Source organism: Pieris brassicae, chromosome 12 (assembly GCF_905147105.1).
Source record: "Pieris brassicae chromosome 12, ilPieBrab1.1, whole genome shotgun sequence".
NCBI lineage: Eukaryota > Metazoa > Arthropoda > Insecta > Lepidoptera > Pieridae > Pieris > Pieris brassicae.
This window is the reverse complement of record NC_059676.1, coordinates 2,337,758-2,409,846: the sequence shown is the minus strand read 5'-3', so window position 1 is coordinate 2,409,846 and position 72,089 is coordinate 2,337,758. Positions and strand designations below refer to the sequence as shown.

The 72,089-nt window shown below is 31.6% G+C and overlaps 1 protein-coding gene across 2 annotated transcripts; it reads left to right on the top strand.

Moving 5' to 3' along the window:
- Nucleotides 1–24,753: 24,753 nt before the first annotated feature.
- LOC123717568 (chaoptin-like) lies at nucleotides 24,754–49,304 on the top strand. 2 transcript variants are annotated; one of them, XM_045673645.1, is made up of 6 exons: nucleotides 24,754–24,924; nucleotides 42,162–42,338; nucleotides 44,299–44,443; nucleotides 45,112–45,222; nucleotides 45,538–48,530; nucleotides 48,964–49,304. In XM_045673645.1, the coding sequence occupies exons 2-6, from the start codon at nucleotides 42,164–42,166 to the stop codon at nucleotides 49,248–49,250; spliced, it is 3,711 nt and encodes a 1,236-aa protein (XP_045529601.1). In that variant the 5' UTR covers nucleotides 24,754–24,924; nucleotides 42,162–42,163; the 3' UTR covers nucleotides 49,251–49,304. The 2 variants fall into 2 exon arrangements, with proteins under 2 accessions (XP_045529601.1, XP_045529603.1); XM_045673647.1 differs by lacking the exon at nucleotides 24,754–24,924 and adding an exon at nucleotides 30,578–30,693.
- The last annotated feature ends 22,785 nt before the right edge of the window (nucleotides 49,305–72,089 follow it).

Below are 72,089 nucleotides of genomic sequence, written 5' to 3'. Positions count from 1 at the left end.
TACCTATGAGATTGTAAAAGTGCATAGAAAATAATACTTTGATTAATTAAATATATTATATTTAAAAATATTCGACTTTTTTTTCCTCCCATACAAAACGCCAATTGCATATGTAAGGACCTAATATTTTTAGATCACAGTTTTAAACGCATGATTTCAAGATTGAGATTCGAATCAACTCAACAAACACTGCTTACAAATATTACAAATAGTGAATTTAATATAAAACAGAATTAAAAATTAAAGCAATTATCTCAACTAGTCTCAACTCACAAATAATATCGAATCATTAATCACTGCTTCCGATACACAATTAGTAGCCCGGCGCAGTTCCGAAGTGCTCATATTAATTCCCGACAAAATAATAAGTTAAGGAAGGCTATGGATACTGAATATATGGTTGTCGCATAAGGAGTTAAAAAAGATTTAATTTTTCTATTAAATTTTTCCCTATGTCAGGTTTACTCAACTATATTTATAAACTGAATCATTTTACTAACATATACAAATTCACGCAAAATATTTATCACATTAATTCGTTTATTAGTTTCTCATTTACACTAATAATGACGATATGCCATTAATTAGGACTAGTAATGAAGGTTGGTGACATTATAAGGTTGTTCTATATTCTCAGAAACATTTTTGGTTTCTGATAGTTTTATGTCAGAATGAAAGAGAATTACAGATAATTATAGTCTTATATTTCATTTATATAATGTTGCATTGGGTAGGTATTCATATATAATATCTATTATATTTTATTATAATAGATATATATGAGGGCACTTTTTATCATAATAAAAGTTTACATCTATTTAAAACTCAATTAGTTACGTTAGTATAATAATCCTGTGCTACTTTAGTATCGGTGGTTAATACTGATTAAAATGATTTATTATTAATAACATTCCAGAGGGGTTACACCATTCCCTGGATTTCTTTTTATTTTATTGACCATTTCTAGGTCAAACCACTGTGCCTCTGTGTTCTCAATATCTAGATCAACTGCAACTCTTTTTTTCATGTTTAACGTATGCGTAAGTAAGTGAGTTTCATTAGAAAATGAGGCAACGTCGGCGTTTGAGCGTCATAGTTTGGCCTACGCGAGAATTATATCGATTAACTTTAGACTGATACTGCTGTAGGCAACTGCTGCAGTATCAATATTGCTTTAAATTATGTTGAATGATATGCAAATATGTTGTATAAAATTTTTGTATGGGACTGGAGGCAAACGAGTAAGCTAGCGGGTATGTTGCCGATCATTCAGGTAATAGTACTATTATAACTGAATACAGAAAAGCTAAAAAAAACGTGATTTGATTTTGGAGTAATCGTCTTGGATAAGGAGTAGGAATCAACTAACTGGAGTTGTTTATATAAGATGCAAAATAGTTTATGTCGTGGAAAGTAAGAATGAAGTCAATTCTAAGGCTAACAGAATAAGGGTGTAGCAGTACACTCTTTTCTTGTAGACCCTTAAATCGTATCACTTACGAAATACCTCTGGTACACTGGCAGGTTTCACAAACAGTCGGTGAGCGGAAGTAAGTGACTTGAAAAGCGCTGTGTTGTTTCCACAGTAGATAGAATTTCGAATTCGGAATTTCGCATTCTACTTTGATATCCGATGATGCAATTCAACTGGTATTAGTTCTAGCAATATTTCAGAGCACTCCATATGATTGGGTAGGAGATGCAGAGGGAACTAACATCTTTACGCGAAGCTAAAGAATCAAGTCGATCGAAAAGAGCAGGGTTGTCGAAGATTCGAGTATATTTTCGACGCAGTCAAACATTTTCCTAAAGCACCTGATGACATTTAGTAAAAGCGGTTGTATCAAAGTCAACTACGAAGAAAAAAGTTGTTTAGTAAGTACACCAGTGGGTCCCTCGGGAATGGGGCCACAACAAATTACTCGCAAACAACTTCGAAATAAATTAACTCTCAACTTTCAAGTATTCTTTTTATACAGAACAATTTCTTTGTGCTCTGTTAAGTGATTTCAAAAAGGAGTGTCGTTTTGTGCTCTCAATGTAAATATATCTTAAATATATCTTTCTAATAAACCAATACACGGTTAATAAAAGTTTCATGCAAATCAGATATGTAGTCCTTGTGTTGCCGACTTTCGAAAATATTCTCCGAATAAGCGCTGATACACGACGATTTTGTCAACAGTTTCTTAAAGTTTACTCGATATCTGTGGTGCTAGAAGTGCTTGCGACCTTGGGATCGTGTAGTGCAAACTTTACATCACAGGCGCTATCATAGACGGCTGATTACCAACTGTCCTATAAAGTAAAAAAAAAAACTGATAACAACTACTACACCAATCCACCTGAATAACATTAATAAACGTACCTTTAGTGGTGTGAAGTTCCTTCATAAACTAAAATTAAATATAATGATTATGAGTGTTAGATTCTTATTTGTTTTTTGCGACTGAGGCGCAAACTAGCTGCTGTGGTCTCTGGCAGAATTACCAACACTGTGGAACAACTCTGCTCCTCAGCATAATGCTGAGCCAGGGCCAATACAACCACAGCACACGCGCATTACACAATTAATCCTTTTTCTTTAAAAAAAATTGGATCTCTGTATTATTATTATTTTTATTTTTGATTATTGTTATTTTATGTGTTTCTGTGTGTGTATTTTGTTAGTAATACATGTTATTTCTATGTATATATCTAATACATTCCTTTAAAATATATAGAAGCTTAATAATTCAATTATTATTAAGCTTCTATATATTTTATGCATTGTATAAGTACAAGAAATTTTACAAAGGTATTAGGATCATTTTTGAAACTGGGTGCTGTTAATCCGAACACCTCGATCATCGATCAAACTGAAGCTATACTGAAATACAAAATGGATATTATAAAAGCAATTCGGCTTTTTTGAAGCCGGTTCAAAATCAATTAATGAAAATTTAATAGAAAGGCGTTGGATATTTCCCCTCCAATTCCATAGTCTTATACCCAATATAATACATAGATTAACATTGAAAACAACATCCCTTCGCATGGTGTAGCTTGCGTGGATACGGATGACTAAACGTGTTGATTGTCATTGGAGTGACGGCGGAATTAAATGTTAGCTAGTGATATTTCCCTAGAGATGGTATATAGTTTGATGGATAGTACAAGCGCAAAGCCTTATTTCTTTTTATTAATTTAGGGAAGTATTTTGCTTTCATTTAAGATGTTTGTCTATTATTTTTTCATACTAAAGAGCTACTTTTAGATATCGTTGTATTAAATATAAAGACATATAAAAAAATGTTATGTTATAAGCAGTGTTGGCCTAGTGGCTTCAGCGTGCGACTCCCATTCCTGAGATCGTAGGTTAGATCCCCGGCTGAGAACCAATGGACTTTCTTTCTATGTGTGCATTTAACATGAAGAAAAAGATCGTGAGTAAACCTGCTTGTCTTAGACCCAAAAAGTCGACGGCGTACGTCAGGCTCAGAAGGCTGTTCACCTACTTCCCAATTAGATAAATAAATGATCATGTAACAGATACAGAAATCTGAGGCCCTGACATGAAAAACGTTGTAGTGCCTTTGTTTTTTTTACTGTTAAATGGCGACCTTGTTTATAAATAATCATACGTATTTTATGTCTTTTATTAAAACTAGATTAGTTCAAATAAAATTCAAATATGTTTATTCTAGCCTTACGTCATAATATAAAGAATTGTATAACGTTAAATTATATGAATGATAAAACCTAAATATCGCTGAAAAGGACCTACGCGAGATCCATCTGTCTGATTGGTAAGCGGAAGCGACGGTGGCAAAGATGGCATTCTCTAGTTTCAAAGGCACTGATTCACTTTGGGTCGCTGCGTCGTAAGTATGTGTTACTGACAAGATGACAGATTTTTACCTCTCTTGGCCTATATAATATAAAAATGCAAACGCTCGGGTAACTTTTTTAATAAGGTAAACGTGGCATCTACATTATAAAGCTAGTTAAAATTATAATAGATAACACTGTCGTATCTGTAATATTATTGCAACATTTACGAAAACCAATCAAGCACATCGGAAAAGGGTTTTTCGTGATATTAACAGAATAATTTCAAATTCTCCCGGGACTTGGGGTGCAAGATTCCACTGTACTTAAGTATGTAATTAGCCGTAAATTACATTCGAAATTGGTCCTTCGGATATTAAGTTTGAATGTCTAAATTAGACCTTTAAAACTGAAATAATAGGAGATTGTTTCACGATTTATTAGGCAGTCCTTTACCTTTTGTCTGCGGCCTGGAGATAACTACCACGCTTGACAGTCGATTGTTTTTAAAATAATGGGCTGTGATTAGTTATACTGATTTATACAAAGCTGATCTAATGCTTAAATTAAAGTGCATTAATATAACATGTGTAATAGAGTTTTAGAACCTTTTAATTGACCTAAACCATAATCATCCTGGGACATAATTATATGTCTCAGGTTGACGCCGTTTCAGTAATGCTTCATACATCTGGCTCACCACCGAAGCTGTAAAGTATCCTTAATAGTTCAACACTGAATTTTATTTGCTTGGTTAAACGAATCTTAGTAATACGTTTGAATTATCATTTAAGGATATTTCATTGTATTAACGTTGTAATCGTATTGTAACGTAACTTTGTATTAACTATCAAATTACTCTGACCAAATTATTGCCGGTGCAACGCGTGTACGGTGATTCAGATCAGTTTAAAAAGTTTTCATTAAAAGCTTTACCTCTTAGAGTACAAATATAATACACCTACACAGTACATTTGATAGCTTTTACTAATAATGACACAAGTTTAATACACTTACAGAAAAGAGTCACCTTAACGATACGGTCGTGATTCTGGGTCGCAAGTAATCGAATAAATTGACAAGTAATTTGGCGATAGATTCAACAAATCCCTCGACTCAACCAGGAAAAATTTGATTATCACCAAACAGTTGAATAGATTCCTTACTAGCTGAGAATACTTACATATGCCATCTTTCAAATGTTGCTTGATTTTTATTATTATTACCAGCAGTTTGATTATCATAATTATTGTATTGAATCATCTGAATAACGATTTTAAACCTTGCTTAAACATTATTAAAGGGTTTAATAATGTTTACAGCGCATATTACACCTCAAACTAACAGGCTTTCAAGTGACCATGTAAAGTTTAATATTGAGAAATTGTTTTTTTTAATATTTTAGATGTCTTACTGCTACATAAATGCTAGTGAAAGACAGATACGACTTTTTTATCTCTTTTTTTGAAATTTGGTTTACAGCACTTCTGGCGATTGCCTCAAAATGTAGAATTCAGCCTGCCTATGCATGATTCCATTCTTTTACCAAGCGTAAGATATAATACCGTAATTTTGGTTATTACGCTCTTAATGAAATTTAAATTTTTATTTAGGATTAGTATGAAATCGATTCGTTTTATATTTGCTGTTTTGCCTATATTATAATTACTAAAGCCCAATGTTTTTTCGTTGGTTGTTTTTAATTTCAATATTCCAATAAATAATGTTCACAAAAACGACTTTACATGAATTATAATCTAGCCTATACAATAATTATGGCTAGTAAGTAATATTATGTTGACTTAATTTTCTATAATAGTAATGAATTAAACTAAGGTAATGTTCATTAACAGTCTTAGTGTTCTGTAATGTTTTGACACTATGTTCGTGTGTCCAAGATACCTCACTTGCACTTATATTCACTACACTAGGTTTATTAACTCAAAAGGTTTAGTTCTCTTTAGGCGTCTTATTCCTGTCGTGTCAAGAAGTTGCATTGCTTCAGCATTCACATGGCTATCTAGCCTGTTTAAGTGAGCTATTGTATTGCATGTATTTAGGACTGTTTCCACATTAAGATCCTTGTGGATACCTTCATTTTTAATGTACCATGGTGCATTGACAATGTCCAGAAGGCCCTTGTTCTGAAACCGTTGTATTCTTTCTAAATTGCTTTTCGCTGTACAGCCCCAAAGCTGAATGCCATGTATAATGCAACATTCCAATATAATTGATGTGTATGTATGTAAAACTTCATCAGAATGCTTTAGAAGTAATAAATAAATATCTTATTTTGGCCGAGTGAACTGTCGTTATTATGTAACACCTATGTATAGACTGGTTATAAATAGAAGATTAATCTTAGCTACAAATACTTAAATAAAACCTTATATTCAACAAGCAAGGATAAATGCTTGTAGTATTGTGTGAAACTAGTCAGAGGGTGCATAAAATTAAATTAGTATTGATTGTTGCAGCTCCTGCACTAGCTGGACATGATTGATGGCGCATTCATCTTACAAACCCATCGAACACCTATTTGTTTTGAATCAAATTTGCTGTATATAAGATTATTTTTTCCTTATATATTAAAAGCTTTTTAGAGTCTACGAGTCTGTGGTAAAAGAACCGTCGTGGGATTTGTGGTCGCAGCAGTGCTGATTTCTTGTTACGTTGACATAATACTATAACGTCATAACAGTTCGACAAAATCATTGTTATATTAAATATGAAAAAGTATATGATTCTGTGAGTAAACTACCACAGAGTTACTGTCCACACTCATTTATTAAGGTTATTGAAATAATAAAAAATAACCATTTCATAATTTGTATTCTCAGTTTAATTAACCATAAAAGTTTATTCGCTAGTTTTCGCAAGTGAAAACATTTGTAAGGCAAACCCCGTAACCCCTCCTAACCGCTTGGGATTGATTTATTTGATTGTTATAACTAAAATAAATCAAATCTTATTGGTCGATTTGAAAGCTTTAAAATATTGCGAGAACCGTATAGCTAAAACGCTTTTTCGAAGAAAAATAAGGCCTTCAATGTGAAAAATTGTCAGTCATTGTATATTCTGAGATCTATACCTAAAAATTATTGTCCTGAGTTTATCTTTGGGACAATCAAAAAGAGTCACTCAACATCAAATTTACCATTTCGGTTAATGTATGGGTAATTTTCCGGAAATAAAAAGGTTTTATTTTCACCACAAATATATAATTATAGTTTTGTTTACATAGGTAACTGACATGTAACGAAACGTCAAATATGTAAGAATATAATAAACTCGTGTTTATATACTAATAGGCTTAAGCGTGGGCCTCTTATTTCTGAGGTCATAGGTTCGAGCCCTGGTTGTGCACCAATGGACTTTCTTTCTTTGTGCGCATTTTACATTCGCTCGGACGGTGAAGAAAACATCGTGGGGAAACCGACAATCCTTAGACCCAAAAAGTCGATGGCGTGCGTCACGCACAGGAGGCAGATCACCTACTTGCCTATTAGATAGATAAATCATCATGACCATGAAACAGATACAGAAATCTTAGGCCCAGACCTAAAAACAAAACACTGGTATTGCTAATACCGAAATTTTCCACTCTAATTGAGTTTTAACGACTTAAAATAGGACTGAATATGAGTATTCCATATTACTGATATTGCAATTAACTTAAAAAAATCGACTACATACAATATGCTATGTTGGTTACAGAGAGACAGACTAATGAACTGTTTTGTTAAAATTGGCATCACGTGCAACCTTAGAACCCTGTTTAAAATAATTAGCATGTTTTTTTTAACGCGACCCCTTAAACTTCGGTGTTATAAAGTTTAAAACTCTTTACCTTTTAAAGGGTGAATATTTCATTAAGTTTTAATTATAGGGATGTTTTAATTATAGGGGACAATCGTTATTTTGTATAGCCCCTTTAACGATCTGTTTAATAATATGTTGTTTAAAAATATATTTTTAATGAATATATGTATATCCATATTTAGAGAGAGATGATTAAAACGTCTCATTTTAATAATTTAAATTTAGAATAGGTATAAACTCTATTAATCTATGTCAACATCAATTGGCATAAATATTATTTAACCGCGCAACTGAAATAAAACAAAAAAACAATAATAAATTAATGTAATGACTAATTAGATGGCATAATAGTGAAATTTCAGCGAGATTGTTTATTCGTAGATTTTTATAAGAAAGTAGGGCGCGTTACGCCTTAGTATATCGCCTTCGCGCCGAAATATATTAATATAATATACCTAGTCTAGCCATAAATACTGAAACAAAGTAAAAAAAACATTTCTTTTACAGTGTTTTAGTTTAATACATAAATATAAAACAATTTAAAATATAAATATATCTTTTTCCAAGTGGTCTTCAGTGGCTGCAATACAGACCTTTAAACGTTGAGGCCAGATATCACGTACTCTTTCCATGGGAAAATTCTTCACTTAAGGATTGTGTTAGGGACACACACACACAAATTATCATGGTGTTTAGAGCAAGCTTCCTTTAGAGCTTTGAGCATAAATACGGTCATATTGTTTGTTATAATGATGCTCAATTGAAAAAAAAAATCTCATCCATATACAATTTTTATACTGTGACCTCCCTGTGCGTACCAATTCAGTAGTTGTTTCGCTTTTACCACTCAATCTTTTTTTAAATATCAGTTAAGAAATAACTAGTAAGTCTTTTATAGGCTACAAGTTCCAAGTCATCTTTTCTAATACGCGACATGGTTCTAGGTGTTATCTTCATCGCCCGACATAAAATCTTTTGCTTTCGGACAGGATTTCTTCGAATTCTTTCCCTTAGTAACGCTTTGACCACCTTTTTCGTACGAACAGTACGTGGACGGCCAGATCTCTTTCTGTCACAAACAGAGGAGTCTCGTTGTACCTATTAATAGAATATTTTACTAATACCAAGCGTATGGACAGTTTTAAAAATTGCATTATCTCACAGTAGGTATTACTTTGTGCAATGCAATCACAGCGATTCGGTTCTATAAAACCACACTCCATTTTAATATCGCAAAATATTGTACAATGTATTGGCGCTAAAATGAAAAAAAAAACAATGAACAAAGATATACAAATGACATATTCTACATTCAAATGTGATATTTTCAATTGTGACTCAGAGTATTTTCACATACAAAGCTATGAAGATAGTCATCATGGCTTGTGATAGCCAGATATTAATTAATTATATCATCTATTGCCATCACTATATACGTAAATAAAATATTCATGAAAAAATCCCAATAAAACACATGACCAATTAATTCATAACTAACCTGTAACGGCAAAAATAAACGTAGTCTTAGCTAAGAAAAATGTTCTCTCAAACATTTATCGTTTTGAATTCGAAAATTTTAATTCCGTTACACGAATTTCAATTTTAAATCTTCTTGCAAAAGTGCTAATTTCCTGTAAGTTTATAAAGCTATGTAAGCAATCCAGGTACTACGTCCGTGCAAGCCTGACACCGCAACGCTAACAAGGGACGCACTAATTAATTTCTAGTTAAGTTTACGTCTCGGAAACGTACAGTTTCTTCTAATAAGGTGTATTATTTTCAAGAAACCGTCTCGGAGCCCTTTAACTGGATTCTTTTGTAGTGTCGAGTTGTACTCAGCTCGACTCGACACTTGGAACGTGACCAAAGGTACATTCTGTATGTTATATAATTACATTTTGCATACAAGCAGGTGTTGTGACTCGGTCCATGTAACCTTTAGCCGTAAGTTTCTCTGCCCCTTCTCTGAAACCAAATAAAACCTCCTTGGAAGTATAGATAAGTAGTGTCAGGTGAAACAATATTGATTTTTGTTGTTCTTTGAGTTTACATAAATAACAAATATACAGTATAAGAGTAATATATTATATTACGGTAAAATTTTTATACTAACAGACTACTTTTTGTTTAGTACTGTACAACAGTATTGACTTAGCGCGGCCATTTTGCGTGGTCATCTGTTATGCATATGCTCGCTGCTATTTCAATATATTCAAAAGATTCCCAAGGATAAATCAGTTTCTCTTTAAGATTCATCAAATTATTCTCCATTTCAATAATTTTACCTCATCTACGTTTAAAAGCGGCCGCAACATCTTAATCAACGATCTACGAATATTAATTTAATATCTTAAAAGTTTTTATAACTTTTTGATGAAACAAGAAATTGCTAATGTACCAAGAGTGAGAGGATTTTTAACGATCGGAACTTATCTAATTTGACTTTTAAACGAAGTGTTATAAAAGTATCTTTGTTTTGGTTAGCCTTTCGGACACAGGTATATTGTCAAACTTAGTTGCTCTAATGTATGGCCCAATCTACTCGTGATTTTATTAACTTTCTAAGGTAAAATTTGTCACAGGCCATTGAGAAAAAAGTCAAGTTTTGAGAATAGATACAGTCTTGAAAAATACGGCTCTTAAACTTTTCTTTCATTGTTCTATTGTGAGTCTAACAGTTTATTTACAACTCAATATAATATTTTCGGTAGGCATTTCATAGCCATAATCCACTACAAGACCATAATTAAATAGATCTATTAAACAAAATTATTCAATTTGTACATAATTTTACACTCTTGAAGTAAACAAGAAATAATATTTATAAAAAGATAAATTTTTATAAGTTGTAAATTAAGTGTAACTGATATTAGAAATAGTTAAATAATCATTCTAAATAATTGGTTGCTTACTTAGCAATAGATTTCTTTAATATCAATTAATGATGTTAATTGTAGCTCTTTAGATGAACAAATAAGCATATTTTTTTCAGGCAAATATACTATTATTAAGTTATTTGTAATATATTAAACAAGAAAAAATCCAGATATTTACGTTAACATGTTATGATCTACTTAAATTTACATTCCTTTAATAAATTAATATATGCCTTGGCCTTGAAACGCATTCAATGTGTCTGTTCTGTGTGTACGAATTATGAATGTGTGTGTACACTTCTTAACAATTATTCTTAATTTTAATTTTATTTAATTTAATTTTTTTACATTTTTTTCATTTATTTTCTTCATTACTTACACTGCTAACTTTTATTATTATTATTTGTTTCTACTGAGTATTAGATCCATTTGGAAAGAACTAAATTTAAATTTGTTTATCGTTTGTTTATTTATTGTTTTTCAAGGTTCAATGCATACAATGTCCATTGGATTCTCAAGTTAGTCACCACAGCAGCTGCTATTTCCTCAAACAGTTGCAGCATCTAAGTTTAAGAGTACTCACGTAATATAGTGGAAAACTATAGCGGAACGTTTCTCGTAAAGTATCGCAGTAAACAGTCTATGTATATTCATAACTGGCGTAGCTGGGAGCTTCCGAAGTAAGATGAATTACATCGCGCCATCAAATACGCCTCGCTGAATAAAGATTGGCTTTCGCTTTTACAAAAGATTTTGTTAATACATATTTGATTAGTACGAGTTATCCTAAAAATTTGTGGACTTATAATTAAAACAGGCAACTTTTCAGAATGCACCAGTAAAATTTGTAGGATGATAATTAAATCATGAATATTATTTATAGTATTTATTTGTCCAAATAATAACAATTATAATTTTGACTTCATTAGAATGGTACTCGTAACTTCATCTAGGATATTTTTTAAAAGAACAAAAGGGCATTATTAGCTTTAACATGTATACAAATGCCGGTAAATTTAAATAAAATAATGTTAATTTGTAGGCATCTTCGCCGCAGCGACCTCTGTTTTGGCAAAAACAAACAATTCAGCTAAACCTAATAAAAGCTAATGAAAATTTCAACCAAATTACGCTGTTGCCTTGAATTTTGATTTAACCAACGAGAAACACAATTTTGAGTAAAATACTGTTATAATTTAAAATGAAATGGAATCGAACTGAGTCTTCAACATTATTAACATAAATACTAACAAACATAAATAGAATAAATAAAGTTGCTATTTAAAGAAAACACTTTTTTACCGACTTAAAGGTATGTAGGTAGGTATTATAAACTTATAATTAAGAAAACACTTTTTAAACGGATTGAAGCAATAAGCTATATTAATAACATAAAGTGTTTTCTTAATGTATAAAAGCTATGTTAACAAAAGATAAAACTTATAATTATTTTACACAATTTTAAATTTTTCCGATGTTTCGCGTGCTTTACAGCGTGTGTGGTCACGGTGAGTGAAGACAAAATGTGTTAATTTCAAAAAGTATAGCAACTGTAAAGAAAGTTATATTATATGTATTTATTTGCCCGGAGTTGATATCGACTAAAAGATGAGGGATTTTTGCAGAAATTACTCAGTGTCTTTTATTTTCGCGGATTGTTTGTCTTGGGGTTTTAGTTTGGATATTATTGGATCCCAGGTGTTTGATAATTATAGGCCGTCTTCTCTATCGAAATTCGGGTGTTTTTTTTTATTCCAATGGTACCGCGTACCAATCTTGGGAAGAATCTATTTTCTTTTGCAAATACTTTCGGTTGGTCAAAGTGTATGTAATGATGAGGCCTATTTAGTGTGTGTACAGCACGCGAAACGTCGGAAAAATTTAAAATTATGTAAAATAATTATAAGTTTATAATAATACATAGCTTCAATCCGGTAAAAAAGTCTTTAAATGTGTAAAAGCTATATTAACAAAAGACATTACTAAGTTTGTATTTATTTGTTAAGCCTATAATTAGTAAATTTGTCACATCCGTATAAAAGATTTTTTTTATACGGATGTGACAATTTTACTGTCTCTTTCCCATTTTGATATTATATAAATACTAGTTATGCTTTTTGAATACAAAATGTATTTAAAACAAGGAATACTCCAAATAATATAGGAATAGGCCAAACTCAATTAATCTTTTAATTTCCAGGCTTTCTTTATTTCCGTAGCTTTTGTAGCAGATTCGTAGCACATTCGTAGTGGATTCGTAGCACTGAGATATGCCTCTGAAGGGACCTTAAATGTGTAGAAACATAGCCAACCGCCGGTTCCAAGCCTTTGTGAATACTTAATGAGCGACCTTCTGGTAATTAAAACTGTTTGTGATAAAAATCTTTACACGCTCCGTAAAGTACAAATATGTTTGTTACCTTATCTCCTTAATTATTTTATTTTTGAATCCCGGGAGGAATTCCGATGTAGCAGTTATATTACAGATTGGCTATTGAAACTGTTTTATATTTTTACAGAAAATTATATGACCTAATTTTAAATTATGGAAACGTTAAACACAGTTTAATTAAATATTTGTTTTATTAGCTTTATAAATTTACAATTTACGGCAATCCATTTAAACAAAATAAATATTTTTCAGTATAGTTTACCCCTACAAATAAACATCGTTAAGTATACAAAATTTTCAAATTATTGTTGATTAAGTTTTGTTAGCGCAGGTATCATCCTAATTAATAACAATAAGTATTTTTTTATTCAATCAGGCATTCATAAGTCCTTAGTTATTAATAGTCACAATAATCTCTTAAATATTATATTAGTAAGCTTAGACTATAATAAATCATAAAATTAAAAATGGCACATGCAGGCAATGCAGCCTTTCCACTATTACCGCCAGCATGTTATTAAGACAAAAATTTACTTTTTCAATTGGGTACTTCAGTCCTACGAAAACATAACAAGAGAAGTTATAAAATGGCATTAGGAATCGATATATTACATTTTGGGTATTAAAAGATATAAAAAATTATGTCGTGAAATACGTCTAACATATTTAAGCAAGTTAGAACAACAAGTATTTGGAATCTAGATTAATATTTAATATACTTTACTGGTAAATCAATTTAATAAAGATATTAATTTTAATGAAGTATCAAAGATATGATTATAAATACTGTGTTGAATCACAATTTCAGTATTATTTCAAAACTCTCACTTTAATTATTATTCATTCTTAGCAAGCCAATTCCTAGCTTTGTGATAAGGCCCTATTTAGTAACGTTCGAATGCTCTAGTCAAATTACTGTGCGCGGAATTGAAACAAATCTACTGAGGTCTCAAACTTTCAATTTAAGCTCGACTCAGCGTGCTATTGTAATTGTTTAGAGATTCAATCCATTAACAGTTTTAATGGATTAATTCCAGTTCTTTCTTGTATATTAGGGTACGGAAACATTAATTATGGATGTTTACTACTTCAAACCTTGTAAGAGCATTCCCCTCGGAGAGAACTTGCTTATGTTTGTGTATAATTAGGCTAATCGTGAATTATCGAGATTAATTAATGTTAACAAAACTTATATTAACTTAAAGTGCTGTTTTCGTAACAACGTCTTTACGAAATGCTACGCCTTTGTATATTTAATAGCATCAAACAATGTATTATAAAATGATATTTAACTATTGATTATTATTTGTTTTGTTTCTTGACTATTACGTATTTCAATAAAAAAATTTCGAAATGGCAAGAGAAATTACGAAGCGCAATAGCGGTTTTTTCTAGCCGAGATTAAATCATACTATCTCAGCGTTCCACAAGTAAACAGGTACGGAGAGCACGTACTGACGCCCCTTGGCCCAGAATTTGATTCTAAAAACCTTAACACTCAAACAGTGAACCTGTTTACATTTATATTTAACAATGCAACATATACAATAATAAATCAATATGTTGGATAAAAATACTTATAAATGTATATTATATATCAAGCTTTATAAAAATATTAATAACTATTTTTTTCAGCTATTATGGATGGATAAACTGTTCTAACTTAACTTTGACAATACTGCTCACTATTTTTAAGCCGCAGTACGAATGCAGTGTATAAAATTGGAGAGCCTTAGAAGATATATGGATATGTGATTTCAATAAAAACATTTTTCATAGCAATATGTCATGCTAAGCATGACATAATTGAACAATTACTACGATAACTTCACCTTTGCGTGTTTTCATAATTTATACTGAAATAATAATTATCATCGTCACGCAAATACATAATTATTTGCTACACGCACAAATTGTATCTTCTAATGAAAATGTTGACAATTGCTCTCACATTATTATTAAGTACCTGTTGACCAATCCTTAATTATCATGTTCTAAATTTGAAATTTATTTATAAATGCTAATAAATATATACAACTGGTTTTGTGGATCTCTGTTCTCATGTTTTATCAAAAATATCGATGAGTGTATTGCTGAGGTAAAAAAAAATCACCATACCATGCATACCTCAAAATGTTTCAAAGGAATTGCCTTACTACGCCGGTTAATATAACAAGTATACACATTCTATATACGACATAAGCGCTTTCCAGGTAAATATAAAACAAATTCGTCTTAATATTGAGGTATTTTTGCGATACGCGAAATATTTTTTATAGAAACAGCAAAAAGTTTTAGGATCTAGGTCAGATAATAATTTAGGGCTATCCAATATTCTCACTGTTTGTAATTAAAAATGTAAACGCAGTCTTTGTTTTCGAAATTATGACGAAAGCCCATCTCGCTAGAACAATAGCACAATAATGCGGCCGGAATTTTTGGTACCGTTCGAAATGTGCATCCATGTATTCATTAATTTAATCCTTAAGGATGAAAACTCCGGAAATGCACTCAGAGACGAGCTCGACTTATAAATTATTCAAGCAGCGAGACACTTCAAATATAGAACAGCCGTTAAACGTTATTTTGAGAACAACGACTCTGCCGACATTGAGCCGTACAGGCCGCTTAGCCGACAATATGGCTGAAAGTCATCTTGCCTTTGATATTGGCTTACAAGCCAGCTGACAATATCTTACATTTAAACAATTTAGTACCCTTATATATAAAGATACAAAGATAAGATTACAAAATTTTAATAATAAGCAAACCCATATAATTGCTCCCTCTTGTTAATATAGTCTCTTCTCTCCTGTTTTAATAAAAACCTGAAGAGCTTATTTCATTGACACTAAACTCATGAGGTTATTAGGTGATTTTTATTTTGGTGTTTTGTAATCAGGAACATAAAACACGTTGCAACGAAATTAGCTTAGGTGATTAACGCAAAAAATTTGTCACAACCAGAAGCAAAAAAATTATATATTATGATTATATTTTTCATGAGTATCAATAGATTTCTTAAAACTTATTAGCAGTATGACCGCCTTGCACTCAGCGACTTCTAATGAGATATACACAAAAATATTTTGTTTTAAGAATGAGAATAATGGTTGTCTTTTTTTATTCCTTGAACTCTGAGAAAGGTCATGGAAGAAAAGGAAAAATGGATGACTATTAAAAAAATAATTTATTTAGTAATTAGGTTTTTAATCGGAAACACAAACAGTTTATATGGTGTAGCATAACAAAATGTTCCAGATGTTGGTAAAAAGGCACTAAAATGGTAGGCAAAAAATCATATTTAGGCGAAATTAAGTTCACGGGGCACCAGTTATTAAAAAGTTTGAATAAGATCTTTGTAAGAGAAATCAAAAGCTTTTTTATTTGTTTGTGTGTTATGTATAAATACGTGCATATTTATGGAAAATTACTTATTGTGTTTTGGATTTGCATTTTGTCACATAAAGTACAAGTTTCATCTTGATACGCCGCCTAAACCCCGAGTTATCTGTATATTTCAAATATTTTACCTTAGCTACTATTTGGCTGTGTTGCATGTAAAATTCTGTGTAATAAACACTGTAAAACCGGCTTTTTATGATAAAATATTCAGTACAAGTTCAAATCATTCTAAATATGGCAATTTGAAATAAAATACAATTACATATATTTTTTTGATGACATATATTTATTCGAAAATATAATTTAAAATTAGATTATTATTTTTATTTATTATGTAATTTGAGTAATAATTGAATTTCATTTTCGAAAGCGATCAAATTGCAATATTTGTTTATTTTTTATTTTTGGCTAACCTGTGCATTATACTCGCTTAACAAATGGGCCCGATACATCCTTTAGACTGTAACAGTATATAAACTTTTTTTTCGCACGTTTATACAGCCAGTACCTATGGCGTTACCAAAAAGGTTATATATAAGTAAATTTCCAAATAGTAATTACAGGCATATTAATTTTGGATATAATAGAGTAAAAATATTGTCTGGCTCAGTCCAGCACCTCGACAAAACTGCTCGAAATATTAAATTGGTTTTGAAACTTTACGTAGTTTCACTAACGGGAGTTTCAAAACTGAAAATAATTTCAACACAACTGCTTCTCATTACACAATATTACTGTAACTTATATAAGGATGCTTTCTTTTAATGTTTATACTCTAGTATGAATAAAGTTTATGCAATGATATATTTTATTTTTTTAATTAATTGTTTTATTATCTGTGCGGATAAGGATGGTGATTTGTTACATTATCACGTTCCATTGCAGTATGGGACAGTGTTGCGTTTGTATGTGATTAAACGTAAATAGTCTTCGTGGCTGTCACACCAAAGGGAAGGTAGGGTCCCAACCTAAGACCTTCCAGTTATACGTTAAGTGTAACTACAAAACCTCGTAGGCGTTTAACAGTTATGTACATACATTGATGCGATACAAAATTTAACGATACTAATAAATAATAGCTCAAGTCTGTCACGGAATCGATTTGTAAAAAGTATAATAGTCTATAAATATTTAGGGGGTTAATAAAAAGTAGTGATGAGTAATGACAGCATTTAGTAAAATAACCAATATTTAAGTTATACTTTGTCATTTATGTAGCAATTAATTGTGACATTACAACCGGTTTTGTTATTACTGAATACATCAATCAATGAAATCGCTTCGCTGTCGCTGTCCGAATGACGGTTATGTCTAGATACAAGAATAAAAAAAAGAAGACATACCAAAATTATATGCAATGTGTGCAAGTAAATACAAATTGTTTAAGTTTTGTAATCTCACTGTTTGCCTTAAGGTCCTGGATAGCACAGCTCGGGCTGTTTTGGCAGTTGGTCGGTCCCATACTCTAGTCTGAATTGGCTTTGTCGTGATGGTGGATTTTAATGTGTCATGGTTATTGGATCATGTAGACCGGTTAAGACATATGTCTGGGGTAATAGTTCACGCTTTTACGCACCAACTGGTTGGGATGGTGTTAAGCCTTAAGCCTTATCCTCATCCATTGGGTATTGGTAGGGTAGCTCCAGACTGTCGTGGAGAGAGACGTTCCTGACGTAGAAGCGCGCGATGAAGGGACTCTCGACGTGGTTGCGGTTTGTCCAAGAATTCGCCTATGTCTTTGTGATTGGTATAAAGAGCGATATAATTTGCCAAAGCTTCCACAAGCTCCCAAAGTTCTAGGAATGTCACCAGCGAATAGTGTAAAGAGTACCGACCCTTGACTCCAGCTTTTGATGAGTCGAGGAGATAATACGGTTGCCTCTACACGATAGCGCGTTGAGTGATCGAAAAAGTATGATGCGCACGAGTCTTGAACGTAGTAGGGCTTGCAAACCAAACCGAAGAGCGCACCGGTTCTCGGTTTCACGGAGCTATTCATCCCGGAAGGAGTTGCTTCGTGATCCTATGGACGATGAACGCAAGAGTGGGCTGGCCTGAAACCAAACTGCTCGTATGGAACCAGCTAATCTTATGTTGTATTCCCATCGCCTTGTTGTACGCCTCATCTTCCATCGTTTCCCTTTCCATTCCAAGGGTTAACTTCTGTTTTAACCATACAGTTTTCTTATTTGACCATTTTTCCCTTTCTTCCTACCATGGTTTCCGCTTTTCATTTCAATGGTCTATTACTAAAAATCGTATTTAACTTAACTTTATAGTATTCCGTTAAAATCCATGTTAGTAATAACGTTAGTTAGAATTGGTTCAGACGTTGTTAGTATAGAAATCGATACAATATTCCTTAAAATTTACGTTGGTACTGTTAGTAACACAATAACTGTTTTTTAGTAGGGTCTGAAACGTGCATACAAATATCCATAAAATGTTTAATGTTTTCGTTTCGTTTTTGTATTGATTGTATTTTATTTTCATTTTTTCCATCATTTTTTCAAAAGAATTTTTACTGCGATGTAGCTCTACAGGCCCAAGGTTAGCCGTCAGAGGTGTTTTTGTACTCTTAGTTATTTATTATGTAACAATGAAAGAATTCTTAAATGAGATTTCGTTTATATATATGTTTAAATATGTAAAATATTTATCTGTCGAGTCTTTCTATTTCATATTTTTCTTTTTATAAAATTATATTTTTTTATTAATGTAAAAAAAATGTTAACCATCGAAACTGTCCTATAAAATTAATTACTAAACATACCTACGTACGTACGTTAGAAAAACATACACTAAAATATTTCTGAAGAAAAGTAGTAAAAACATTTCGGCTATACCGAAACAATCCAAAAATGAACCGAACGCCAAAAATAAATTTAGATTGTGTATTGATTTTTAAAGGGCGGCCGAATATTCATGGAAACAGTTTTATTTTAAAAGCTCTTGGTTCACCTCACTGTCAACATGAAATTATATCCTACACAAGCGAAATTTGAAATTCTTTTTTAGTGATTTCAAAGCGTTTTGGATAACTAAAATTATTTATGTTTTTTAAAATAATATGTAGGTAGAATTTTTTTACAAAAAATACTGGTTCGCCGGAAAACGAATGCTGTTGAATGAAATACCTTACTATAGTGTCATGGAGCCGATTAAATTGAATGTTTAATATTAATAACAAAGTCAGTTAAATAATACGTTTATAAACATAATAAATTTATTCATCGAGTCACTTAAACAAAGAAGTTGTTTAGGAAATAGAACATATGTTTACAATCTCTAAAATTTCTACGTGATATTCATGGCATAATGGAAAATATTGTCCAAGTAACAAAGTTATTTTGAAATGTATTAAATAACTATTTTATATGATACAAACCGTATCTAAAACTAATTAAAACTTACAAAACTTGTACTTACACATGTATTGAAAATATTTATGACATCTTCAAAAAGGATTATATAATTGTTAATTATTATATTATATACTAAATATATCATGGTATGGCCAATGCAGGGCCGAGTCTTTTAAGTCCTGTTTCTACTTGGCATAGGGCGCAGACGCCGAAATATCTACTTCATTGTTTATTTTAATTAGAATATTGATCAACACCACCACACGCGTAAACTGCAAAGCGTCACTGCAACTTGATAAGTGAAACATTCAATTAAAAGAAACGCCTTACTGAACCATGGAGCACAGACAGGAGTCAAACCTCCACCTAACGCTATAAGCACCACTTAAATAAGCTGTAAATAGGGTATATAATTGCAATATCCCTTACAGAGTAATTACTCTCAACCACCGTCTCCACTGCAATTCATATTCCATGCAAGACTGAAATAATACACCGCTTTGAAAGATTTAAGTTCTTTGTGGCTCCCCTCTACTTATACACGGATATGAAAATAAAGGACACAGAGCGTAGATCAACTTCGAAGAGCAAATTAATAAAAAACTTTTGACGCAGAATAAACTGCTTCCAAACTTCCGACCTCGAAAGAGCCAGAGTGATGCTGTGACACAAAATAATGACACAAAGGCTTTATTTTAAGAACCGTTATTATCTTTCCGCTGCACGAGTCGTTTCTCCAGGCAAAATTAAAATATCTTGCTAGTACTCGGTTTAAAGGCGAGTTCTTTGACATTGTTTACAGAGCGATAGGGGAAGAATAAATCACCTAGTTAATACGTACTGTTTTTATAATGGACACTATTAGAACGTTACTAGGGATTTATAATACAGTGTGCAACATTCCTAAATGTCTTGTAATCGATTATGAAGAAATATTATTTTTATAGAACACGGGACAAACAGGCAGGAAGCTCACCTCAGCTCAAGGATTTTAAGTGAAATGATCTCAATGCCAGAAGGCTCACGAGTGCGTTACCGGTCTCTTAAAAATTGGTAGAAATTGAATAAGAAAAACTTATGACTTTCATTGTTATAAATTTAATCCATATAATTATTGACTTCAGTTAATTCTGTGCAGAGATTGGTGTAAGCAAGGCGGTAGTTTTCTAAACGCAACATTGCTATTTATAACTACGATAGAATAATATTGCTGTTATAACTTAATCAATTTAGAATTTCAATTTGCATAACTTTCCTGAACTAAACTATAAACCGAAAATAAACATCTCGTTAGCATAAAAACTGTTTATATTCAGTATAGAGCAGGAATTCGCTTGAGATTTATCGGTTTAACCGTTCAAGTCAATGCGAGGGAGTAGGGTGGCGCATATAGGCTTATGAGCACTCGTGGGTACAATCTTAACACGGTCGCTGCTCGCACTTGGCGTCGGCTCAAAACCTCTTCATTCCCCTATGTCTCGCCGGTAAATAATTGCGGCGGTACCGCACACCACTCACCCCGACAATTACGTGCACTTTATTTGAAGGTGCTTCGCGTTTACTGTCTTACCTTAGGATCTTTGTAATTGTGAAGGAGAGGGAACATCACCGGTATGAGATATAAAAGCAAAATTTGAGGTTTAATAATAAGAATCTTCGGTTTACGCGAATTCTGCACATACGTAAAACTTCGTTAACGGGTATAAACGCGAGTTAATTACATTATTTACATAATTGACGTTTCGTGTTCTTTTCAGCAGTTGTGGTCACCGACAGTGACAGCAACGTGACCGGTTATAAATGACGTCTCAAATTTGCAGGTGACGTTATATATGCTTTGTTCAATGATACATAAATTATTTATATTATTTATAAACGTGAAATTATTTATATGATGGTACTAAAGCTATTTTGATGAATACTTTGTTCTTAAAACCGGTACGGTTAAATATAATATTAAATAATAATGTTACCTTTAGAACCTTATCCGTATGCAAACGAAGTAATCGAGGAAACCAAGGCTGATGAAATCGTTGTTCCAACGGCGTCTATCAAGAGTAGACGCGCTCGATTCGAAAATTATAGTTAAGATAAGGCTGCTTAATACCACTTTATTATGTGTACTAAGTAACAACAACTTCCTTTTCGAAAGCGGTTTGAACAAGTGCTTGGTCCTGATAAATATTTTCACTCAAGAAATTGTCTATTCATAGTCTCCCTTTTTTATTTATGCACTCGACTTTATGTTTACTGACAAACATTTGGTGAGAATATTCCGAATATGTAAAGTAGGCATAATAAATTGTTAACAAATGTCAGCCGTTGGTTGGTTTTATGCACTTATACATTATAAAATATTCATAGAAGTTTGTCAACGTATAGGCCCAAGAATAACCCTATTTATAATGAAAATCTAATTCGTAGAAGGAACGTTTTCATATACTAGTTGCCACGCCGATTCACCTACGTTTATATGGTTTTGGAGTATCGGAAAGTAATGTTTTTCGATAAATTAAGATCTTTAATTAATTCATGATCATCATTTATGATTTGTGATATGGTAAAACTTAATTAATTTAACTTAATTTAAAAAACAAACGATGTCGGGATCGTTCGTTGTTTTTGCCGAATCGAAAGTGCTCAAATCGAACTAAGCGAAGAGATCAAATCTACGAACGCAACAACCATACTATTATAAAAGCAGTAGTATCTACGAGAACTACTGTTTAGGCATGATGAAGCGTTTCCGTATCTCCAATCACCTTAAAACTAAGCAAAGGTGTTCTGTGATATTAAAAAATATCCAAGTTTACAAAAGATACGTTGACCTACTTACCATTATAAATCATTCAAGATGTCGCAGAAATACGTTTGCAACTGGGAGTATATTTTGTACATTATTTTCCTGATGATTGTTTAATGATATTTACTTTCGCGTACAAAATAAATAATATCTGTTTCGCACATACGAGGTCAAGTTGAAGCTATGCAAGATTAAAACTAGGTAGCCCAGTTCACAGCTGTATCAATGAAAATAGTATGATTGAATTACTATATGTATTGCAATTTGAATATATAACATTCTAAGTGGTGATAGCTAGAACTCAACAGTAATTATAGAGAATGATATAAAGTTTCGTAATGGAACATATAGCACACTTTGCTTCTGTTTCGCTAACTAACATATAAAGGCTCTCGTTTAGAATATTATTTGTTTAGGTAGTTATTGGCGCGTGTAAAACTGTTAACAACGTTATGTACCTAATTACTTATATCATTGTTACGAACGGCGCCGCAGATTTAGCTGCGCCGACGCCGCCCCCAAGTGTGTTTTCGCACGTTAAATCTTACTTCATTTTAATAACAAATCACAGTTTGAACGTCCCTGTATCGCTGAAATTTTATCAGAATGGAGCTTGTGTCTACAAAAGTAGTTCGTGTTAACAACAAAAAAAGTTTTATTTTTTTAAATAATTAGCTAAAGTATGGACTATATTATAAGTTATGTGCTTGCTTTAGGTGAGGTCCTTAATATATGCGTATATATCTTCTTTTTATCCGATTATTGTTATCGCAATTATCAAATACGTAACATCAAACAGTATTCACATAATTTCCAACACATAGCTTTTGTAATCAACTATTAACTTAGCTATTTATAATTAGTTCGTTCGTTACAAAGTGTCAAGAATCAGTAATGAAATACCTAACTAAGAAATGTCAAAGCCAAATTCAACGATTTTCCCGATAGTATTTAAACTTAAGCCTTTGGTGGTCTTCTGGACCTAGGTTTATCCGATTGCAGCCAGCTTAATCTACATTTAGCCGTTTAGCCACTTGTAAGCCTAAATAATCCTAGATATAGGCGCACCTCGTAAACTAGCTACTAGCCTGGGAAAAAATAGATTCATGTTTGCAATTTCAATTACAAGAAATTATTGTTGTGATGTATTCAGACATTCAGACGCCAGAGTTTAGCAAACTTTTTAAAGCAATGATTCTATTAATATTTACAGATAAAAATACGTGGGGCCTTTTAGGTCGTGGCCTCAGATTTCTGTATATGTTTTGTGATCTTCTTGTTCTTATAATACCCAAGCAGGAAGGCTGTCTATTTGTTTTCCTGCTCCGTACGAGCGAGTGTAAAATGGGCACATAGACGGTAACTACATTGATGCTAGATCGAACCTACTAGATCGCTAGATCGCCACTAGGCCAATTCAAGTAAATCTTTAACGAATATAAACGAGAATATTTAACATTATATAAATTATATATATGCGTATACGTTGATTAAGTTTTATTTAATATATAGAATTCACGAAAACCAAATACAAATAAACACTTTTTAGCTATATATGTATACATTTAGAATAATACCCGAATCTTTAACGAGCTGTTTGAAATTTAATTTTATACTACATCATAACAAAAGAAATAAAAACAAATGAAAATACATATCATTTTAATATATACCTAGCAGGCTTTTCCGCACCGGCCTGCTCTCAAAGTATGAGCATATGGAACTCAATCCACTTCAAGCTCTACCTTACCACTAAAACCAAATGGGTGCTTCCTAAACAGAACTTCCAGTTCAAAATCAAAAAACTCTTAATTTAAAAACCTGTATTTTATTATTTGACTGAAAATTGTATTAAAGAAAGTTTTTTTATATAAAAATGTTTTGGAAGTCTAGTCATAAAAATTTTATCGCTTAAAATCTATTAAATCATTGAACGCTCGGTCAAATTCTCGGGTAAACCTTATAAAATATTTACTGACTATCATAGCAATTATGTTTTAAAACTACAATTAAATCTATTGCTACCATATATGTCAATGAAAATATTTTTCGATACACAGTAATATAATATTTAACATACAGTTTATTATTCTCGGAAATTGAGATATTAATATTATTCCGTTTATACAAATATTGGGGTAGTACGGAATAACTACGGCATAGTTGAACACGACTGGCCAGGTAGCTGAGGTGGAAGATGAAAGGCGCGCGGCGCCTGCCCAAAGCGGCCTTTGTAGCCTTCTAAATTCAGTATGAAACCTACTGAGCGCCTGAGCGGACGTTAGTGCCGTACTCAGGCCCTATACTGCGACCCGGCAAGTTCAAAATGTTTCGTTATCAATTAAAGGCACTGCAGGCATCCGCGAGTGACGGATAGTTGCGGCAAACGTTTACGTGTAGCTAAACTTTGAATTTGGAACTTGTGTTGAGTGATGTGATTTTTAACTATTCGTAAGTATTTTATAATTCAAAAATAGAATGCAAATTCGATTTAAAAAAAATTATTCACGAAAATTCATTTTCGAAAATTATTTATGATTGTTTAAAGTAGACAAGTGTTGGGTAAGACTTAGGCAATAAATTGCAGTTGCATTGATCAGTTGCTAGAATAATGATTGAAAGTTAGTTTATACCCGGAATGGATACTACATCGTGTATTTAGAACACCAATTCATCAAGCCCTAGTTCGTTAACTCATCTACGAGCTCCAGTTTGTAACAAATAGCCTCTTGAACTAGGCGCAGTTTTAATGAGTAAAATCCCAATTAATTAATTTTAAACAGATAGCGGTCAGTTTAATTATTGCCGAAATTATTCAAAAACGTTTTATAACACTTTTACTTTTTAGATACATTCTAGTCCCTAAAATTAACTTACACAACAACCTAATTAGAACGAAGAGTATAAAAGCTTTTATGTATGTACATTAATAAGCCCAAGATCGGGTTTCTAAAAATTGAATTCTCATTATAATCAAAATTAATTTTATCATATTCTGACAATTAAGATATTAATTATCTTGATTAAAGCTGTTTGAAACTAATTATAATTACCAAAACTCCTTAACTACATCTTGTGATCTATAAGAGAATATTATATTGAGTTTCACTGTCGCTTGCCAGAACTTCGTATTAATTTTATGTCGCTAAATCTTAAAACATCAGAAGGAATTTCTGCTCGTAGATGTGTTAAATAATGTAAAGGCATTCCTTCTAAATTAATAATCAAATCGCGCGATGAAGTCTTAATATTAAGTTAAATAAAACCTTTTGGTACTTGTGTATGCAGATATAATAATGACTTAGGTAATTTACATACAAATTTGCATTCGCCTATACGGCGTACATCTCCCATTGCTTCTCTTGCCAATCTCCAAATACAATTATATTAATAATAAAAATACACAAAAATTCGAAAGAATGAGTTAATATTAATAATGGTATAAATTAAATTAGTTTTTATGTTTCATAGTCATTGTCATCGAGGCTAAGGACAATTAATGTAAATTTGCAGTCAAAGTTTTACCGTCTTAATAATACACATTATATTTATCTAATTGTGTATACTAATAGCATTGTCTAACATAAGCTTCTATAGTCATATCAATTAATTTTAAACAAATCTAACAATTTATAACAATAAATCTACAAATTCAATATTTTATGTTTTCCCAGATTCTAGCCCGATGTTATATAAACTTCCTTAAATATATTATATTAGTTAAATAGACACATAATATATATCTCTCACAGTATCTTATATTTATTATAAAAATCCTTTTTATTTAAAAATATGCAATATTTTGGATATTCATAGTCAGAAGTTATACCAGTCGAAGATTCATTTTTATTTATATCGTTTTCTCACAACATTTCGTATTTTACATAGAAGAGATTTCTGTTGTAGGTACGAAATGTAGATACATTAAGCGTCGTTAGTTGGAGAGTGAAAATTATTTTGATGGTGAGCTCAAAGGGAAATTCCATTCGTTACCTGTATTAATTATTACAATTTAAATGGTACGTTACCAGAGGTCGGTAATATCGAAATTTACTATCTGCTAACGATCCTTGATTACTCTGTGGTTTTAAAGATATTAATATTCAATGGTACATCTGTAGCGGTGGGTTGTTAATTTTACGAAAACAATATGCTAATTGATCGAAAACAAAACACAACGGTATATTTTAAGATTGAGATTAGAGAATGATGTCTGTAGTTTAAAGAATAAAGTAAGTATAATATTGTATTATGTGCCTGTTTGTTGTAGTGTGCATAAAAAATATTAATCTATTTAATCAAATCAAAATTTATTTATGTCACAAATAATAATAAGTTATGTGTTTAGTTTATTACACTGACGTACGTTTCACTAGTTCCGATTAACCTTTATTTTGATAATTATAAATAATTCTACAGTTTTAGTAATCTAAATATTTTTTTAAAATTTAATTTATTTGTAAAAATAAAAATGTGTTTATATCTTAACATCAAATAATTATAATGCGTAAGAATGATAGTATATCTAATATGCTCGGTATCTTTTTTAACTTCTCATTTAGATTTTGATTCTTTAAGGGATAAAATAAACATCTCTTTATAATATAAATCCCTCACACTCACATGCACGAAACGTGTTGGAAACAGTTGAAAAAAATAAATAACATATACATTTATTATTGTTTAACCCTTAAAGAATCAAAATCTAATTAAGAAATTAATTTTACCGACGATGTTAGATATCATATAGTATATATATATCATCATAGTATTTATTTTGTCCATTATCATCGTATTTTGACTATGGTTACCTACTATATTTGATGTGAAAGTTTAATTTAGCCATAGGCGGTAGGAAATAATTGTAATAACACAAGTAGGCATAGACAAATACATAAACAAATTTGATGAGGTTTCGGTTGATGTTGTTGATGAACTATGATGTTTTTGTTTATAGTATATAGTATAGTTGCGGTCACAATTGTGGTAGAACAATCCAGTATTTGATATTCTACGATCTTAAAAGGCTCTTTAAACTATAACTGTCTAATAATACGCTACTACTACATTAAGACATGAATATTTTATAAACAACAAATAGTATAAACTAAGCACACATTATACACAAGAGTAAGCATTTACCACAATCTCTGTTTGAAAGAAATTAGACAGTTGAATGTACCTAATCACTGACTCGCGGCTAATAATCTTACACTTTTTGTTCTATTATTGATATGTCTTCTAATCAGAAGTACCAAATTTAATACATATAACTTTTCTTTACAAGGTTTCCACAAAATACTTAAATAAAAGACTATGCGTATCTCATACAAACGACTTCGCCCAGACAATCCTTGTAAACATATATAGAAAGCCCATAGCAAATATGTTATATGCGTAAACATTTTGCTATTATATCATTTAGAGCTGTTAGATAAACGTTGTTATAAGTACATAGACTCACGTTGAGCGGCACTATACACGTCAAGATGCTACCTCATTGTACTGAGGATTACTCTTTCATGGACGACAAACTCAACTACAATGCTATAACTGAGTGCTGAAATAAAACGGGATACTATTGTTTATTTTCTTCTCAAGTCGCTTTTCCGCTGGAAGTAAAGAGAAGGTATTTAAGAGTTTCTGTAAAATTGAAAGATGATATAAAACATGTATTTATATGAACATTTTATAAAAGAACAGCGAGACTTTTTAAACAAAATTAATGTTTACATTAATTAATAAAAATGCAAAGAAAGCAAACCTAACATAACGTACGAATATATGTTCCTATTTTGAAGGTCTCGTTTATTGAAAATAATTCAATAAATAAGTTATAATGTTACCTTCCGTTATTTATATTTATAAATAATTAGATTTATGGCTTACGTAAATTTTTTAGTAGTTTCATAATTAACTCGTGACTTGATTCATTCATTTTACCTAAAATGTTTTTATATTCGTTTTTCGTAATGCCTAAATTCAATCTCTCAAAAAGAGATCTTAAAACAGCCTCGTGGTGTAAAATAAATTAGATAACACTTAATATATTTATCTCTAAATAATATTAAATTAATCAATTCAAATTACTGTGCAACGCTTAAATATTTCTTATAATAAAGGAAACTACTAAATATATAACACGAGTTAGCAGCACGCAAGAAATATTCGAAGTCACCATGCTTTGTAATATGGCTAATTTGCTTATTACAATTCAGTTACTAAAAGTGTACAACTTAAGCAATTTCATTAATACATTAGCAAGCCAATACAATAAAGGAATACAAAAGTCACTGAGCATTGAACTCCAGTTTTAATAATACTAGTGTGAAACGATTCGTAGTCCATTAGTCAATTCAAAGGACGGGTGTCATTGGATAAGCGTGGGAATTCCTCTATACTGTACGCCTGCCAAATTTCCTATAGTTAACTTCCCTATCTTACAATAAACTTTGCATTTTTGACATTATAAGTTTGAAAGAAACTTTATAATGGAAAAAAATGCGTGCTCTATTCTTCTCTTTTAAATTTGGAACCAAATCTTAAAACACACCACAATGTTAAACGCGTTGTATAATTAACTCACTTGTATATGTATATTAATTTTATTTGTGTAATACTCACTTAATATACGTATACGTAGCTTCATCTATATCTGCAGTAGCTAGCCTGTGGTATAGTCATCATGTTTCCAGTACTAAGTTCCTAAGTTGTCTATGGACACATCGTACGTCATGCGTCAGCTGTCAGTTGCACCAGATTCCGCCAATATCCCTTCCTTAAATGACGGATTGCACACGGAGACTAAATGTACGGAACTATATATATACTTATTTTACGGATATAAATGCAAGTTTTTACACTACTTCTATTCGATAACTACTTAACGTTTTCTCACCAGTCACCAGAGAAACACATCAGGTTCACAGACAACAATAATATGATAAAATTTATGTTGTTAAATATATATAATGCTATCTAAATGTCTATATTCCACATTCCGCTGAATTTTGACGTGCTGTGAGTTACCAAGGCATAACCCTTGGTAATCGCTGACGTTGCACTCAGCGATTTTGCCGACTATAGTTATTTTTGAAAGTTGATTATTGTATTCGTATTATTTAGATTTAGATCAGTCTTTCAAATTGTAAAGACATATAAATAAATAAATTCTTTTTTTAATGTCTTTTCGGTCTGCCTGAACATAACTTGTGTCCTTTTATTTTTCGATGTATTTTAACTCTAATGTGTTAAAGTATCTGATCCGATAAAAGAGGAAAAAAGATGTAGGAAGTAGATCGAGGTACTAAGATCTCATCGTAACGATATATTTCTAATAGTAATCAATCTCGTCCCTAATATGTCTATTCGAAAGCTCGATCTACGCAAAAACAGGTTGCAGTTGCTTTATAGCCTGATTTCGATATAGCATCAATCACAGTCTCCACGCGCTGCATCAATGTGCTTGCAATATCGATCACTGGCGCCAAAACTCACACTGTAATTAAGTTATAAATACACAATTTCTTATACGTGAGTATCACATTAAAATATATGTTACAGCAATTATTTTTAAGGATTTTCATTAAATATATGACAATCTACTAAACAAGTCAGTACTATTTCTATACAGCCTATGAGAAAATGCAACATGGCTTCCTTTACAATTGTGTAAAGGGGTATTGACCCCTGCTCGGAATTTCAGACCGTCGGGTCCAACCAAGTATTTGCACTTAAAAAGTAAAAAATATAAAATCCTGATTAGAGACGAGTTTTTAAGCAATATAGTGTATTTTCGTCAACATAATGTTTGTTACAAATAAACTCAAAATCACTAAACTATATAGTGAATAGGTTAGCTATTCACTAAACACAAATATTTGTCCAGACGTTCGAGCCGATCAGATATTTCTAAGAACACTAGCGGGTTCTTATAAATATATAAAGTGTAAATAGAATCAATTCAGTAACTTTCATCCTAACCATAAGCAAACAAAGTGATCTCTCAAAAATCAATTTCATAATACTTTCTGCTCGAATAAAACTTGCCAAATTGCGTTTTAGCTGAGCAAATAAATTTTATTTCCATAGTCATTCATCATCCAAGTGTCGAATGAAACGATCGTGCTTGAAACCATTAAAATGCCATCAATAAAAAATTAAATGCTGTCGAGTGGGGGTGGATTATGTATCATCGGATTTCGTGACAGTTTAACCTGGGTAAGTAGATTTTCGTTTAATTAATCAATCTGATTTAATACATACCTAAACTAATGTTAATTCTCAAGATTGTTACTTCTCTTTAAAGGCATTTAGTGTTTTATAATTGATACGAATATATGAATTTTGCTTTTATTATATTTCCGTAAAACGTGTAATTTTACTTAGTAAATAATTATTTTTATTTATATATATTTTTTTAATTTAAAACGTTATTAAAACAGAATCAGGTATAGACAAAATAGCAATAATATAATATTAAAACTACGGACTGCGGAATGGCAGTGCTTTTATTGATTAGTTACTATTAGTATATATTAATAACACACATACATATATATTTTAATATAGAATATAATTATCAAATCTATTACCACTAACACCAAGATTAACTTTAATGCATGTCTAATTAAATTAGATTCAGTATGAACCAGTCCTCATATTTAAAAAAAAACCTAAGTTAAGATTGTTAAAAGTTTAAACACTAAAATAAATTACTTTTAAAATTATTTTCATGAATGCAAATAATTTCCGAATGCGTGTTATGAACACTCGATATACCTGAAGCCGTTCTCTTAAATATTTATATCATAAGCATATAATTTCCCCGTATTAATTAATATATTGATACAAAACACATCACCTGTCACAAATATAATATCTTTGAATTTTGTGCATAGTAAAGTAATGTAGCCTAATAAAAAGGTTTTAAATTTATCTTTAAATTAGAGATTTTAACGTGTATGCAAAATTTTTGAATTCCGTTTTCCATACAGCTATTATCAATAGAAAGAGTGATTATAATAATCTGGACATAGTAAGAAACTAAGTCTTAATTCGCCTAAAAAATTGTTAAAGTTTGCGCGTCTTTCTTTTCCTGATTGACGTATTATTAAGCGGTGGAACGGTCAAATATTATTCTATAGAATGACGCATTCCTTGGTCCCACGTCATATATGACGAAAAGTTTAGTTTCTCTTTGACGTAATGTCAAATTATCTTCATGTAAAACGTGGTTTATAAAAATAGCTTATAAGATATATTTACAGTAAAATAAGAGGCATTCAAGAATATAAAAAATAAAGTTATATTTAAAAAAACTTATAGAATAGTTTAATGAGACAATAATGGTTTGTGGTGCATTCATTGATTGTTACAAACCAAAGTATTGTTTTGGCAATCTAACCCAGTATCTTCGGTCAAAGTCAAAGAAAAGCAATATTTGATTTTACTCAAATGTACGGTAATAAAACATACTTTCGTTATATTTTAGACATGAAAACATTTATAAACAATATTTGGCTTTACTTATCAAATGTTTGTAGTTTAAGATCATAACAAACATATTCGTATCAAATACATTTAGAAATAACATTTCTGTCTGACCTTTTTCAAGCCGAAAATCCTTTGAAAATATGTTCATGAGGTTAGTGTTTCCAAATTTATTACTTGGCGTATACCACATTATTAAATTGAATATAAAGTTTATTACTTTCGAAATAAAATTTAAATATATCTTTACGTAATTACTTTGAAGTTCTCTCTTATAAAGTGTTGTAAGCACCAGAATAAATTGGTATTTATAAATAAAGATTTATTGTAATTATTACTAGTATTAAAATGTTTATGGATAACTTTATGGAATGAATCAATGAAATATCATAATAATATAATGCAGAATAATAATATTCTGCATAAATATTTTAATATAAATTATTGATGATTAATATTATTTACAATTCGGTACAAAAATTAATTATTAACGAAATACATGTGGTTAACTCTGTGTTATTGGAAATAAATTTCACTATTTGCCACAGATTAAATTAAGAATAGATTAAAATGCTTGCTGTTTGTTTTAAATAGACCACAGATTGTCGTTAACATTTCTACTCTCAATTATTTTCCGTTTCTTCGTTATAAGCTCTCCGCTTACGGTAGCATTCATTTTTAATTTCTTTCATTTGGTTGTTTTTTTTTTCATTTCCATTTTATTTAGATTTAAGGTCAGCGCTGATGAATATTCAGTTCTCTTTATTTGCATTATGAAATATCTATATATAATAAAAACATAATGACCGGGAAAATGGAAAGAAAAAAGAGGGATACTACAATATGGAAACTAGGTTTTGAGCAGAACCTGGAAAAAATAACACCCAACATAGCAATAATAAAAAATAGAACCCTTCAAATACAGCTCAATTGTCTTTAACATAGAAATGAAGAGGTAATACGGGGTTAGCAAATAGAGACCACAAGGATCTATAACTGCTAGAAGCCAAACTCAGAGGGTTTCCAGCACGAGTTCAGGCAAAAGCTAGAAAACGAAAGCATTTAAGAAATTAATTAATTAGTTAATAAGCACCAGCTTAATAGTTTATTGCTGAGAACACCAACCTGTACACTGAGGTACGCAACGAAATGATACCAAAAATAACAATTGAAAACATTAATATTAAAACCACGGTGACCCGGCCAAAAAAAGCAAAACCTAGGCACTAAAGTCTCTCACGCCATTTTCTTAGCTGGAGATGAAAGCAAACGTATTGTAATCTTATTACAAAGGGTTCGGGAGCTTCACGGTGCTGTGTAGTGAGAAACTTATTTTATATTTTTCTATTTATATTTAATTTGACGACATAACATACAATCTACCCATCTTTCCATTTAAATTTTATATTTTGAAGTAAATAAGAAACAAACAGGCCGGAAGCACATTCTCCAATCGGTAGATTATCCCATTAACTTCTATGTTTTAAAATATTACTTTGCCAGTCATAATAATAGTTTATATCGGAAAACTAAAGTTGAGATGAATCACATATAAAAATGGAAATTTCCACGATGACTCTAGTTAGCACAGTAACTATCTACAAGCTGTTTAAACTACTTTTGTAAAACTACAGTAATCAATAATTTCAAAAGAAAATATCGCTTTATTTTATCAATAGATTACCCTCTAATCGACTTCATTTTGCCGGTTTCATCACTGTGTAAAGGCACAAGCTGCAAGTCTTTAATTACCCGAAACATTCCGAGTAAACATGAAATAAAAGCACTGTTATATACTTACAGTTAGCACTTCGTTAATACCTTGTCTGTACCCTGGTTACAGTGCCATGTTTCGTGTTTCGACACAACTAAAGGTTTAGTTTAAGCTTCCTTTGCTTAATTTGAATTCTATGTACTCTATTTGTTATTTAAATTAGACTTGGAAATAGACATTGTTATTTTTATAGCTCCACTCATCGAACACGTACATATATATATCAAAAATGGGGTAGCTACGGTCTTAGGTTCGATTATGTGAAACTATTTTACCGCGTAGGAAGGAGACTAATCTCTATCCATTTAAAGGACTTTAAACAATATACATTTTCATATTCAGACAAATGGTTCAATTTATAAAGATTTTTCTTAAAATTTATTAACATCATTTATTTTCATGTTTTATCTTATTTTTTGTTCCATACACCTTTTCCCCAAAGTGAGAAGCGGAGATAACACACCTGCTATGATCGTCAAAACTTTGAAATAGCAATCCACATATAACAAAACATAGCGCTATCAATAAGAACATATTCATTGTATATAAACATGTATACTGATAATAGCATAAGTAAGCTCATACTTTGTGCATGTTCCTTGGTTGGAGTGTAGACAAGGTCCTTTAGCCACAATGCTGTTCTGGCACATACGCCATGTTGGAGTTGGTGAGTATCGTTGTTTATTTTCATCGTTGATTGTTTTTTTTTTGTAATTACTATTTAATTGCATATAGAAAATAAATTATACTGTGTGTATAAATGAAAATTCTCAGAATAGTGTGCTCTATGAATATTACATATGTGTTTCTTGTATAATATCAATTGTATGTGATGCACTGGAAATCAAAAATAAATTGTGCAGTGCGATCTCACTATTAAGTCTCGCGCCTAAATAACTCTTTATTACTCACAAAAACATGGCCCGTTTAATTCAGCCAACTAATACTATGCAACTACTTATTATAAAAATAACTCTACAAAATGACTTCGTTATACAGAACATTAGTGGTAATATATTATTCATGAATCGCGCCAAGAATTTTAAATTACCGAGTAATTTGCGTTTAAGTATCCGCCCGAGTAGCGTAGATGAAACTAGGTACTCTCCAAAGTTTTTCATCAATACGAAATTTGTTAACAGTTCTCGTTCTATAAAACAGTTTCTTAATTGTCATCTCTAAAACTTAGCGAGAACGGGAATTATTAAAGCAGTAATATAAGTTTATAAATTTCAGTAATTTTACTGATGATGCTATTATACTCTATTTTTAGATAAATTATTTATTAACAATTGAAAATATATATTGCGGTCTGGCAACACCTAAGAAAACCATGCTATAAATCGCATATCCTATACTCAATTATAGCATCAGCGCCTTGCTCCATGTCATCAAGAGCATATTTTAGGCAGGTGCTATCACCTAAGGTAGTATTTTACCTTCTTTAAAATAAATCCGTAAGTAAGTCAGACAGTGCAGCTCTACCCACTAAAGTATTTCCGAACCAATTCGACTTAGGTTGCTTCAAGAAAAGAGCGTACTAACTCTTAAAAGGCTGGCAGAGCCCTTGTGAGCCTTCTGGCAATGTGAGTGTCCATGGGCGGCCGTATCACTTAACAGCCGGTGAGCCTCCTGCTTAGTTGCCTCCTATTACATAAAAAAAGTAAGACCGGTCTTTCTAGTCATAAAAAAATCTATTAAGGAAATCTAATTAATAATCGAATTTTAAGGAAAGTGTTATTGTTCATAATGGTTTTATCTATTGTCAAATTGACGAAAATACAAAGATTTTTTTCTATTATAATAAATCTTTGATAAATTAATTGCACATATAATTACAATTTATGAAGCGAGTCTTATCATAGCGTATGAATAATATATTGGATCTACTCTCTATGGGTCTTCATGTTGAATGTTTGATCATTTCCTTATTTCCTTTATAAGTAGTAGTTATAGCCATCTGTGGCTCCGATCGTAGACATCGTAGATATTTAGATGTTTGCCGATTTCGCAATGTTTATTTTTTACCTCGGCCTGAGTGCAGGCTTTCTATTTAGGGCTTGTCAAATGCGCATATTTCAGAAACCGGGGCTTAAAGTAAATTTAATACTATAATATACATAAATATGTATTATCTGTATTAGCTTAACGTACGGCGTAGCAAAACTATTTACCCAACAGTTACATAAAATATTGCACAAACATGCAGCTAATAAAGGCAGAAATAAGTTCGTAGCGCAAACTAAGCGTAACCAAAACTTTTGCTGCAATGACAGACACGACATAATATTATACGCCTCATTATAAAGTTGCAGCTGCATAACAGATGTCGATTGTAAAATAGATTTGCGGCCTCGGCGAATTTTAGGGCATTCTCAGGCTTAATCACTATCGATCCATTTAAAGCTGCGATTTTTCGTAGTCCCAAGGCCCAACCGGAAATGGGGCCAACGTGTGTACATCTGTTATGGCATTAGAAAAATATAAAGTTATAAAATATCGTGCCGTCTATAAGATTATCAAAGTCCATTCGCTTAAACCTTCTCAGGGGAATTCACTGCTCCAGTAGGTTGTTGTAGACTTGCTCGGTGAGATGTTAAATTGTGAAAGTCTTCGGTTCTGATTTTAGTTAGATGAATGTGATTAGTGTTATGCCGGCTACGTGTAGAAAAAAAAAAACCTTATCACACGTAATAAAAAAGACCTGCCCCCCGCACTAGAATTCCCTGTGTGGGCAGCTAGTCTCTTCCATTTAACATATTAATTATTTAAGATACTTGGCATAATATATTCTACATAACACATACAATTTTATAATTACTGTTGTACAAGAAGAATGTTTTCCGTTGCAGGACAGGACGCGTGGCAAAGATATTGCTTAAGATGGTTAATGAATGTAAAGTTTTGAGTCCATAGTGAAGTGTTAAGAAAGTGGCTAAAGATGAAAGGGCCTCTGAAAGAGAAAAAGCGTTGGACGAAGAAAGTGCATTTTTGTGTTGGTTGAAGTAACTGTTGCATTAATAGTTTCTAAAGTCTCTAGTTCAGTTCCAAGTCAAAACCATTGTATATTCGCCGATAATTAAATTCAGGACTTCTATTATATATAAAGATTCTGCCAGTATTAAATGAAGGGTTGAATCCCAATTATATCTTTTGCTATTAAAAACCTTCAAATATGAAGTAAGAATATATATGTTTGTGCTTTTTCATGAAAAATACAGAATGTAATAACGTTGCCTAATATATAAAAGAAATTGTTTCCACACTATTGAATTATTTTCACGCTGTCACGAGGTAATAGTAGAGGAAATAAAATTTGGAAGCTCGCCAGAAGTTGCTGGAACGCGAGCACCGCAGCACGATTCAAAGACTACATTTGTGCATTGCTTTTCTTATGCAAATAAGTTTGCAAATGATTTGCAAATTTACTCTCATGGCGTGGAAACCTTAACCCTATGGATGTTCGGATTATCTGTATTTATGTGTAGGTGCTGTCTGTTAAGTTCGGTTTAGGTCACCATTATATAGTAGTGCATCATTGCATGTGAGCGCAGAATGCAAAATGGCATCGGTATCACCTCGACTAGGCGTTCCGCTTTAAGAGCCTGATCGACCCCATGCTCTTAAATCTTATAAAAAAGATAAGAAAGTAAAAGAAAACACGAAATTTGGTGAAATGTCGTATGTTTATAATTAGACTAGAGATGCTTCAAGTATTCATACGTAACGTTTATTGATCACAATAAACAAAGGCAAACACGCCACAATTTTGTCATTTGTTTTATCCTCATCCCGACTGGCTTACTGACTGTCTTGTTGTACTTAATGTAAAATTAAAACATTACAAATTTTCGTCAAAAACGAACTAACATGAAATCGATAGCGACAAACCGAAGCCATTGTCTGAGCAACATCTAAATAAAACGAAATTTGCATAAATATAAACAACGATGCGTTTGACAGAAACAATTGAATATCGGAAACAAAAATTTCATACCTAACATTAACAAGCAACACAATAGAATGCAATTCCATTTAAAAGTGTGTACTACACTGTGAAAATAGATTGAACATTTATATAATATTTTATATACGTATTAATTGCGTGGTTTGTTATTGTAAAACAAGGTAGGTAGATTATAATTTATCCCTCACTTTCTTGTGATGTTTCGGAGCATCGCAGACATGGTTTGCCGCGCTCCACATTAGTGCGAGTACGTTAGTTTGGTAGCTAGGTTCGACTTTATTTTTGTCTGTGACAACTAACTGACGTGGAAGTACACAATAGAGTAAGTGTGTGTGTTATATGTATGATAATACCTGTCACTATCTTACAGTAAGTATGTTATGTGTTCTTACCAGTATCTTACAGTGACCGACATTTTCGTTAAATTGAAATCAGAGATTATATATTTCAACTGTAATAAAACTCAACATCTAATCTAGTTTAATGCGTTTAACGAATGTTTCTTAATTTTAATAATATATATAGAAAATATCACTTCGTATGTGCTACTATTTCATAAATTATCAGATAAAACTGCCCATATTCTTTTAGAATATTTTGTCGTGTTTTGTTCCCACCCACCAAAATTATACTCATCAACTTTACTGGGGGACATTTTACTTAGCTTTATTTATTTATTGCATAGTAAAAACGCGTGTATACTGTGAGCCAGTTTCATTCAAATTTATTTATACGTACGTGATATTTTAGTGTACGTGACAAGGGTTTTAAAAAATTCTATTTCAGAACACTTGTCAGATGACTGTTACATAAATGACTCTTTAATGATTCCCTACGTGTCATATGCAAATAAACATTTACCCAATAAAGCCTGGTTCGACTTTCGACGTCCAACATTCGTGAAATAAATATTTTGCTGTATTTAATCACATTTTTCAATTGCTGTAATGCAATAAAGCACGTTGAAAAATGAATGTATTTTTATGATAAGAGTTAATTCGTTTATTATTCTGACAATAATTGAACAAACACCTTAATTTTAAAGTAAATGATTAAAGAACTAAATTAATTATTTAAAATCTCTACATAATGCCTATCATACAAGGAAACTAAGTAAGAACGTATATGTCAAGTACATAAAAAGTAAAGTGAAAATCAAACATTGTATATGATGTATATATCATGTAGCTTAATACAGACATAAATCATTATTCTTTTGTTAGTGTGATAATAATAATAATAATATATAATTTATAATAATAATCCTTTATATCGCGACCTTCTTTATATTCCTTTTTAAAAACTATTACATATTAAGGTTACGTAAATATTGTTTGTGCAACTTTATAGTTTTAAGAGAAATAACTGTTTTAAGTTTTAATCACTGTATTTATATGCAAGGAGTATTAAAATCCTTTTAGGCTAAAATTTAAATGTCGCTAATCAACCTGACAGGTCCCACATATACTTTTTCTAAAGTTCAGTATCATATAATATATTTTGTTTTTGATTGTTAACTGCGTAAGTTGCCAATGAAATTATTAAGTACGAACAACTTAATAATAAATAATATAGCCTTTTATTCGGAAAATTAAGTTGAAACTATATTAGCTCGTATTCAAATGATATTATATCTAGCATCAGCTCTTCATCCGATTGCCAATTGGCAAAGGCCTCCTCAACACTAAGCAAATGAAAGCTTTCTTTGTGATCATATTTTTAAATATCTCATCTCATCGATTATGTGGTCGTCCACGCTTTTTGTAACGTGAACACCATTCTGTTAGATTACTGGGCCATTTCTCCTTACCCTTTATAGCTCGTCCATCCATTTCAGCTTCTAATAGTCATTCCAACGTCCAATCTTGTATACTGTCTTCATCCTGGCTTTTCCAGATATCAGAATTTCTTATTCCAACTGTACTCTTTTCCATTGCGTGTTGGTATGCTATAAGTTTCTTGTGCTCGAATACTATTGGCCCACAGTTGACAAACTTTTGGACAGGACAATATACATGAATCAAATAATTTAGATTTTATTGAAATGCTTATATTCTTGTATTTAATACATTCCTTAATATTTCCACCCGTTAGATATTATTCTGGATATCTCTTTACCTATGTTGTTTGTTTGTGAAATTATTTGACCTATGTACAGTTACTCCTCTACATATTCAATTAAATCATTGTCAGTACATATAACACAATCCTTAGGATATCTTGTTCTTGTCTGAATTTATTTTAAACAAACTTTTTTAGTCTCTATTGTTAGATGCATCACCATGCGCTTTAGTTTTGTGGATTAGATTTTGTGGATTGTTGGCTAACAACATAATTTAATTAGCAAATCTTGAATGTGTTAGTTGATTTCCATATATCTTATCATCATCCTACGAACGACTTACTGCAAGAAGAATAGTTGATCTCACATTGTGTGTGTAGCATTAGCAAAGCGTTCGGAATTTAAAATCTTATATTCTGTTTTGTGTTAAGTACTTAAGTAGTCGTACTTCTTATTAGTTCGAAGGAAGAAATATATTGAGCTAATTAAATTTAACGTTATTAAAATATCAATTTGTATCAGTGACGTTACAACTCATGAGTCTCAAATCATATCGGTTATTTTGATCATTTTTATTTCATAGACAAGTAGGTGATCAGAATTTGAGACATGCCGGTTTTGGTAAGGACCTTAGGGATGAGCACGCACGCTGAAGCTAGTAGACCATAGCTTCTTTTTTGTTTGTAATTGATATCAAATAAATATTTTAATTTAGTATACCTACCTAAACACGTAAACATAAAGTGAATCCATCATAATGTGGCTGTGAGCTAGGCTTTAGTTTAATTCACCTATAGCGTGATTTTATTTTCATATTTACAATGTTTTTATAGTTCATATATTTCCTCGATAAACGGGCTATACAATGCAAAATGAATTACTTTACAGGTTCGATTTTACAATTGTATTATGTGATTAACGCCAGTTTTCAGTCCAGTTTATTAAAGTAAGTATATTTTACTCTCGTGATAGTAATTAAAACTTTAACTCCAAAAGAATATAACAAAAAATCAGCTCAACTAGAAATATCAGTATTGTTAAAAAATTCTAAGCAATTTGCCACGAAAACTGAAACAGGTCACGGACACTTCAACTTGTTAATCTTAGCTCTGGCCCGGTTAACTAAAAATCTTTAGTAAAATTTATTTCGGATTTTGAGCCGAAGAAACTGCTGAAATTTCAGCTTTAAATAGCAGCTCCTTAATTAATAGAAACGTGCTCATTAATTATTTAAAATTAACGAAGGATTTAAGTTCCCAATTTTATTTATAAAATCTCCAACATCGGATTCCTTGAATCTGGGCGTAATTTGCAAATAATATTTTGAATTGTAATTACTATTGTTATTCATCTTACCACAGAATTTAATAAATTAATTGATTATGAAGTCGATATTATGTATATCTTTATTTCTACTTTATTCTGCCTGACGGACGGAAGTGTAGAAGAGTAACGAGGATAATCGAAGTAACACTAATGCATCATCTCTATAAAGTTTCTACATCGTTCAAAGGGCCCATATTATACCGTCTATATAGTCACAATGGTTATCATGCTTTTTATATGGAAATACCATCGTCTTTGTAACTTTAGTCCACGCTTTATAATAAGGTCGCTATTATATGAATAATTTGCGACTTCGTAAAGATGTCAAATTTGCGGCGTATACATAATTCTAAATTATTTAATAGCGAATCCCTTCAATAATAATAAAACTATAGTTTTACTGTCCCCCATCTGTGGTTACAATGTCATCCCGGGTGTCCGCTTCAAGTACAATAAGAAAGGCAAACGACAAACCTTAATTTATTATGTATCATTTTGTTTTCTGTATCCTTATTACAATAGCTTGTCTCGGTATATTGTAATAATCTTCTTATATGTCTATATTAAACCACAACATTTTTCTTTTAGTATTTCATAAAACCTTTAAAGGCTATATGAAATTCTGTTTAGTGTAAGCGAGAGCATATTTACGTTAAGAATTCAAGGCATTCTCTCAGTATTAATAGCGAAACGTTAAAATGACGTTACAACATTATATGCACATACAATTATAGGTATAGAATAAACTTTCTAAACGGGTTGTCTAATCCTCACAACTATATCTACCTCCGTACGTAAGAAATCTGTATCACAAGCGTAAATATAATTTAAATTAATGAAACCTAAGAACTGGATTAACCTTTCGGAAATCAATATGTGCGGCTGTTGAATCATTACAATTTTTTGTACTTTTTGAAGAATGTATTCATTGTAAAGGTGAGGCTCAGCTGGTCGAAGGGTGGGATCATCCTATTGTACTTTGTCACTAGCATATTTGGGTAATACTGTTGGATATTTGTGCTTTAAATACTCATAAAATAACTTATTTAAGCAATATCTTGTTTTAGTGATGGTGTTGAGCGATGGTAGTGGGCGGCATGCGCTGCGTTTGGCGGCTCTGGCCGCTTGCATCGTGGTGGGAGCCCTGGCCCCCGAACGGTTGGAGCCCTGCTCTGCAAGCCCCCTTTGTTCCTGCAGGACTGCGCATATGTCCTGCACAGCCGTGCCATTGCATAGATTTCCAGGTATTATTTTATACTATTTATTATGTCTGCAAGTAAACTTGTTTTTTTAATAAAGGGACTTTTGGGGAGGGCTGCGAGCCTAATTTTATATTTAAATATAATAACTCAACACTGTATGACATCCTATGGTTTTGAGTTTTATGGCAGTTTTATGGCATTGTCAATTTTATTGTTTATTTAACATGAGATATTACAATGCTTTTCGCCAATTTTTACAATAATCAAATATATAATAACTAATATATTTCTTAAAAGAATAAATAAGTAAGAATTGAAATTAAATAATAGCAAGCATATCTAAAATAAAAGTTTATGGATCATAACTTTTTTGTGTAAAGTGAATGGCATCTATGTCGTGACTTCAAAACTATTTTAAAATATGTGAAATAGTTCAACGTTAATATGTACAACGTTAAAAATATGATTTATTATAAATTTTATTATTGTTAAAAGTGACTAAAAGCATTGTAATTGACTGATTGAAATTAATTACTGTTGTAATAAATATGTCATGTTAAATAACCAATAAAAATGACACTGCCATAATACTGGAGTTAATATAAAATTAGGCTTCATGTACAGCAGTTGCCCTCCATTTAATTTAATTACGTATGTTCACTTTTATATTATAGACAACGATGTGTTAATAAATAAATAAATATATAACCTACTTAATATCAAAACATTAACAAACACTTGCACTCTAATGTAAAGTTAAAATTGTGGATAGTACAGAATATATTGAAGTAAAAACGCCTCCGTAGCTATTAAACAAGCAATAAACGTTGTGTTTGATGACCTAGGCTTTACAGCAGAGCCCAAAGTAGTGATAAAGAACTGGCCTTTCGTTCAACAAAATACAACTGACATTAATTTCTTTGCTCGAAGAAAATATTCTCCTTTAAATTAGTAACGCTATTAATGGCCCGACTTACATGGGTTATATGTAGACGTAAACATGTCTGTTAAAAACTATGTTACAATTGGTTCACTTAAAATCCGATATAACTAAAGTGTTACGTAAAATAATGCTTCAAAAAAGAGTATTTAATGGATAGCCAGAATGAAAGGTTTTAATTAAAAGTAATTCATGCGTGATATGTATATGTAATTAAATTAATTACGCATTTTAGTGAGGCTAATTAGTGACCTCTTTCAGGTATTCCAAGGTACATATAATTTTTTCATGAATTGCTTAAACGTTAGGTACAAAGACACCAGACAACCACTAAGGATTTAACCTTGATGCCATTACACTTTACATTTTTTATTGAAAATCAAATAACTTAAAATCGATTAATAAAGTTCAATAAAAATTCGTTTATTTATTTGATAACTAGGTGGGAATTTTTTTTTCTACAACAAAATGCATATAACAAACAAATTATATGCAAAACCAATTTGCTAATGTATAAAACTTTGTAAAAATAAGATACTAAGAAACGGAATATGTATTTTCTATTTTATTACAAAATCGTAAAGAACTTCTGCCGGCTTTAAGCTCGAAGTATATCTAAAAATAGCTGAATTGGCCGATAAAAGCAATTCCCTATTCAAGACTTAACTAGGGTTGATACTATAAGATCATTCAAATAGTTAAGTAGCCATTGTATTTTAGGTTACTTTTAGCTAATAATAAAAAAATATAAAACCTTTTTACTTCTTGGAAAATAAAACTTAATCCTATTATATACGTATATGTATATAATTTTAAAGAACATAAATTATTATTTTATTCTTTGGCGAATATCAAATAACAAAAGCTAAATGAAACACAACTATTTTTTTAATTTAACTCTGTATTTACTGACCTCCGGCGAGTGATTTACTGTGTCTACTCTGTGGTCACAGGTTCCATTTGCGAAAAAATTAAAGATATATACAAATAATTTTTGCAAACATATAAATATAATTTTTTACTTTATTGACTTCTCTGTATTGAGAATTTTTTATTTTTCAGAATGGCCTCGGATAGAGCTTCAACACCTAGATATAAGTATGTCAAATTTAGAAATCATTACTGAAAGTGCACTAGATGGATTACATTTACAAACATTAGTTTTAGTAGCGAATAAACTACACTACATCGAAGCTCATGCGTTAAGGTAAACTTTTGTTTTATATTTCCGTAAATTTTATATTAACATAAGGTAAAGTATTACTAGTTTTCAGCGACTAACATTTATATACAAGTCTTTGTCCCTATGTTTCGAGTGCTTTAATGTCACGGGTCAACTCTTGATTTTATATCTTTACTAGCTGACCCGGCAAACCTCGTTTTGCTATGTATATTATTTCCAGGAAATTTTTTTTTTACTTCAATAAAAATAACCCATCTACTATAATAAAAATAGGAGTTGATCATAGAGGGGTATTATACAATAATGGGTTGTATGTATGTATATATACAAAAATATTGTATGCTGTATCATAAAAAAATAAAATTTTGGGGTGGAAAGATAGATAGTAGCCGATTCTCAGACTTACTGAATATGCATTAAAAAATCCTATGCATCGGTCGAGCCGTTTTGGAGGAGTTTGGGAACAAACATTGTGACACTAGAATTTTATATATATATATCTTTATATAAAGGAAAAACATTAATAGCCCCTATTTAAATACAGATAATGCACCTTCCCGCGCCGCGACAATTTTATTGAGTATCTTTAGGATTTCAATATACAGTTAAAAGGGTAGACTGCCCATTTATCTTACTTTAACTTTTTAATATGTATAAAGTTTTTTTTTTTAATTTGATGTATTTTTTTTCAGCTCAATGGCAAGTTCCTTGGCGTCTTTAGACCTTGGTTACAACGAATTTACAGAAATACCGGAACAAGGTCTAAATGATTTGCGAGTTTTGAATTGGTTAAACTTGCAAAAGTGCGTATAAATTACATTTTCATAACTACATATTACTGAAACATTAAATATTTTTCAGTAATAATATATCACCCACTTTATGTTACTTTGAAATAATTGTATTAATATTTTATTAATTTAATATTATTCTTAGAGATAAGAATTATCTTTCAAAAGCATACAGCTTTAAATATCAGTAAACTAATCCAACTTGTACCCTTACTGCAGTCTCAAAGATCGTCGTAATTAACTTAGTCAACAACCTCTAGTCACTTGTAAGTTTTTTTTGTATTATCAGTACAAACGGGTCTTTAACTTTAAACACTTTTATTTCAGCAATTTAATATCACATATCGGACCAGAAGTGAGATGGCACTACTTAGAAGATACACTAACTAGTTTATCATTGAGCAATAATCAAATATCTCATTTGAAAGCCCAAGCTCTCTCCACTCTAACTCACCTGTTGCAGTTAGACTTGGAGGGCAATTATTTACGCAGTATCAGTTATGATTCCTTGCCCCAGTCCCTAACGGTCCTAAAGTTATCGAATAACTTCCTTTACGGCCTCTCCTGTGACTTAATATTTAATCTCCCTAGACTACAAATATTACACCTCCGTCATAATTTAATTACATTTCACTCGAATGGCACTTGTCTACACAACAAAACAAAACGGTTAGAAAAGTTAGATTTGAGTAATAACAAATTAAAGGATGACATAGAAATCTACCTATTTCGAGAAATTCAAATCAGACAGATAATTTTAGACTTGAACGATTTGATCACGATACCAAAGTCGGTATTTCTGAACAATCGAATAGAGCGTTTGTCAATTTCCTATAATAAACTGACGTCGATATCTCGAGACTTATTTATATCGTTGAAGAACTCGCTGGAGCATTTAGAAATAGAGCACAACAAATTGTCCTATTTGCCGGACAGTCTAGCACAGGTTTTGCGACTGCGTCATTTATCATTAGCCTACAATGAGTTGGAGGAGGCACCTCCATTGCCGGCTCGTATTCAGACGCTGTCGCTCGCCGGTAACTTCCTAACTTCCATGCCTTCCACCCTCCACGCTCTCGAGGCCGGTTCGATTCGTTATCTCGACCTTAGCTACAATAAGATATCTAATTTGCTACCCAATGAATTCCGAGATTGGTCGACTTCCCTGGGGACTATAAACTTGAAAGGTAACAGGATTGCACAGATAAATAATAATATATTTCCTGTTAGCTTGCCAGTGAAAGAAATCAATTTAAGCTTTAACGACCTGTACTATGTACATCCACAGTCGTTCTCTAATTTATCGGGCTCGCTGCACGTTTTAGAGTCGTCTTCAACTCTCTTCAGTGGCTACTTTCCGATCGAAGTCGACGATGGGTTTGAAAATCTCAGTTGGTTATCGTTTGACAATAACGATTTTCACATCCTTAAAATAAGCGAGCTGGCAGCGTATCCATATCTAAAATATTTGAATTTAGATTACAATAGAATTATAGAAATAGTGATAGACGACCACAGTAGTAATGTTTCTTCGACTATTAGCAATTTAAGAATGTCCTATAATTTTCTAAGTTCTATAAATAAACAAAGTTTTAGCCGTACCCCAGAATTAACAAATTTGGATTTATCATTCAACAAAATCAGTAATTTGACGAAGTACACCTTTTCAAACTTAACTAATTTACGATATTTATCTCTCGCGAGCAATATAATTGACTCGATGGAGACAAAGACATTCGCTAATTTACCCAAACTGGAGATACTGGAACTTCAGTGTAACAACTTAAGTTATTTGTATCTCAACTCGTTACATAATGTCTCCAACGAATACGTAACTTTTACTGTAAATGTAAGCAGGAATATAATAAGATTTGTAGAAGGAGATACTCCAATATCTATTAATATTTTTGACGGCTCTTACAATGATTTTTACGAGGTGCCAACAAATTTTTTTATCGCTGTAGAATATACGATAAGACATGTCATACTATCTCATAATAAAATCACACACATTGTAAGCGAAGCGTTCGGCCAGTCCGCCTTCCTAGAAATTTTAGATTTACATAAAAATAGCATAAGTGTAATTAAAAGAAAATCATTCTCCGATTTAGTGTCTTTGCAAATATTAGACCTCTCATTCAATGCAATATCACAGTTATCTGTGGAACAATTTTATAATTTAAGAAAACTGCGATACCTAAAAATGGACCACAATAATATTAGACTGCTGCCTAGAGATATCTTCAAAAACACTATAATAGAGCATTTAGATTTAGGTTTTAACGAGATATCGCTGTTTCCGGTCACAGCCCTGTCGCAAATAGGTTTTACATTACGACACCTAGATTTCACTGGCAATAGGATAGAATATTTGGACGGCAACATATTTCGGAACACACAATTCCTATCAAGCCTGAGCTTAGGAGGCAATCTGCTAACGGTACTATCTGATAACACGTTTTCCAGTCTTGGTAGCTTACGTCGCTTGGACTTAAGTTTCAACTCTATAAAGGCAAACTTTAAGGAGCTGTTTCACAACCTTCCCAACTTAAGGCATTTGAATCTTGCAAACATAAGTTTAAAGTCGGTGCCTTATCTACCTTTAACGAACTTAACGAGTCTCAATTTGACTTCTAATTACATTAACAGTTTTAAAGAGACTGATGTTAAACGATTAGTGAACCTTCGTCACTTAGACATAAGCCATAACAGACTAACTTCTTTAGTGCCAAAGATGTGGATTCATTTGAGAAATCTCAAGATATTGGATGTTTCATACAATCCCGTTGTAAGAATAACGCCAAATAGCTTTAAAGGCTTGAACGACTTATCACATTTAAATTTAAATGGTCTTAAATACATTGATATCATTGACCAAGATTCTTTCCGTCCCTTAACTTCCTTACGCTCCCTGCATCTTCAAACTTGGTCCGCGATAAATCATTCCACTTTCCGACTCGCAAACATTACTTCCTCGCTTCCTTCACTGTATAAATTAGTAATACATTGGAAAGATAAAACAATGAATGAGCAGCTGCACGGAATTGACGCGAGAAAATTACGATATTTAGAGATAAGGGGTGTCAATTTGGAGAGGATTCACGATGATGCATTCGAGCCGTTCGCAAGCAGCCAAGAGATATTTATCAAAATAACGGAGACGTCAATATCAAAACTTCCTCCTGCATTTATGAAGCACCTCGGGCAAATACCACAACTAGGCATAGACATCAGTTACAATCAAATCGCTAGGCTTAATCCGGCTATCTTCTACCCGAATTTTACGAGCTGGAGTCACGTAGCGACAAAATTGCTTTCAGGTACGAACACATTGCTGAACTTTGATAACATTTTATCATGCAAAAATACAAATAGAAAAACTATCAATTTAAAAGTCAAATCTGTTTTTTCAATAATTGTACAGTTGTAGAAGATTATAATCCGCTGGAAATAAATTTAATATTTAACTACGGCCGCAGATTAGGGTGTTATGGTAATTAGTTTCAATACCTGCAAAACAACAATTGTTTTGTGATATAAAATAACAAACACAGATTATGAATTAAAATAATTAACATGAAACTATCGCATTATATTAATGAAATGATGAAATTTCATCTTTACCTAAATCGTATTAACTAAAACTATCAACAGATGGATCTTGGTAATGAGATTTAATTCTTAATACCCCACAATCTCGAAGAGGTAAATTGGGTTTGAATAATAAATAAGTAAACCCTTGTCACTGTTTAGGTGGTCTAATTCTCACTGGGAACCCGTTACGCTGCGAGTGCGGTTTGGCCTGGCTTGGGGCGTGGCTTCGCAGGTGGTTGCAAGAGAACGAAGCTGGCTCTGAATTAAGACGAGCTGTCCACAGTGCAACCTGCACTGATCAGGCAGGGCGACACGTGGCCTTGTTGCAGCTTCGCGCGGACGAGGCCGAGTGCCATGCTAGTGCCCTCTCAAGCGACGCTCAACCCAACTATTCCAGTTTCATATACCAAATGACGTTTTGTTTGTGGATTCTCATTCTTAGGTGATAATGCTCAGGTAGAAAGTGTACATACGTAGTCAACCAATTGTAGAATTTATCAGATAGTAAGTATTGTATACCTATTACGTGTATACGTAAAATATATTCTTATTTTCAGTAATAGGTGTAGATTATAATTGTTTGATGATATTTCTTAAGCCACTCTAGTCAACTTTTGTACCTAATTTTATTAGTCAAATTTTAAAGTTGTTTTTATTGACAGTTAAAGACCATATGAATTGTCATATGACACTGTAATATATCATGTAAATATGTGAATTAAATATTTTTCCTAAATATGTGGTTGTATTCTTTGAAATTAACATGACCTAGTACAGAATTTAGAGCAAACTCTAGACAGTGAACCTAACGGTATGTTAGAAATAAAGATTATGTGTTTCTGTGAAATATTTTACACCTTTTTATACGACACAAAGGTCATTTTATATTAAGTGATATAATATGCCCATGTCTATTCACATGGCCAGAAATCTCGCAAGTTCTTTTTTTAAACACTATAATTTTATAAATACTCCCGATAATCATGAAATAAAATTATCTATAACGTTTTACTTTTGTCTCCATCCAGTAACGATATAGATTACAAAATCACAGCGAACTCTTGCCAACGACAAGTTATTGATTCACGACTAAGCCATTTAAAAAGTAGTATTAAGGTCAACTTTACCCTCGAGAGCTGAACCTCAAGCGTGATTTGCAAGTGCTACTGCTGACACTTTTAAAATTAAAATGAGGATAATATTATAGTTAATCTTCTGCTAGTAAAATAGTTTATTTTAACAGCTATATATTCCAAATATGATTGTTATGATCAGTGTTGGCCTAGTGGCTTCAGCGTGCGCTTCTCATCCCTGAGGTGGTAAGTTCGATCCCCGGCTGTGCACCAAGGGATTTTCTTACTATGTGCGCATTTAACATTAGCTCGTACGGTGAAGAAAAACATTGTGAGGAAACCGGCTTGCATTATACCCAAAAAGTCGACGATGTGTGTCAGGCACAGAAGGCAGATCACCTACTTGCCTATTTAATTCACAAACGGTCATGAAACAGATACAGAAATCTGAGGCCCAGGCCTAAAACGTTGTAGCGCCATTGATTTATTTTACTTATTCCAATTTACGTTTTAGAAATTAGATTGGTAATTGAAATGCGTTTAGATATATAATAAAACTATTATATAATTAACTTTGTAATAATAAATAGGCCGTATACTAATTTACCGTAGGACGTCGAGTGTTATATGATCCTACAAAACCAGCGTTATGTTCTAAGGCGTTTTTTAATACAGTTTTTGACCCACCTACACTTTACCGAACCAGCTTCTAGAGAAGAGTGTACCACATGCTTGAAGGTTGGCAACACTGACGGCGGTTAGGACTTGACTATAACTTTCACCGGTAACCTCGATCCCCCTTCTCCACTTAATAAAACTCACCACTGAAGTATTTCCGAAACAATTTGACTTAGGGTCCTTCAAGAACTGAGCGTACAAATTCTTAAAAAAGGCCAGCAACGTACTCGCGAGCCCTCTGGCATTGAGAGTGTCCATGGGCGGCGGTATCACTTAACATCAGGTGAGCCTCCTGCCCGTTTGCATCCTATTTTATAAAAAAAATGTCTTTAAGGATAAGATCAGTGGTTTAATGATTTTATAACGTAATTTATATTTCAAATAAAATTACTATTTTGCAAAAAGGCTGTATATGTAATAATTATTTGTATAATAAGCGATTTATTTTTGTATAGGTGGCTAACGAGCAGGAGGCTTATCTGATGTTAAGAAATACCGCCGCCTATTAGCACTCTCAATGCCATATGCTCTGAGTTATTAAGTATATGATTGAATGTGGCGTAAAGCGTATTTCATCGAGGGTCATAGAAATATAAAAATAGTAAGGTCTAGAAAGTGCACTTATGCTAACCACTCTTATAAACATGATTGTATAGTTCTTTTACAAAGGGACACTGAACAACAATTCAAGAACATCAATAGCTTTGAGTCTTTGCATAAATCCTGATATTAAAATAGAATTTACTATTTCTTACGGATGAAAAACGCGCTTTAGTATTGTAATAAAGATTAAACGTAAATACTCGTCGAAATAAACGTATTACACAAAAGTAATTATGGCTTGCTACCTAATTTTCTTTCTATGCATTTTGCGTCCCAATGATATGGTGGTACTCGTATGGTGTAGGCAATTATTGTGAGGAAACCGGCTTCCAATGATCGAAAAATCGACAGCGTCTGTCACAGAGGGCGGATCACAAATTTGGACACGAATCTATAGCGAAGATCAATTAGCACCAATGATTGTTTTTCTAATGATTTTAGTTAATTTCATTAATTATGTATTAACGTCTAATGTATGGCATATTTTTTTGATTCACACTAAGAAAAAATGTAACATAACGATCTAGCCTAACTTAAGACTAATAAGATGAACTTCATACTAATATAACAAGAAATAATATAAAATTTAAATAAAAAAATTATATATAAAAACACTTACTGACATCATCTTCATTTAATTTTTATTCCAATGAGAATTCTCGTCAAGAACAGGTTTCTTGCATCTGCTATCTATGGAGCGTCAATGTTTCAATTGGTATGTGACTTTTGCGTGCAATTTTAATGTTTCATTGGTTATAATGTTATAGTGTATACATCACTAGCCTTACAATATAAGTTAATTATTTAAATATATTCAACGTCCTGGTGACAGAAAAACTGTGTCCAGTTTGTGTTACGAATACAAGTAATAATATTTAACATAAAAAAGTGTCCAATGACGCTATTTACAGACTATATTAAAGGGAATGTCACTCTGTTTGTTCTTGCATTCTATTAATGCAAAAACAATTATTATTTAAGGTTCGTCGGCAGAGACTACAGGCCATAAAAAATTGCCAAAGAAACCATTGCAATTTATGAATTATTAAAAAAAAGATAAACAAGTATACGCTATTAGTAGAACATACGGTAGTGGTGGAGAATGTCTACGTCAAGAAACTGGGAATGCTCTTCAGAAAAATAGCAATAGAATGGTTTAACGTCGAATCGAACATATTTTATAAAGCTATGGAAATTTAACAACTGTTTACTACAACAGTGACGATACAAAAAAAAATACTCCGAGGAAAAGTTTCATTTCCGGTCGAGTTTATTGTACTGATTGCGACTATTCCGCTTGTTGCTAATGCTCCGGAATTAATTTAATTTTGCCCGCTAACTTTTGTTTTGGTTTCGTATAACAGATCGTGATAATGGCTATTTTAACGCCTAATCTGTTTTTAACATTTACATTTTTATTACCCTTCATAGTTATAGAATGCTTGGAACTTTGATATCAACTTGAAAGTAATATGACAAAATATGGAATTCTGTAATGATACTTATTTATTTTGAGGTTGTTCCATTTTAAATACATTTAGAAATTCGTATTCTTAGATGTATATTTACTATTTAAATTTTAATTAAAACGCTTTTTATGTATTAGCAGGTTTAATATAAAAGATAACTGATATAACAGTAATACGAAAAACTCAGCACAGTTCTATATGTTTAAATTATTATAATTTGTTTCAAATATATCAGGGATATTACGAACCACATCTTTGCACGTTTTCTAATCAGACACATTTTTCTCAAAAGAAAAATTCAAAAGAAAATGCTATTTTAGTTTCCGTCGTTTATTTTCTTGAAGCGATTTTTGTTATGTAGTATCTGAGATGATATTTGAGATTTAATCAAATTAATACATAATTATGTACATACACTTGCATATATGTGTGGCTTAGGGTTTCGTATAATATGGAACAATTAGTAAATAAGGTTAATCATTATTATTACATAACTCATATTCTTTCTGAAATACATGTAAAGTCATACGTTGGACGCATTTTATATAATCGACGCAAGCATAATGAATATTAATGCCAAACAATAACGTGACGTAGTGTTTAAGCACCTGTTATTTTAAGCATGATAAAGTATTATTCGTTAATGCAAATCTACCTTATAAAACGTTTTAAGAACCCCCTGCGTCAACCTACTAGGTCTATAAGAATGCAAATTCATGCTCACGAAGGGTTTTAATTGAAAAGCCTACGTTTGAAGGCACGACATACAAAGTTGCCAAGTAAATTACTTCAGAAATTGTAGGTGTTTAGCGGTTCGACTTAATAGTCCTAAAATTTAAGCATGAATCCGATTCCATTGTCTTTTATGAACTGACAAAATTAATGGTCTATTTTTGTATGTTATAAAATGTTTGGTAGACTGCGTATGTTTCGGTACTCATTTTTATTTATTTAACTATAGGCTCACATATTGATTGATGAGGGAACAATCACAAGTATAGTCAGAGTTCAAACACTCGACCAGATTGAGAGTCAATAATTACGATACTAAAATAGTACTATATACAAGAGTAGTAGAATTATTTACGTTGACTGAAGTTATTTCGACGTCTGAGTTGAGACTACAGGTTATATTGGACGTTACATTTGATCTACTAACATTTTAAAATTAAAAAGTTTTGTCCGTATAACAAGGTACAAAGACACAAGGAACGATGAAAGAATGAAACAGCCACTGCTTCCTTGCGTCTTTATCTTTCTATGTAACATAATTATAAGCTTATAAGTTCATCCAAAATACAAATGCCAATAAAAAAAGTATTTTCCCCATACACATGTAAGTCTCCCTCACAGTGCAGCTAAACACCTATTATACCAATTTCCTAAAACTTTGAAACATAGTTATGAACATTGACTGATCCATTTTACAATAATCCATAAGTATCTTCTGGCTTTCTTAATACTTGGTTGACTTTTTCGGCCAGGACCGAAGCAGACAAGACACCTTTTGGCAGAACCAAAAGCTCTATAATATAGTGATTCTGGCCATAAAGAAAGTGAGTTAATTTAAATGTAATCCAACAGTGAAAGCCGATCGCCTCTGGGATCAGAACCAAACTTCTACATAAAACAAATATCATAAATTCGAAGCATCGCATTCTTCGCTCAAAGTTCGCCAATATCATCAACAGTGGCCCCCAGAGTAATAAATAAAATATCATTGCCCCAATCGTTTAATTTGCATACATTATGCAGCAATGCCTAATACCAAAGGACTACAAATGCTATTTATCATGGTGCCATTATGATATCTGATAATGCCATATTTCCATAACGAAACAACATCAATGCTTTTTGTGCTTCCCACTTGTTCTAATTCGCAATAATTATTTACACACACATGCAGTAGATACGAAAATAAATAAAATATGTCGTATACTTTTTATGTAGCGGAACGGTAAAAGTTTTCATATATGAAATCCCATCACTATGTCATTAGATTGTGCATGGCAGACTTATCTCTTTTGTTGATAATTCCTCAGTGTTGACGGCGTGTGTCAAGCACAGAAGGCTTATCTACTTGCCTATTTTGAAAAAAGTTTATTTTTGTATTCTTAGCCATACGAATGCTAATTACGCACGCAATTAGCTATTCCGAATACTTGACCAAACTATTCAAAAGTTTGCGCAGAGTTTGAGGCCTCGTTACTATTCCCGTTTTAATCAAATTAATTTTAGGTCAATATCCGGCCCATCGCCACGCTTATTAAAATTGATTAATATTTTCTAAATATTAGTTTCTCTTGGGGCTCATCAATTTAGATTTATATAGTTTAAGTTAAATTGTTAATTAATATTTCATTATGACTTTAATAATAACAAGGGTACTCTTCATATATTAAATCTAGACAGTTATATGAAAAAAATACACTTCAGTGGAGAAGGCAAGTTATCTCGATGCGATAAGTCACGATATTCAGACTCAGGAGCGGGAAACTGGTTAAGTTGAGGTCGAAAAGTATGATGAAGCTTTTATAGGATCCAAATAAGTCATTTTTGTCCGACTTAATAAAAAAGGATTTTAAAGTTCTCTGAACGATGACGAGTATGATTTAGATGTTTTATATATATGTATAGTTGTTTTGGTGACTTTTCCGTATAATAACCGGACAGTTTTTTTCGTCGTTTGCTTCCTGCTTTGGCACGTAGGTGCACTACAACGCCAAAACTCTTTCATATCTATCTTCAAATTTATCAGCTATTATACCTTGTATTTACTTATAAAATTCCATCACACAAGTTGTTATATTCATTTACAAGTGTAACATTCAAAATAACAAAAACTCTTTGTTACGACTTTAAACACTAGAAATTTTTCTTTAAATAAACTAGCGCAACACTATCACAGCAAACGGATATCCGGTTTGTAATCTACGGAAGCTAGAAGACAGACACAAGAACGGTAAAACACCTATGCTAACACGCTTACGGCTTATCTTAGAAATACAGTTGTTTGCAATTAGCCCGTTTAACTTGAAACAAAAATTCCGAAAAGTGGTAATTTAAAGTTGTATAAACTGTGCTAAATAGAATCTTTTTAAAGTTTTACCGGTCCTCGTATCCCTGACTTAAACCAGGAATGGAATGCATGATGCATTCCTGGTTTAAGCTGGATTGTTATTATGAAACAAGTCGGTCGTTTGAGACTCTAAATGTTGCATAAAATTATGAATGAAAGTCCAAGGGCATATGTGTCACATGCCCTTAGAGTTACGGAACCTGTACGAGCCAAGGCATTTTGCTCACTCAGGCTTAAGCGTAGCGATTTCCTAAATTATCGAACGCCCTGAGATTATAGCCAGACACAAACACTATCTTCGCCTGTTACATTGCAATTAAAATTTCATTATTTCGTTTATATTCTATTGTTGTACGCAAGTGGTAGATATAGAGTAAATATTAAATCGTCTATTATTTAAAGCAACCGATGACCGTACATAACATATTTATATAATCTATATATATAAAATGGATCCCTGTTTCCCTTGGTCACGGCATCACGCGTGAACGGCTGGACCGATTTCGCTAATTCTTTTTTTGTTGTATTTATTATCAGGAGAAGGTTCTTATGAAAAAATTAAGAAAATTGCGCGGAAATTATAAAATTTAAGAATACTTTTGTTACGCTTTTTTTACATTTTATTCAAACTTTTTTAATGTAACCTTATGGCGCTTGACGTAATTCACAATTGACGCATTGATAGATTGCGTGCTGCTAATATTCTCAAAAAGGATGTAAGAAAAATTAATATCGTTTAAAACAAATGCTTCGATCGAAGTTATTATATTGTTAAAATACATATAAAATAATTACAGTCGCTAATTTTTTGTAGCATTAATCTTGGAAATCCATGTTTTATACATATATCGGAATACCGACATATAACTGGCCGTTCCAAACTAATTATAAACGTGCCATAAAACAAACAAACAATGTTGTATATAACAAAGAATTTTCAGTTAATTATACCACATTTATACAATATTCATAGTTAAGACAGGACAACGTCTGTCAGGTCCCCTAGTTCAATAATATAAATCTAGTATTAAGCGATGTATGTTGTATATGAGAAATTTTTATTCAATTATTTTGAAATTATTTATACACATTTACATTTCAGCAGGATCTTTTAAAAACTTCTTTTCTTTTGAATAAAGTTTTCAGAATATTAGATAATAAAAAGGATAGATTTGTAATTTAATATACAGTACAATATTACATAAAAATTTTATTAAAGATTTAAGTTGGCGCCTGGTAGATAGTACCAGTGACCCCAGAGCTGGTGCTTTCGTCACTCAACGAATAAGTATCGTTGAGTGAGTACACTGTCACAGGGACCAAACTTTTTAAATATGTTTTAATTTCCTTTTTAATTATTTGTATTATTACTTTTTAGGTTATGAATATTTTAAATACAAATTTTGCGCATGAACTCAAAATAAGCTATATTTATGAAATATTAAAAAAAACTACTAGCGTCTCTGCCCTGCGAAGGTGGGACAGGTTGAATACAAATAATCGTCAAATTCGTTTCGGCAGCTCAAATCTGAGCAAGAAATAGTCTCCCGTTTATAATATTAGTAAAGATATCATGTGCACATGGCGCTCATTAGGCGAGTGATATACGTAATTAGAAGAAGGGAATATATCTTCGCTGACATATGCTTTCGTGAATCCCGCTGAGGTTAAATTACTCTATGGTTTAGTTTACAAAATTCAAATTATACTTGAATTTCTATGATAACAAAATTGGCTGGTTTTAATACACGCCAGTTTCTTCACAATGTTTGACTTCATCATTGGAACAAGAATTAATTACGCGCATAGGAAGAAAACCATTATGACGCACAGTCGTGATTCGAACGTACGGTCTCAGTTGGGAGTTGCACGCTTAAGATTAACTCTTTTTTTTATAAAACAGGGGGCAAACGGGCAGGAGGCTCTTCTGATGTTAACCGCCTATGGACACTCTCAATGCCAGAGGGCTCGCGAGTGCGTTGCCGGCCTTTTAAGAATTGGTACGCTCTTTTATCGAAGAGCACCTAGGAGATATTAACCCCCTAGGTGCTCTAAATATTTCTAACTCTAAATATTTTTTGTTTCCAAGGCTGAATGTGAACTTTCGTACTTTTGAACTTTCCGACATTGGAAATCATTTTACCTTGAAAGAAAATTGAAACTGTTCATAAAGTAAAGCAGAATATAATGGATATCCTTTACTCTCTCGAATAAAGTACAAATAAATACATAACAAAAATTTTGTAGTACCTCCGTTTTGTGTAAGTTTGAGATAAAAACTAGCATTAATTAATTCAGGATTTACGTAGTAAGGATCGCGTACTAGAGCAATGTGTCTTGGGTGACAGCCGGGTATTAGCAGCATCCGCCGGAAATGTATTAAAACACCCCACTGCTGACGTCATTGTACTACTTTTCAATTAAAAACCTCATCCGTACTACCTAATGCTCTTTGCTTCACACCGGTATTACAATGTTAATTTGCTATGTACTGTCGGCATATTTTCTTTAAAAATAATGTTTAAAGAACTTTATTTCTCATTACAAAAATGTATTTTATTTACATGAGAAACTTAATATTATGTATACGCGTCGCCAGTAGTCGTTCGAATTTTAGTCTACTAGGTTCACTCTGACATGTATCTTTAATGGCCTTTTGAAATTGTTAAACGCGCTAATATTGCGAATTTTCTCATACCTAATAGACTTCTTCAAATAATTTGTACGCGGCTTCGGCAAGATAAGCAAACTCGCTCGATGACTATTGCATGTAGTTGTGTGTTTGATTTTTTTAAATGATAAGCTACTATGGAGAGAGTGCTGTAAACATATAGTTTTTTAATCGTCATAATTTTGGTTTCTTGGTAGATTTTATTAGTCTGTGTTAAAAAAAATATCTAAATTGTGCTTTTATTAATTTATTTTGTATTATTATATTTGTAAGATAGAAATTCTGTGTTCTAATTATTGTTGCACATCGGTGTTGCATTGGTGATCAAATCATTATATATTTTGACTGGTAACGGGATCTTCTACCTACTGTATCGTTTCCGAAATATTTAGCGTAGCAAAACCAATGTCAGTGAGTGTATACTTCCTTATATATTGTCTGTCTAGTTTACATAAGAATTTTATAATCATAAAAATATAGGGTTTGCTTAAAATACGATTTATCATTACTATAAAATAAAAATCTATAAACTGAATGGTTAATAATTATCTTCAAAAATGACATGATTAGAATTAAAATACTAATTGTCAAATCAATGAACCTTAAAATTCTAACTAAATAAATCAAGATTCTAATATGTTTTTCTTGATATCCGCTTAAATATTAGTATAAATCCTATGAAATAAGTTAAAAGTGTTAGTTGAAAAAAGTATTTTATCGTACTAAAACTAGCCATGTTGTCCCGACATCTATACAAAATTAAACGAAAAATTAACTTCGAATTTATACTAATAAATAAGCGTATTCCAAGAAAAAAGATTATTAGAATCTTGATTTATTTAGTTAGAATTTTAAGGTTCATTGATTTGTCAAATAAATTATTTTAAAAGCGGACGCATTAATGTGTCTATCCCAAACCTTACAGAGGGTCACTGGCTTTATTCACTTGGTAAGCGATAATAAATCGCCAATGACAGTACCTGGGACTACAGAGATTAAATCGAGCGCTTTATCGGTACAATATATATAACATTATATTAATTAAAATAGACATTTGATTTCGTGTATAAGGAATATTATTAAAAATTATTAATATTAATCAAAAAAACTATATGATTATTTTTACCATGAGTATATTTGCTGATTTCATGATGCGGCTGCAAAGTACTCGGAACGTCAAGTTATGTAAATATTGTAATAAAATCGCATCACAATATAATTTAAACGTTGATTTTAAAAACGATGCAGTATTCACCACCGATCCATTAAAAAATATATTTTTCATGAATATATAGATTTTATATCAATCTCGGATCAAGATCGAAATCCAAGGTAACGAAAATGATACCCTAAGTAGATTTTATTTCAATGAAATTCAAAACAAAGGTGTCGTAATTGAATTTACGGTGACATATTTACAAGGAATGATATTCGTATGTCTCGAACGTTACTTGATCCACGCGTATATCCCTACAATTTATGGCCCAAACTGAATTTAACTTGGAGACAATTCTGATGTAAAACTTTACGATGTGTGACGGAAACTTGATATAATTCCTAACAATGAAAGAAACACGCAAAGAGTTTCAAATTTTAAATTGAATCACGAATACGCATTTCCGAAATATACCGTCAACGTTTTTGTGCAACTTTGTTTACGATTGAAGTGACTTGTATGAAAGTTCGGCTGTTCCCTGATTGTGCCAGTCAATAAACAAACTTAGATTATTTTTGCTTTTTTATACTTATCGGTATAAAATCGAGCGTTAACACACAATGCATACATTGCGTATGTTAAAAATAGTATTTCTCTCAAAAAAATAATATAGTAAAATCATTAAAAAAAATGGTGGAAACTAACCGCCATGTGTGTTTAATTAATTTCCAAAACTATCTAGGCCCCCGTCATTAATTAGATTAGATTAGAACAACTTAGAAAGTAATTAGGAGATGTCAATCACGATGCCGAAAAATAGTAAAATAGAAATGCCAATGAAAAAATACTTTGTTTTAATTAATTGCTATCACAGAAACATACTTTATTTACCTAAGGACACGCAAAACGTCCATATATTGTTTACAAGGGCTAATACAAATGCATGTTTTATGTGTTTGTCTTATAATCTACTTTCGGTACTGCGTGTAGCGAGCCTACCGGAAAAATCAGGACGCGGCCTCGCGTGGGTGAATGTCAAAAGCCTCACAAAACCACCTTTAGTTTATTCGAATAGTTTTTATTATTCTTATATTACATTGGATATGTGGAGTGGAATACTTATTATGTGCTAAAAGCTTTTAATATTTTCGAAAGGAAAGATCAATAAAATGTATTAAATTCATTTAACTAAGTAATACAATTCGGGTACAATGTACGTGAAGGTGTGTACGTATATGAAGGTGATTTAGCGCCATAAGCTTAATACTCTTTTTAATCATATTCTGCGACAACAAGGCTTAAATGGTGTTCGTTTGTCATTTATTTTAGGTCGTCCTTTTTCATATGCACCATCAAAATATCAGATAAAATATTTCAAAGTTAGGAACCATTTCAACACTGCAAAATACTGCGTTCAATGAATGGTTACAATTGGACATATATTTTGGGAAGTCCTTTGAAAGTAAATCAAATATTTTCTTTTAGTAAAAAACCTTTCAACAGTCGCAGTGGAGGCGTGTGCGGTGACCCGAAAACTCGCTCGCACTTCAAATAGATACAGTCTCGAATACCTGCGATATTTATCCTTATGAAATATTTTATGGGATTACTAGCAGTTCTGCCGTGTATTATAATGTTAATATAAAAATATAATCATGTCTTAAATCCTATATGGAACTACATAACATAAATAAACTCAACTAAAAACTATTACTAAGCGAACTGAAGATAGGAGTGAATGATTAAAAAAAATATTTGTAAATTATACTAAAAATATTCATATAAAATTAGTTCTCTCAACAACTGAAGAACGCTAAGAATCTAAGTGTCATATTTTTATCGAATAACATCGCTTTAAAAATGTCCATCAATATTATTAAAAAACTTATTCTAGAAGAGGTGTAAACTAAAATTAAATTAGAAGAAATAAGAACTAGATTCGAAGACGCAGCAATATTGACCATGACTTCTCGATATGATTGTCCATCAGCCATTATTACTTTCGCTCGAACGATTTCAATTTACTTAACGCTACACAAAGATTCTATAGGACAAAGTTTAGCAACCACGACCCGAGAAAGAAAGTTTTACGTTTAGGGATAATGTCCCTTTATTTATCAAAATTTATGAGTCTTAACTAAACTACCTATTCCTATCTCTCTTGTGTTAACTCTGTGACGAAAAGAGACAGATATGTTTCTTTAAAATTACAAATGTACTACTGATCATGATCTACGCAGGCGTAAGTATAAAGTTAAGGTTTTTTAGAACCATAATTTATTTATGATGAGCCGCAATGGGTTTGAGGCTCATCTGATGTTAAGTGACACTGTCGCCCATGAACACCCCCAATGTCAGAAGGCTTGCTCTTATCTTGAAGGATCTTAAGTCAAACCACTGAACTTTTAAAGTGTTTTAACATTTAGACTTTGAATTATAATGCAATGTTTACAAAGTTAGTAACTTTACAAAACTATCACAATATATTTTTCTCAATAAATCAGCAATTATAAATTATTTAAACGAAATACTACACATTTATGATCATGTTAATTAATGCAAATATGCGTGATTACTAAACATTTCAATCTAATAAAAATTATAGGATTTGAATAGCATACAAAATGCAAATTTGATCACTATAGGCACAATTATTTGGACGTGAAATTATTATAATTAGAGAAGTCTACCTATCGCTTACTAATTACTACTGCTAGCCAGAGCGTTGTACTGTATTATTATGTCGCGGTCTGTGCCATCATTATGTTTACGACAATAATTTTCAAATTGGACGCACTAACAACTCCCCAAGTACGCTAATAATAATAATCATAAATAAACCTCGCCTAGGGAAGGTCATTACGAATATTTTTACCGCCCTTATACTCGAAAGAGTATGACTTATTTGAGTTCTATTATTTGTATATGTATAGATAGTGAGACCTTAGCCTAGTAACTCACAAAATGAAAGTCGATCAAAAAATAATACATCAAAAGCAGCATCTTTACGGATGACAGCTTAATATTTAGTACTGTCTTTTGTTAACATAGCTTTTACACATTAAGAAAACTCTTTTTAAACACTATGTATTATTATTATAAACTTATAATTATTCACGTCATCTTTTAGTCGATACCAACTCCGGGGAAATAAATACAGATAACACAACATTCTCTACAGCTGTGATACTTTTGACATTCAACACCTTTTGTCTTCAGTCACCGTGACCACGCACGCTGTAAAGAACGCGAAACGTCGGAAAATTTAAATTTAAAATTATGTCAATAATTATAAGTTTATAATAATAATACATAGCTTCAATCCGTTTAAAAAGAACTTAATATTATTTTTCTGAGAGTAGTATGTAGTAGTACTTATTACAGTTTATTTAATTCTCATAATAATATCACCAAATAAGAAATTTAAAGATACTGGTGACCCCAGAGCTGGTGCTTTCCTCGCTTAGCGAATAATTATCGCGATACAGCGAGGGAATGCTGCCAGCGTTAATGTACACACGGCCAAAGAGATCAACTTTATCAATTTGATTTAATTTACTATTTATTAATTTTTAATTATTATTATTATTATATATGTAGTTTAATAAAATTGTAAATACTGTATATATGAATATATTACATTTAAATTTTGATAATATAATTTTAGTCTTTATCTGGTTTACGCCTACGACTTGTAGCATTCATATTTCATAAATGGGTCATACAAAAATGTAGGTAAAATAAAAAAATAACAAATTCATAGATATTTGTGGTAATTAAGTTCGTTAATTACTGTTAATTAAACTATTTTGCCGTTAAACTTGTGAATCGGATTTCATACAAATGTATTTATAGTTGTAGTATTTGTGTTATAGTTATTAGCTAGGCTTAGTTATTTAAAGTAGTTTTGTATTATATTGACAACTTTTTCTTTATATACATTCTAATCTCTCTGGTATTGCGAAGTGATATATCTTAAGCTCCTGGTTTCATTCGTGTAGCGTAATATTTTTTTTCTTTTAATACATACAAATGGCATAAAACACGAACAGAGAGCAAACGAGCCAACAGATCTGCTATAAAAGGCAACTACTTCAGGCAAACACCCATTTTGTTGGTGAATGCGATTTCCTTGAATTTGTTTCCATTTGAAGTGAACTGAACTGTTCAGTCCACCCAAACACTTCAGAATATTAGTAGAATTTTAATGCTGCTGCCACGAAAGTATCCAAGATATATTCACTGAATTTCACTCCCATGACCCAGAAGTACTAGGTTGTAATAGTACTACTAGTATTTTTACAACCAATGTAATACTCATATTACCTCAATTTAACATCGACACTCAATATCTCGAAGAAACTTGAAATGAAATTGATATTTTCATTTAAAACTGATATCATATTTTGTCTAGCGGATGGACATGACCTTTGCAGGCTTGTTTAATTCTAAATACTATAAACCATATTTGATTTTTTTATAAATTATTTTACGTTAAAAGAAAAACCAATACCTAAAATTTTTAAAGATTTAACGGGTGGCCTTATAGCATAAATATAACATTATATGTGGTTGAAAATAAATATATGGTATATGTATATACCAAAATAGAATATGATATTTTGTCTGAAACAAAAAACAATCTTCACATATATTTCACCATTATATATTTCTATGATCTTGTAACACCTGTAAATCCCTCGCAGAGGGGAGTGTAGACCCACTCGGGGCGTATGCCCCCTTCGGGTGGTTTGCTAGCTTGAGCTCTGCTATTACAGGGCGGTACAGGGGCGAGCATTGCAGCCCGAGGCGAGACCGAGGGTCTGACTCGCAGCGCGCAGGAAATGTCTTGACATTGAAATGTCAGGTGAGACCCCCGTTGGACCGGGGGAGGCCCAGCGAGGCGACCTGTGGTCGATCAATATATTGCAATGTATTGCAATCTTTGAATGTAGCAATATATAACATGACAACATTGTGTACTTAGAAATTCAATAGTACTTCAATATTTATATTGAAAGCGAATATGTTTTCTTCTTCCGCATTGGCAAATGGCTTGACTTCATCGTAGGCCTGTGTAGATTACTGAAAAAGTCATACATTTTAAAATTAATAATTATGAACCAGCTATAATTAGGATATATAGTTATATAAATTTAATATTTAATCACTGTATCGTAAAATGAATAAGAAATAAAACTGTGCTTAATCTCACTTTCGACGTGTCGTGTTTAATTATATAGATTAGAAATTAACACATATAGCTTACAATATATAATCAACATAATAGCCTACCACTCAATATGACTTTGCTGTGAATGGAAGCCTGGTTCACAGGCATCCATATCACAGGTTCTTACCTAGTTTGGAATCCAGTCTCCCAATACCTTCTCAACTGTAATCTAATTTATGGTTGTAAATGTTATATGGGAGAAAAATAAATAAATATCATAATTATTTATTTATCATCATTATTTTAAAACGCATAAATCAGGTGACGAGACTTTCAAACATACCTAGGCAATCTCTAACCAATAGTTTGAACTGTACTAATGACCATTTTGCCTTTGATTTATTAAATCAGAGCAACTTTCACTACTAACCATCAACAACTGTTATTAATTAAACAGTAGAGGTCCCAAAGCGTAATCATTACTCGCTATGAGACTAACAACTCCTCATTCAGAGAGCGGAAGCCAAAGATTCGCCTGTCGATACAGTTAGCCCGTATTGTCATTTTGGACCCACGGGACGCTTGCAATTACGCTCCACGCTGCGAGCAACCTACGTTCGGATGTCACTTAATTTGACATACTGCTTTTTACCACCAACTAGCATATGGCATGAACAATAAATAAATGGCGCCACAATATTTTTAGGTCTGGGCCTCAGATTTCTGTATCTGTTTCATAATCATGTGTCAGGCATAGGTAAGTAGGTGATCATCCTTCTGTGCCTGACAGACGCCGTCGACTCTGAGACAAGCGGGTTTCCTCACGATTTTTTTCTTCACCGTTCGAGCGAATCTTAACTATAGAAGGTTTTTAGTCGTTCGAAGGCGATTAAGTAATATAGAAGGATAAATTTATTAGTGGACAGCCGTGTACGCATGCTCTCAACACAAGCGGCTAGGCCAATACTCAAGATTAAAATAACTGTAATATTGAAGTTACTCGAACCTTGCCGTTATGTAAAACTATCTCTATAGTCTTCTTAATGCAGAATAAAATTCTTATCATACAAATTATTACTCAATATAACTAAAGAACCAACTTATATGGAAGGAACAATTATGTCCGTATTTATATTAATTCTATCACACTCTAGCATTTTATACAACACTTTTAATTGAATAACTAACAATCCTCCGTGGAATAAGTATACTTCACTTTGAAGCAATAAAGAAAGGAGAATTGAAGAGTAGGTTCGTCTACGGGTCCAAAAGTAATTGTCCGTGCTCGCAGCAAACGATTTCTATTGCTTATTGCCTCGGGGAGTTTTCTTACAATTTTCTTAATGTTATTGTCAAATAACTGAATTTCCTCAATCGTAGATAACTACTTCACGTTGTGATTCTGTTTCCGAATTTGAATTTCGAACGTTGATATTCTCTTTTGTCTTTTACAAACAGCTGACTTTTATCTTTTCAAATCTCTTAAGGTTCTATATTTAAGATCCTAGATGAGAGGAATAAGACGCCTAAAGAGAATTAAATCTTTTGAGTTAATAAACCTAGTGTAGTGACTATAAGTGCAAGTATCTCGAACACACGAACATTACAGAACACTAAGACTGTTAATGAATACCTTAGTTTAATTCATTAGCATTGTAGAAAATTAAGTGAACATAATATTACTTAATAGCCAGAATTATTACATAGGCTAGATTGTAATTCATGTAATGTCGCACTCTTTTTTGTGAACTTTACAGTAATAAAAAAAAAGATCCAACCTCATAACAATTAAACAAATATTTATAAAAGGCGATAAAAGTACCCAAAACTAATTTTTATTAAATTTATAAACCGAATTAATGATTTAGGGAAGCACAACTAACGACTCTGACTATGGCTTTAACTATCTTAATTTGCCTTTTATACTTTAGCGCTAATATTTTTTTAGTGAAAAAGTTTTGGCTGAAATTATCTTTTCAAGCATCGCACAGTTAAAAATGTAAAGTTATAAGCCTGTTGAAGAACATGCTAGGTAAAGAATAACAAAGTAGATTAGTTCTTTAAATAATATATTTCTATTTCACCCGGGATAAATCTTAGAAAAATATTGAAAACTTTTGAATCATTAACACATGTTTTACACTTTCTATATCATAATAAAGTAATTCATTAACCGCCTATGAAACAATGTTTGTAAACCTAGCTTTTCAATTGAATTCTTTATTCAAAAATATTTCCCAATGGTGCAATGGGCGTATTCAATGACCAACGTATGAATACTCAATCACGAATGTTACTGACTGACGGATTCTGTTGTTCAAGATATTTTCTTTTTCCGCTACAATCTGCTTTGAACGGAACGAAATTAACGTCGAATGACTGTCGTTTTTTTCTTACCGATATAACATTCCTACCTCTGCGTTCATTTTCTTTTCAGAAAATACGCACAAATCCACTAAGCGAAATTTTCCTCATAGAGAATGAAAACAAACGAAATGACCGCAATAATAAGCCCGGTCTTAAATATTTTACGCTGAAGCTTCAGTCGAAAAGCTTCTATCTCATTTCATTGTATTTACTGAAATACTCTATTTGTATTGAGTCCTGATACTTTTACCTTTCCTTGATATCGATCTTGGGAGCTTACCTTCGTAATCTTCGCATTAGGAGAGTACTGAAGCTGTTTCTAGTATTCTGGAGGAAAATTAAATTACTTACGTGAGTCTTTTGTTTCACAAATAGGAAGCTCAGCATTTCTATAATATGGGTTTAAGAATCTATTTCATGTTACTTTATTAATATCCTTTTCAAAAGATATGAGATAGGATATTACTATTACTGTTTTATAAGAATTTTGTTTCTTAAGAAATACCTAAAGTAATTTTCGTTTTAAGATACAAGGTGTTTCTTAAAATCGCTTAAGATGTTTTTTAATATTATATTCATTTGATTAGACATTCATAATTCCATATTGTTATTATTGAGTTAGTTACAATATTGTCATAACTATTATATTTATATTATAGCTTTAAGAAATATCAAATCATTTTTATAAGTGATGCGTGAATCGAGAAATTTTACTAACCGCATCATTCAATTAAACAGTGTTATTTGTACCACGGTTGTGCATCAAAAAAAAAATCGTTACAAAAACAAAGTTACATTAAATACCAGTTACCAATTACAATATATGCGTCATTGATAGCAAGATTAACACTTGAACGAATTAACTTATTAAGGCCTAAGTTCTTTCGGAATAACTATCGCTCCACATTTCCCATTAATCATTTTTATTGTTGTCGCATTACTAGAGGTCAACGCGCAGGGCCAAGGTGAAATATCATTAGGTTGTTAATACAAGGGTGTTTGTTTAGGACCTCACGGTCGGACGCATGCACAAACAATAATATTAATAAACACATATTTTATTATAATAAGTCGTACCTTTATACATACGCTGAGGACTGAAAAGTATTGCAGTTTTCATCAGTTAAGTGATTAAGGGGATTAATTATAATATCTAGATTTTTGTCCTTATTCGTGCTCAGAATCATACATACATATTTTTAAGTCAAAATATGAAGTAGACATGGGGGGAAATTGGCTGTGACAAAAATCAATCTGGAACTGTTTAAGAAAAACACCTTTTGTATGCCAATTAAGGATTACAATATTTTACCAAAAGAATTAAAATAACTTCCAACTACAGTCTTTACAAAATGACTTGCACTTTTGGAAAAAAATTATTATTCAATAAATGATTATTTGCGTGAGACACTGTAGTTGATATAAATTTAATAACGTATGATATGATATGTACGATACAAATAATATAAGAATTGACCAATTCATATGACTAATAATGTTAAATGTAATACTCGTTTGAATACAAATTTGCGCGCCATTGTGTGTGGCAGAATATGGGAACCTAAGTTGTACCACCTTACACATTTTTGTACCATATTCTTGCAATAAATAATAATCATTATTATAAAACAATCGCTTCCCGTGTCTTATAAGGATAAATCCAAAGACTATATTTTTCAATTTAATTAAATTACCATTACGGGTCACCCCAATGTGACTCCTATTTACATTTACATTAAGAACAAAACAATACTTACCATTATACTTAATAGTAAAAGATTTACAAAATACATATTTCTTCCACTATAGGAAGAGACATAAAGCAAACCTTTTGACAGTTCACTCAACGTACAATTAAAAACATCAGTTAAATTTTTTTGCTGAGGGTACGAATATATCAGCGGTCTATGTCGCCTCCTAAAATAACCATCAGGCACCCTGAGGCCTAGGCACTGGAGCACTGCCGGATTGCTTTTGATTTTCTTTTCAAATTATCGCATAAAATGGTAATTACAAGGTATTGTTGAGGATTTATCACTTTAATAGAACCTGGAATCATGAATGCTCTTAACAGCAAATCGAGAAATTATGTCGTTTAGATAAAAACTAATAATTGTAATTAATTAATCCAGTTTTGTATGAATAGTGTAATTTTATTTCGCGTAAACAGTATTGCATGTTTAAGATTAATTTGGATACATTTCTCAATCGCAAAATACAATATTCATGTTGAATAATGTATAGCTATAGACATTCTCATACTGAGAACGACGAATGCTGTATTGAGTGAAGACTGAAATAAGGCGAAAATTCGCAACATTTTACGACCGAATTAGGGGAATTTACTTAATTTATATACGAATTTAATTTGCTTTTTGTGAATAAACGACATGACAGTCGTCTTTCACTTCACTATGTACTTAACGGAAGTGTTATATATCAAAAGATTTGGAGATTAGGGGGACTATATTAAAAAAATATTTATTTGTAATATATAATAGATATACGAGCGTCTTTCCTAGACACAACAATTATAGGTTACGTTTAATACAAAAGGTATGTTTTGGATCACAATACCCTTTTATGAGACCTTTTTAGAATCACTTGACAAAATGACAATATAGACAAGGATATAGGCATACATAATAAATATATATATATGTTTAAAGACCTTTATTTCTCATTGCAAAAATGTTATATTTTACATTAGAAATTTAATATATACGAACGAGATATACGTTATTTTAGTCCACTTGGCTCATTCTGATATGCATCTTTAATGCCCTCTTAAATTGGTTAAACCCGCAAATATTACGAATTTTAGACGGTCATGTATTAAATAATTGCACACCTTCTGCAATAGACTTTTTCGAATAATTTGTACGCGGCTTCGGCAATATAAGCAAACTCGCTCTATGACGCATACCATATGATAATGTGTAAATATATTAACTAGTACTATACCACCTAGATTAGATGCTAACAATGTAGTATACTAGATCTTCACACGTTAAAAATAAAATATACATACATGAGCCAGTCGCATTATTACCGTTTGTGATGGCAGGTGGAGCAAAAGTTCGTACTTGGACCCAAAAGTAAGTACCTACTATCAAATTGTTGCTATCAGAAACCTGTGCAACAGAAAATTATTACTTGTGGTGGTTTCAGAAGAGAATGAGACAGTTTACGGAGACGTAAGCTAAATGGCTTATAATCGTAAATATACACACTCAATTTTGTCTAAATGTTACCTTCACTGTATATTTTTACGTATCAAATTTTTGTTCCCTTTTATCTTGTACCTTATAATAGGGCTTAATATGATTTTGTAAAAAAACCTTGGCTAAAATAAAAGAATGATGCAGAGTTTATTGCCAGTTCCATGCCCTTGATTTCAGAGCTGCCAGTAAATTTAAAAACAGTTAATTTAGTTAATAAAGCAGTAACTTTATATCTCAATTTAATAAAGTTTATTGCTCAATTTAATAAAGTTCATTGACAATGTTGATAAAGTTTATTGCTCAACTTGATAAAGTTTATTGCTCAAGTTGATAAAGTTCATATCTCAATTTAATAAAGTTTATATGTGAATTTAATAAAGTTTATTTCTCAATTTAATAGAGTTATATCTCAATTTAGTAGAGTTTATATCTTAATTTAATAAGCTTTATTTCTCAATTTAGTTAAGTATATATCTCAAGTTGATCAAGTTAATATCTCAATTTAATAAACTTTATATCTCAATTTAATAAGCTTTATTTCTCCGTTTAATAAAATATATATCTCAAGTTGATAATTGACATTCATAAGTGTACATTAAGTTATCCTACATGAATTATAAATATGATATTTTGATTAAACATAATTTGGACCTAATAAGATTAAAGTTACCTGTCAGACAGGAATGTCTTAGTGTGACCGTAAAACAAAGGCCAATTGGCTTAATTAATAATGTTACCATTTTTATTTATAATGAATAAATTAAAATAAAAAATAAAAAATATTATTATTATTTTTTGGGTAAAAGCAGTTCCTGTTCGGGGTCACATTATTTTTAACTTAAAACAATGAGTAAAGAATATTTAAAGATAAACAATAAATAACTGTAATAATTACTAAACTAAATCATAACATTAATTTAAATAAATAAAGTTGAGCGCCAGGAGGATTTATGTGGTAATTCTAACTAATATAGTTTTTGTTGTTTGGGGCGTTTAAAAAAAATTAAACTTCAAGAGTTAAAGAAAAAAAACCAATCCCAAAATAATAATAAAAGATAATTCCAAAATTTAATATTTCATAGAAAAACAATTTATAATTTAACGTCAAATACACGGACGGCAATAACCGTCAGTACCGATATTTTCTACTTTCAAACTATTATAGGGTTTAGAACAATTACAAAAGCACCTGATTGTAACTGGATCAGTATCATCATTGTTGTTGATAGGTTATCATCCCATAGAGCTATACTGTAACAAAGACAAGTACGTAATACAACTAATGGAATCCAGAATCCAATTCAGTACGTGTAGCAAGCTTAATATTATTAGAGCATCACAGAATATCTAAAGATATATATTAGATTTCGATTGTCTTTGGATCTCGCCGTAATAAAAAGAGGGTTTCTTACCTAAAAAATATTAAAACAAACGAACATCGGAATATTTTCTATGACGTTACATAAATGTATAATTAGAGGTAGTGGGGATGCGACGTTGGACTAACAAAAAACTACAGTTTTTTTGATTTAAATATAGGTTATTAAATGTAAGTGATACATCTGTTACCTGTAAAGAATATAAGTGATTTCCACTTATTGTAAGGAATTTGACTCCTCTGCCATCAATGGAAATAACATTTCTGAACTTTTCATTAAACAATCCATAATAGAAACTGCTGATCAGACATTTTAGTTTGCTTGATGTTCAATTGTCAAACTTACAATGAAAATGAATACTTCAGTTTGGATCGATAGGCGAACACTATTTTATATAACCGTCTGTGTTCTGA

What these genes read in the sequence shown, in the direction of transcription:
- LOC123717568 (XM_045673645.1), top strand. Translation starts at nt 42,164, where the DNA reads ATGGTGTTGAGCGATGGTAGTGGGCGGCATGCGCTGCGTTTGGCGGCT. An exon ending in ATCGAAGCTCATGCGTTAAG is followed by an intron (nt 44,444 to 45,111) that starts GTAAACTTTTGT and finishes ATTTTTTTTCAG; the next exon opens with CTCAATGGCAAGTTCCTTGG. An exon ending in AGCGACAAAATTGCTTTCAG is followed by an intron (nt 48,531 to 48,963) that starts GTACGAACACAT and finishes GTCACTGTTTAG; the next exon opens with GTGGTCTAATTCTCACTGGG.